The sequence below is a fragment of the Nilaparvata lugens genome, chromosome 1 (assembly GCF_014356525.2).
Source record: "Nilaparvata lugens isolate BPH chromosome 1, ASM1435652v1, whole genome shotgun sequence".
In the NCBI taxonomy this organism is placed as follows: Eukaryota; Metazoa; Arthropoda; class Insecta; order Hemiptera; family Delphacidae; genus Nilaparvata; species Nilaparvata lugens.
The window spans coordinates 79,607,290-79,668,641 of NC_052504.1; the positions used below are offsets into that span (position 1 = coordinate 79,607,290).

Sequence of the window (61,352 nt, forward strand, 5' to 3'; positions counted from 1 at the left end):
ATGTACATATAATTTACGTTCATATGTGTTTATTCTGAACTAGCCGTCAGGCTCGCTTCGCTCGCCATATCCTGGACCCCCGACTGGATCGTCCAAGAATGAGACTTCTCGCTTCGCTCGCCTGCATTTTTCATTTGAGCATTCTTATCATATGTTAGGACGATCCAGTCGGGGATCCAGACTAAACGTCAGGCTAAACGGATATGGCGAGCGAAGCGAGCCGGACTGCTAGTAATATAATATTCCCAGGGATAGCTCTGATTGAAGTAGCAGTGCCCAATCAATTTTTCCGCGATAAATGCATTTCAATCTTCAACTTGGTGCCAACCTAACAAAGTCAACTCAACTTAATGCCAACCTGATAAAATTATTAATTTAGTTACCAGTTAACAACTGTTTCGAAGAGGTACTCTCTCTAGATTATAGTTCTATATTAACATATGGTATGGACATTTTTCAATTATAATTAAGAGAATAAGAAGAATATACATGCTAAAAGACGAACTTTAAACCCTTAAAAACCACCCTTAGAATTAAAATATTGCCAAAAGATTTCTTAGTGCGCCTCTAAAGGGTAAACTGAACATACCTACCAAATTTGAACGTTTTTGGTCCGGTAGATTTTTAGCTCTGCGAGTGAGTGAGTGAGTCAGTCAGTCAGTGAGTGAGTGCCATTTCGCTTTTATATATATAGATATCAAACGTGAACTACAATGTTCTAGGTAGCCCACTTACGATTTATTGGGAATCCACAAGTTCATCATGAACTATGTGACAATAGAAGGAAGGGGTTTTCATTGCTCGGTAAGCAAAAAATCAGGGTTTAATTTTAGTATTGTATTAAAATTGAAGCTTGAATCTGAGAAAACGTATACTTCAGTTATAATATTACACTCATAAGATTATAATATAATTAGAGTAAGATAATAAGATTATTCCCAACTTGTTCCATTCTATGATTTACTATTCAAGAAACATTTCACATAACTTGTTTCACGTTTTAATGTTTTCCAAAATATGAATAGACAACAGGGAAATTAATTTTTCTTTTGAGAAAGTAGTTTCTAGAAGAAATGCATGTTCTCCACAGAGTAGTAGCTGAAATTCGATTCTTATCTCCATTTTCTTGAAGACTGTCTCGTTGCAAAGGAGAATGGAGTAGTGCTGTGCTCTTCACAAGAAGCTCTTTCTGGAGTGAATTTGTCGCTAAGCTTGGAACAATGATATTTACTGCAATTTCGAGCCATATTCAATGCTCCTATTGACAAAGCACTCAAACGGTCTTTCTGCTAGTCAGGAGTATGGAGCTGCTGAGAGATCGCTATTAATGGAACTACTTTGTTTAAGATTTGGACGATGGATTCAAATAAATAATGGAACCGTCTTCTCATAGAGCAGCTTGGGAATCCTAGTTGTACGAGAACTATCATGGGAAATTTTAGACTGAGCTATCTCTAAAATTGATATCTATTCTAGATAGGTGTACTATGTATGAAAAGAAATAATAAATAATATGAATCTGAAACTATCAATTTTTTGAGAAATGGGATCACGCGTCTAACACTTTAGCAGATACCAATATGAATAGAATAAATAAATCGTACCAAAATATCTATCCAATCTACACATCTTATTCGGCCATATGTAATATTGTATTTTCTTTTTCAATATTTCAGCAATCTTAGCATTTATTGATATTATGATACTCTCTATGCATCCTGCTCACAAAATGAAGTAAACCAACATCGATATTCCTATATCTAAGATCCTCTAAATCGGGCGACAATAAGTAATAATAGAGGAACAGATTTAGTTCAAAATCAATATGAATGCACGTCTCCTATGATAAATACGCGTATGTAGAAGTAGGAGTAGTATCTCACTAAAACCTGAGCTACGGCTCTTTGATTTGACTGTTCACTGTTCATATAAGATGTGACTGGATTTGTTCAGAGTTCACATTTGTGGAAAGAAGTCATGAACCTCTTCAAGGACTCTTACTGTATAAAAAAAAGGTTGGACAAAAGCAAAGTCTGTCAACTTAGTGGAAAAACAGTGCCACTGGACAACAAGTAAATGCGTCAAACTGGGTAGAAAAACACACATTACTATTCTAGCAGAGACAACAATAATTCAATTGGAATCCATTATCCGAAGGCAGTGGTCTATCTTTCGGTCAAGCTCGAATGGCACTGACAGGTCATGTTTTTCGTTAGCCAAGCGGCGAAACCCGACGTCCAGCCCAGCCGGTATTAAAGCATCTGGCGGAAAGGAATCCACTAATTGGTCAGTGAAGAAAATAGTACAACAATCGACTTCACCTGGAATTCTGCTTGTCGCGAACAATATTCGACAACAACTAAGTAGGAGCACAAGCTCCTTCTCTGGGACTCCAATCCAGATTCTCTACAGGTATAAATAACTCGATCAGGTATATAGTGTGTATACATATATGTTTATACAGCTATAGTTATAATAGTGTGTGGGAGAGACCTTGACAGCGTTCTAAATAAGGTCGATATCAGTCAGTAATAACGGGTGTCTTTTCCAGCCTTGTCTTGTTCTGAAGCGAGCGCTTGTTAAGGGTGACCTTAGAAATCGGTCGATAAAAATTTACGATCGTCTGCAATTTCTTCCTCCCCCTTCAATCTGATTCTTAGAATTTGTATAAAAAATACTCGCTGATTGGTTCTTGTAATTAGTTCAATCTTTGAGCTGGATTACAAAGTTTGCCGATTGCTATAGAGTGGTTTTGGTTGATTCAGTGATAGCAATACGGATCTTGAGATATCGACATTGTGGCTGCATAATTTCTGCTTGTGGTAGGCTTGTAAACGGCTGTTTGATATAAATATAGTTCAATAAATATTTTATTATCTCAACTGTGATAACGAAAACAGATTGGAAATAGATTGAAAACTGATCGAGCACATTAGAATTTGCATTCAAGCTGCACAGTCTTTGTAATAATCATACCAGAAACATTAGCTCAATCCTCCAATGTACCCAGAATACAATCTACCTACAATGTATTGTTCCAATGTTTACCATAATGCGATGTACAAATTGTACCTGCAATGTATTCTAGGATCATTTGCTTGAAGTTAATTAATGCAAGTATGATGATATTATCAAAGTTGAAAAAATTGTATAAAAAAGATTCAATACGTGAATCTTCGATACATTTCAGTTCAAACTCTGCAAAATTAGATAATATTCAACAAAAATATATTTTGAAAAATAAATTATTAATGGAACTAACCAAGAGATCTACGTCAACTATGCTAATCAATCATCGGATTATTGATACTGTTGGCTGGAAATTAATGATACCACTAACATAAACCATGTGCAATGCAGCAAAAAAGTTTAAAGATGACATGAACATCAAATGAATAGAACTCCGTGTATGAGAAATACAAGATACTTCTTGTTTTTTCTATTATGGTTTATTATCAACTGCGAGGGTCTTTCCAGTAACAATAATAATGTGAACATGAGAATATTATCAAAACTGGAGGAAGAAACACGTATCATGTTGGTTTGAACGAGGAAAAGAACGACATGATAGATAATAATACAGTAACAAGTGGGTCACATTGAAAGTGAAATAATGAGTAATAAGACTGATAATGTTGTCAGGTAATCAGACCGAAACCCTCAGATTAGCAACAGGAGTGTTAACTACTTTTAACGACTGATTTCATCAAAGGTTTTCGTTAACTGAAATAATAATTCGTTTCATTCTATTTCTTCAGAAATTCAAATGTTTTCAAACTCAAATATTCTAAATAGAATAAGAGAAAATGATAACTTTGATAACAGTTGATCTATCAAATCCGTCGAGAATGAAATTAATCCTGTAAGCAATAAGTAGTTGACTCATAGATTACACAAATTAATATCACTTCTAAATTACAAGTGATTACAGAAAGTACAGCCTGACTTGAAGAGTACTGAGGCAATTGAACAATACTAGGATTATAAAAACGCATTTATTGCATTTTATTCTTCCAAATCAACCATTGATTCGCGTTTACACGACATGAGGTATAGCAGATTTTAATTATCATACAGGCCGACATTTATACAATTTAAGAGACATCAATTTCAAGCTCTTAACGTTTATGCTTGAAGTTTTGAAATTTATAATATGTGTATTGGAAATATCATATAATATGGATGAAAATTCTTTTGTAAGAAGAAGGAACTCATATACAGAATTCCTATTGTTATTAAATATTTGCTAGGGCCTTAATATATGATTAATTATATATGACATTCACCATAAACTTCCAGGCTCCCTGTTCTGGGACATTTCTAGATAGAAACGGCTTTCAACTAAAAATCTATGGTTTCATGCCATATTACGATGATAATTATTTTCTTCCTTCAAATTAATTATGTTGTATTTCATTTGAATCAATGATGACGCGATTCTGTAATCAGTAAGTGTGAAACATTTTCCAATAAGAAGATGCCGAGGTTGGGAGAGAAGATGTGGGAGAAAGGTTCACAGACAAATTAATATAAAGTCGAGTCGAATCAGTGAGTGTAGGTGAGATGTAATAGTGGGGAAGCAAGTGATTGAGTAAAGGTGGTGGAAGAATGAGTGAGCGGAAAAGGAAGAGAGAGAAAGAAATAAATGAATAGAGAGTGAAATATTATAATGAATGGGTGGAGAGGGAAAGGATACACAAGGTAGTGTAAAGTTAGTAGCGAGTGATAGGAAGAAAGCGAGAGCAAGAAAGAGTGAATACCATTGAGAGTGAGAGTCCTCCAATAAAACTCATCGGTTTCAGGTTCAACACAGAAAGAAAAAATGTCTTCCGCTGGGTGTTGAAGTTGAAGAATATCGATAATAATAAAAAGAAGAACGATTCGTCCTTCTACTCGATCAAACAACTTCGTCGCTAATGAGCTCGATCAACATTCTTCTTTAACATTTTTTCTCCTTTTTCTTCACAAACGAATAACTCTGACGCCAAACATGCTTCACCTTCCAAATTATCGACGCCAAATTTGGAAGACTGGAGTTGAATTCTTTTTGCCCTCCAATGGATGATTTAATATACATAATTAGTTTATATATACATCTAGCTTGCACTGATTCTTCATCAATATTGATGATTCTATCAGGTAGTGGATGAGTTCATGGAAGAACGATTCGATCCTTCATCAAATATCACTGTTTATTGAGCGACAATACATGATTTTAATCATGTAAAATTCTTTCACTAAATTAAATCGGGTTAATCTGATTTTATTTTTATAATTTCAGTTGAATGAGAAAATTTAAGGATTAGATTTTTTTCTATAAAAACTTGTTCTAAAATATTTTTTATTAATTTAATATTTGATTTTAAACAAAATTAATCAATTTCAAATCTCTGTTGGAACGATTTGGACTATGATGGGATTCTATGAAGGATGAAGGATCATAAAAATAAAATTATTGGATGGCGATTAATGAAGAACAAGGAGTAATGTATTACTTCAGGTCTTTGTTGAAGTAATTCTGTCTTATCTTGACATTATTTTCTTGTCCTTCTCGTAGTAATTCCGTGTATTCACTTTCTTCCAAATGCTTCTTCTTCTCCCATGGGGCCTACTTCTGCAACCGTTAATGCAATATCCACTATCCTCCAACCCTTCACCACACCTTCCTCCTTCAATACTTCCTCTGCTAATCCTCTCATGATGATATCTTCTTCTTTCTTCCTCTCATAAGTCTTTCCCATCATTGAGTGCTCTTCTATTCTCAACATTTCACTTTTCTTCGATACAAAACCTTTGCTTGTTTTAGAAAATCCTTTCCTCCCTCTTTGAAGATTCTTGTCTACTTTTGTTTCTCCTCTTTTATTCCTCCTTTCTCCTTCTCAGAATGTTTTTTACTGGTTCATCAGAACCTTTTCCTTTTCCTGCAAATATTGTTCAATTCTTCTTTGCATATCGTGTCCGTACTATTCTTTAATACATCTTTCATCGTGTTCTTCATTTTTTCTCTACTCGTAGATTTTCCGAAGTGGTCACCTCGTCTTTTTCAAGAAGGTCCGCTTCTCTCATTTCCTCTTCTCCAGTTCCAAAAATCTCTCTCCGTTTGATTAGATTCTTTCCCTTCTTCCTTCAATGTCTTGTTTTCTTCTATCTTCTTTTCTGAGAGATTCTACATCAACTCTTCTGTAGTTCATCTCTTATGATTCATACCACTTACCTCTAATCCTTATCTACTATAGATTAATGTCTTCCTCCTCCATTTCTCTCTCATATTCTCCATATCATCTGAGGTTCAAATCCTCTAGTTCTTAATTAATTAAGTCAAGTTTCTCATTTGAACATTACTTCGAGTTATAATTTCCAACAGCTCTATTCCACCACATTCCAGTCGTGTGTTGATGGAAAGGATTCTTCTCCCTTCTATACGATTCTATCTCTTTTCTCTTTTTTATCCTTTTCAGCGAATCGACAATACTTTATTGAAACACTGCCGATTTATGAAGTTACATCACAATAATTATTATATCATCGTTATTCAAATTGCATTCAATCTTCATTATCATTGATTAATTTTTTCATACTTTGTAAAAGTCGTTGATTATTAGCAATACTGTCAATTAATGTAAATTAGTGTATAAGCCAGTAAAAATTTAAATATACATAAATAAAGAACTCTAATCCAATATTTCCCAATTATTTCTTCTCTTAAAGACCTCTCCATCAAAGTCTTCAACTATTCCTCATCTATTGGACACTTCCACCTTCCCTATTTGTAAATTTCTCTCATCTTCGGTAATTCCGATCTTACAAGACGTCAAATCTGTTAATCCCTCACGAACCGGAAGCAAAGAATATTTCCAATGCTTCCCTTATCCTTCTTCACTTCTTGTCTTCATATGCATTGCTTGATTCTTCTTCCTCATCGTTTTCCATATGCTTTCTCCCATTTCTCAATGCTTCTTCCTCTTCCATCTCTTCTTCAATTCTTCTCCCATCCCTTTCCTCCCTCCAATGCGTCCTTCCCTCTTATTATTCCTTCTCTCTTTATCTCATGTAACACCTCCAAAGCTCGCTCCCTAACAGCCAACGGCCTTGCTACAAGGAACTTCCTCGACATCACGTGAGACAATTTCAATTAAGATCGTCAATTAATAAAACCAGCCGAACATCCATCGACTGTCAGATAGTACAATGTGTGTTATCTATATTAGGCAATGCTAGCTGGATGTATCATGGTGGTTGATTAAAAATGGATGCTGTCTAACCTTTAGTGGCGCTGATCAAAATTCGGCTACAATGGCTGACATTCGACTCGCTCTCTTAATCGTCATATTATTGTAATTATTGCCGTAATTTATTCGCATTGCTGACAGTAGACACTCATGTAGCTTAACCCGGGTGAAGGTCAATATTAGAAGGCATTGGATGGTTGAGTGATCTTATAATTTGGTTATAGTGAATCATGTATGAGAATGAAATGTAATACTGTTATACTGTCACACCCATATTTTCCAAACTATCAACTAATCGTCTATTGTGAGAAAAATGTCCTATATGGACATCCACGAAGTCACAAATATTCTACAAATTTGTCAATTATGAACAAAATTTGTAATCTGATCTGTTGTTTGATTTGCCACTCACGTGTCTCCTCTACATTTTACCTCAAATTTCTTGGAATTTTAATTGCTCAAATTGTTGGAATTGTAATTTTCATGGAAATCAATATCTCCATTCATTCAATCAATGTTATTTCAAAACTCACCATGAGACCCTGGGATGAGTTTAAATATTCTGAATGGAGAGAGTAGTTGTTTTTCAGTATTGATCGTGATACAAATTCATGGAAACAAGCCTCCAAATCTTATTTTTATCATGAACCTCACCTGTTGGTTCGAGCCTTTTGCATTCGGACATCATGGACTAGTCCAGAATATTTTATCAAAGGGGTGAATCATAATTTTGAATTCTCTTTTCAATTTTGTTGATATGAAATGTATGAATACGAAATTGAAACTCGAATGCAAGCCTTGTACGGTATAACAAAGTGAAGTTTGGTATTATACTGATAAACTCTATGTGGTATCAGTATTATACCATTAAGGGCATAATATCACATATCATGTATCCGGGATAATACATTCCATACTAACTAGGTTAGAGAGAAAATGCAATCGAAATCCACCCGTCCTGCAGAATTCTCGGAAAATGTCATTTTCCGGTCTACTCAAATCGGACAATGAAAGCTTGTTAGTCGTCAGTCTACAACTAACAAGCCCTTTTCATTCTATCATTATTTGGAAATCTCTCAGATCTCAAAATCATTCCATAGCTTCATTCAGGAATGTGAGCATAATATATTGGTCAATATCGAGTTACAGAATCATCATTCAAACTATGGGTAGCAATCAATTCACAGAAATTTTAATAGAAAAATTAATTCGAAGAAGCTTCTAATCTCTAAAGTAAAATAAATTGATCATGGATATTTCTTTTATGAGAAGTTACTTTTCAAAAATACAAATATGAAGTTATGCTTTCCACTGGAATAGATTGGTGAACAAGCGTAACATCCATGTAAAGTATATGTGATTGTAATAGATGGAACAAAAAAATTTCATCAATTTTGAGTCTCTGTTAAGAAAAACAGATTTCTAATTTGGGGGAATAATAGATAATTCAAAGCTTCTGTAAGCAGGAACAGGCAAGAGTCTATAGTCCCTGAATCCAAGAAGGGCTCCTGAAAGTTGGTGTTGACAGCAAGCGATCGATGTCTTTTTCAACTGAAGTGATTCAAATGAAAACGAGAGAATTCGAATTCTAAAGAATTATTTTACTCTTCTTAAATATTCATGAGTAACTGGTGAATAAATAATTATACTGTAACTACATCAGCTTCAATTGGAAGCGCACAGTACTACCATGAATCTTAAATAATTAATTGAGAATACATATTAGAGATGTTCTTCCAAGAATATTCCAAAACTCAAATCTGCGACAAAGACTAAAAAATGAGTGGTACAGTAGCAGATGAGTCCTGAAGCTTTCAAATATTCATCACTGAGTTGAAACAAGTAGTTATGTTGGCTCATTTCAACAACTCATCAACTCTAACTTCATGTTTTTGAATGAATTTGCGAGATGAATTTGAATTTGTTCCAGATTCGGAAACTGTTGCTCTGTTACACAAAATTTACTTCCATTCCCAGGCTTTTCCTCTCATATAATTTACATCTCATCTACTTTTTCATTTCGTAATGTTACTCATAATGAAACTTTTTCTATAATATGTATTTGACGCAACATGATGTTTAAATTAATGTTAGCAGCCAAGTGTGCGGAATATTTACACTACATAAAGAGATTTTCTTGGAATTCATGGTATCCACATCATCAAACACGTTGAGAGTTTTCGTTTTACATTGGGAAATTCCGAAAACTCATCTTGTTAGAATTATATCCCAATTGATATAATAAAATTATAGTTGAAAATATTCAGAGATCATTTTGGCATTGCTGTACTCTGCTGTAGGCTATGCTTATGAACTTCATCCATTCAACCAATTACTTCCAGAAACCATATTATTTCAGGAGAATAGTAATTTCTTAATGGCTGTATAAACTCAGTTATTTGACCATCAATGTGAAATCAGTGATAATCATGTCGTTACGCATTATAAAATTGTATATTCTGTGTTCTCTCCACAGTACTAGAGCTAAGCTTCGCATTCAATTAATTAATATTTTGTTAAATTAGTATTTTAAGTTGTCACTTCATTCAATTGTTCGACTGCTTTGATTATTCAATATTCTTTATTGTTTTAGAAGCATAGAAATAAGTTGAATGACTATCGGAACAAATCAATTATGAATGCACTATTTTAATTAATCAATCAATCACAAGACAGGATAGAAATAAAACATACATAATAATACAAAAGCTTAAAACTTTAATGTACTATCATTAAGGTTATTCAAATATTTTTCCTTCTGTACTGCTCTTTCTAATACTGATTAATCTTTGGCATATGGATTACTGAACATTGTTAAAAAACCAGAATAACTTTTCGATCATTATGTGACTTTTTCAGCTCGGTTTTGAAGTACTGAGGTGTCTGGAGGTGTTATTCCTCTTCAGCCATAAGCTGTCATAAATGACTAGATCACATATAATTTCAATCTGATAATTGTTTCTCTGTACAAGAGGAGAGTTTTAGACAGAATATGTTTTAGACAGTATGTTATTAACAGAACACCAAACTTCTAATCCAAATTTAAAATTATTGGCGGTTCTTTTATTTGTTTAATGAACATTTTCAGAATAGTACCTATGTTAGCTTGCATTTCTATTGGTGATACCTATACATACTACAGGCGATACTAGTTAGATCGGATAACCAGTTTCATATCTATAATGTACCTGATTATGATGATTGAATAAGAAACTTTTTTAACAATTTTTTTTAATATGTTAATGTTTATCAAAGACAAGAAAGGGATATTTTCACTAATTTCTAGCCATATTTCAAAAATTCTGAAGATGGCATTAATGTCCCAAACATGTTGTGATAAAATAATGTTTAAGAGTACTGAAATTTATATTCAAAAATATTATATATAACTAAATACAATTATCTACAGTAAATTACTATAACCACGTTGGGATGTCAACATCCTGTTGCAAATACTGTTATTCTCCAGTCACCTTTGTCTTGAACTTTGAGAAGATAATCAAGTTTTCAAGGATGAATTGACGCACATTATTATATCATCTAGTTTTAATGTTGTACATAACTGATTCAGCCCGGAATGAGTAGACAAACAATGGAGCGCGACAACTGAGTTCTGCACAAGGAAATCAGCACATAAGGGTCATGAACACAGTGAATTGCGGCTGTTGTATGAATGAAACTGCAATAAACGCGGATTAATGGCAGAGGTGAAAATGTGCAAGTAATAGAGCAGGTAATGGAGCGAACGGTATCTGGCCTTGAAATCATGCGCGTTGGAGAGGTCAAGGTAGCACGGGGTCAATCAAGGAACAAATATTTGCTCGATAAAAAATCAGATTGTAGTTTTACTCCTGCGGAATGAGATCATTTACAAGTCGAGAGCAAACCAATTAATAATGGAATTCAGTTGCTTGATATCCGCGATCCAGAATAGGCGTAGAACCGTATACTTACAAGCAATGTATCGATCTATCTTCGAAAGGGCAACCGAGCAAGTGCCTAATCAAAACAAACTAATAATAGTGGGAGTAGTGCGCATTGCATTGTACTCTTATTATATACCTCCTTTTAATTTATTATTTCAATCCGTCTTACAAAACTTGGCAATCACCTTCCAAACAGATCGAACCAGATAAGAGGTTCCGAATGTTTCTTTATTTATTTTATGCGTCGTCAGATGGAAATAACATGTAATTCTTTTTATCTTGCGTGCTTACTGGTTACATTCCTCTGTTGCCATAATTGCGTACTTTTTATAAAGAATAGTTCTGGATTATAGCAGCCTACTCCCTTTTAATAATCGTGGGTAACATTCAGGTATTACTTCATTATTAACCTTGGAACTCTCAAGATTTGTCCAGACATCAAGATCCAGAAGAACAAGATACATTTGATTGTGTTTTGATTTCTTTTTTGTATATTGTATTGTGTTGATTTGAGTAAAATAATTGAATGATTGATTTGATTTAAGTCAAACACAATTTCAACAAGAATATGCAGCATTATATAGACCAGGTACATAAGTGGGAACTTGTAGGATTTACGTTTCACTATTTAGGTATATGAAACTGAAAAATTGTTAAGACTATTGTTTCCTTCTACCAAATCCTAGTAAACTATCCTTAAACCCGTACTGATTATACATTCTAATATAGAACCGACTTATCATTTTAATTAAAATGAGCACTTAATCCTGTCAAAAGACAAGAGATGTCACAACCTCCATCTATTTCTATTTTTTTTCTTTTCAAATTAAACTAGACTATAAAACATTATTTGTGGCGAATCATATGATTGAAATTAAATTCCTATACATTCAAAATAACCCTGCACATAATAATATGTATTCCAATATCACAAAAATGCTAACCTTTACTTGGCACCAACCACTAATATACTATGATTATTTATCTCTTTCCTGTATAGGGCTACTTGTAATATAAATATAAAGAAAATAAAAATCTCAGTACCCTTTTTTAAAAATATTTTATCACAACATGTTTCGGTCATTTATGCCATTTTCAAGTGATATCAAGCTCATCTTAGAAGATGAGATGAAAAGGAGAAAAGTTTATCACTTGAAAATGGCATAAATGACCGAAACATGTTGTGATAAAATATTTTTAAAAAAGGGTACTGAGATTTTTATTTCCTTTATATTTACTATGATTATTGTATATTGATTATTGTAATATACTACAATTATTGTATATTGTATAGTATATTGTATATTGTATTTATTCACTCAGTATAATCATATTAATATTGGCTGTCATTGATTTCACAAAAATATGTATAGGAATTGAACTATTCAAAACTCAATATACAATCACTCACTCATACTTACGGCTAATTATTGGATAGCAGCTCTCATCGTATTTTCTGCTAGCTGTTCACCCAATTGTTAATATTTGCAGTAGTGAACGTCTTCGGGGTGGTTGACAGCATTTAATTTGGAATCTTGTTTCATATTCATTTATTGAAATAAAACTCATTGTTTGGTTAGATTGTACCAGATTTGGTTAGATTTGATTTGATTTGATTTTGATTTGTACCAGCACTATGTGGGTGATATTATTATGGAATGCTTATTATCTCTAACTATATCAGGGAAAATATGTGAAAAGAATAATCTGTAACAAATTCCAATGAACTCCAAAAAAGCAGAAACATCACCCTTCTTGATAGCAATCTATCCAACTTCCTCAACAAGTTTTCTTAATCCCTTTTTCAAATAATGGATGAGCTGCTGAGACTGTTCTGATTCTTGGATAATATTATCTCCTCTTATAGCGGATATAGGCGGGTTTCTGGGAAGTAAGCAGTATTATTTGCTACCTAATCCGCTTATAAGAGTAGCTGGCACGAAGTCGTGTAGGTGTTCGCATTATTTGGTTTTCTCTTGGGCTTGAATTGGCTGTTACTCTGAGAAACACGCTGCTTGAAGAGGATGTTTAACACGGAAAATCTTAGAAGATGAGATGAAAATGAGAAAAGTTTATCTTGATAATTAGTGGAGATCAAGGTTGACTGCCAGGACATAAAAATTCTAACTCAGCCTAATAAAGAGTTTCCCCATTTCATAGTATCATTTCAAATGATAAGAAATAATATTGAAGAATAGTGAACAACTGAGTATCCCCACTAAAAATGATCAGTAACAAAATTTATGAATCAAACTCAAATCACAGTTATTTTATTACTCCGAGCTTTCATGACTCCGTAAGGCTAGTACAAACTAACACACACACATCGATTTTTTGCCGTCCTTATAAATTCTATAAGAATGAACAGATGATGTCTGTCAAGTTCCGTTTAATCAGGTAGGATTGATTCATAAGGACGACAAAAATTCGTACGTCCCAAAATCGATGTGTGTGTAAATGACTTATGGTTTTCACTGAATACCGACTTATATGAGTGTACTGAAATATAATACTGACTTATTAATAGTCATTGATCGAGATTACATCCAACTGCAGTGTTTACAGTTAGAAACTTCTATGAATTAATTACTTCTGATTGGTATTTCAAGTGAGAATTGGCAGTCAAGTCATCATCAAGTAATTCATCTGAGATTCTCAATTTTTTTGAAGAATATCTTTGCTCCTCAGTGATTTCATTGTTTGTAAGAGCAGTATGGTATTTCCATTGAAATATTGTAAACTGGATCAAAACATTGTAAACTAGTTTGAACTATCATGGTTTTTTGAATAAGGAATAATGATAATTTCCTATAGTAAATGTTATAGATTGATTGGTTTTATTATGAGTTCAAGTATTGAAATGTTATAACCAATTGTATTATTGTTATTATATGACTATCATTGTCATATCTGTCATATTCAATAGATCTGATCTATCTAATAATCTCAACCCATGATAATACATTTATGTTGTGTTGTTTATTCAATTTCCACCTATTGTAGCTCAAAGAAGACAATAACTAATAGAACAAGAACCAATCCATATCTCTAATCAATAACTCACCAAGCCTCTTCAATCAATGCACGTCTTGGATGTCTAGGTTGCCATTTAGAAAGAGCAGTTTAATCATTCTGAGATATAATAATGAAAAGATTGTTAATAGTATTTTCTCTGCCCAAAGTTCACGATCAACTGCATTCTTGAAATATATTGCATGAAATGGCTGTGGAATTCAGGAAATGAACTGGACTAAGTCACAGTCACTGCAGTTGTCTAACAGAGTGCTGCACCAGATAGATAGTGGTTACCCTTCGTCTAATCAACCGAAGAATAAGTTACGAGAGCGTCAACGTTCTCACTCCCACCTGCTCTAGAGTAAGAGAAAGGACATAACTGTACTCGTTTTTCTCACAGCATACGCGAAGGAATATCTCTATCCACTTTGTCTGAGCTTTTACCCCTCAGCTGATAGTGTAATCCGATCAGCTTGGCGCTATCCTCCTATTTCACCTATCTGCACAAAATAGAATAATGTGCTCATAGATGTTGGGCTGCTTATGGGGAGAAAGGCTAGCACAGATGAAGAAGATAGAAGATGTATGGGAACGGGTTCACCATCAACATCATTCTATTATTTGTACTATGATTCCATTTAGTTTAAACCGATTACTTTCAGAACTTCAAAAAGTCTTGACTTCAAGTTTGCAAAAATAGCTCTCCTAAGCTCTCTTTGAGTCAAGAATACTTGAATTCAAGGAAATTTGACTCATGTTAGAACTACTTATAATACTGGGATGATAATTATTCACTCCAAAGACAGACACATAAAATGGTTCATTGAATGTAAGATTCTCTAACTGATTCTATATGAATTTAGCGATGTTTACTGTACCGATACTAAACCGACTCTATACCGATACTATACCGATACTATACCGACACTACACCGATTCTATACCGATACTATACCGATTCTATACCGATACTATATTGATAATGGTCGAAAATATAACACCACCCATCCATTCATAATAGAATTGGGTTGAATCAAATTAACTATTACTTATGAAATTTGAATACTACGTCTTGAATAAATAATTAGTTTTAATGATCATTCTATTGTTGATTACTTATTAAATTTGAATACTACGTCTTGAATAAATAATTAGTTTTAATGATCATTCTATTGTTGATTACAGCTGAACAGTGCATCAGCGTCAGTATTGCTGCTTTTGCTGCCCCTTGCCAGCTGCCAATGGGGACCTGCACCCCCCTCCCACCACTACAGCCACACGGCACCACCCGCCCCCGCGCACCCATCCACATCGGTGCCCCAGGACACCCCCGAGGTAGCAGCCGCCAAGGCTGCCCACTTTGCCGCTGTTGCTAAGGTAATTGCTCACATTGACCAGTAATAAAATTATGCCAATGAACCATATATCATATGGCAGGGATTGAATGATTCAATTAATTACAATGTACAGAAGTTAGTTGACCTTGGAAGCTAAAATGGAAGAATTGATTGAATGAAAGGAATTGATTCGATTAAATACAATGCATAGGAATTTAATGACCTGAATCCAAAAGTCATGTTCCACTCCAACACTCAGATCACGATAGTAACATTTTAGATGGTTACAAATCATCTAAATTCCTTGATTTGCAATTTTATTTGATGAAATCAAATTGGAAATGGAATTTCTCCAGATTGGACAAACAATGTATTTCATCCTATGTTTGAGTCTGGCTTCAAAGGAGCTGTGCTTTTATGGCAAAACACAGTTGAAAATGGATTCTAAAAATCCATTAGTGAATAAGTTATTAATAACTAATATTCAAAGATATTAGACTGTAGTGTCGTAAAAATTCAATTTCTCAGATAATACATGGAGATCACTTGAGAATAATGATTATTGAAAAACAAAACAGAAGAAAATCTGCAGAAGAGTATCAATTGAGAAGATTTCATAGAAGGAAGAAACTATGATATTGTAGTACTCACTTTTTATCAAAAAATATTGTCAATTCTTTGCTATGATGCTATAAGAAAAATGCATTCATGCTATCTCCAACCTTGCCCTAAAAATAAAAAACACTCCTTCCATTTCAAATATGAATTGGAATGAACGGATGTCTAGAAATGGCTGTACAATGCTGGAATGAAATTGAGAATGGAATTATCATTTATGAGGATGGAATTAGAAGTTAAAAGCAGTTTTTGGCGGATGCCTGTTGTTTACACCTAGATTGAATCCTATTGTCCGTGAATAAATAATAGGCTAAAAAGAAATAGAATACATAAATAAATTGGGAATTTCAAAATCGCGGTTGATATCTATTCTTGTTGTATCAATAAATTGAACTAAACTCTTTGCGTAGATAGCTACAGTAACATTCACTTGAACCTTTCAGAGTCCCCTATAGATAAAATCAATACTCCCCATGATTTAGCCAATGCGACAGTTTGTAGTGATTCTCACTATACAGTAGGTGAATACTGATATATGCGGCCAATGACAGTTCTCTTATTCATGACTAGTAGGTAACCCGTGCTCCGCAAGGATCTAATTAAATACTTGACAAAATGAAAACTTGACCGACTGAAATCTTGAAGAATTTGAAATAGGTCTATAATCATCCTCGGTGAATAAAGAATATATATGCAAAATCCATGTTGATTCCAGTAGTTCAGACGTGATGATGCGTCATTCATGAATTTCCTATCCCGTACGTGTATAAGCCTGTTCTTTCCTTTATTATAATATGGATAAACTTACTGTGGATTTCAGGCCGCAGCCGCCGCTTCCGGCCAAGTAACGTACGCCCCAGCCTCAGCATATGGTCCAGCTCCAGCCCCCGCTCCAGTGCACGAGCATGCCCCTCCAGCGCCACCCCCAGTCAACGGAGTGCCCCAAGACACCCCTGAAGTTGCCGCCGCCAAGGCTGCCCACTTTGCCGCCCTCGCCAGGGTGTCCAAGACATCGCCGGCCCCCACACCAGGACCATACGGACCCACATCCTACCCACAGGGCCCTGCTCCAGGAAGGCAGTACCCTCCCGCACCGCCTCCAGTGAACGGAGTGCCCCAGGACACCCCTGAGGTCGCTGCCGCCAAGGCTGCACACTTTGCTGCCGTCGCCAAGACCGGAGGACCATCCCCCCCTGCACCTCCCCCACAATCTTACTACAACCCCCCGGCACCTTCCCCATCTTACTATAACCCCCCTGCACCAACTCCAGCCCCCTACTACCCCCCAGCACCTTCTGCACCATCTTACTACAACCCCCCGGCACCCACTCCAGCCCCTTACTATCCCCCAGCGCCCCAATACACCCCGGCTCCTGCCCCCCCAGCCGGAGTGCCCCAGGACACCCCCGAGGTGGCCGCCGCCAAGGCTGCTCACTTCGCCGCCCTCGCCAGAGTCAAGGCCGCCCCTCAGCCTCCCAGCCATAACCACTGGAACTAAATTCATATAGTATAACCTAGATGCACTGATCCTCTGTGATTTATATATATTTTTTTCTATTTATTGTTGAATGTTTAAAAAATCCTACACAAAAAAATGCAGCGCTTGGCAAGTTCGAATAAATCGATAAAAAAAGAAAATTTCTTGTTCAATTATTTGTGTAACCACTTACCTTCTAATTTTCGATTTTTTTCATTGAGCAGGTCTAATGCAGCTGAAGAAAGCCAGATATACCAGTCTGAAGCCCGGTTGTCCGGCTTCACGAGGATTTGTCTCAAAAACTTGATAAGAACGACAGTGATGACAGGTCATAATAATGAAGAAAAATACAGTAACTTATAAAATAGAATGCAATTGGAAAAACTGGAATATAAATGAAGGAATGAATCAGAAAAAGCTTTTATAGTTGGTTCTCTTGGAATCGATCACGGTCAAGATTCAACAGGCTTTTGTACAACTGGCACATAGTCTAGTAACAATGATTATAATTATAATTATCATCTCAAGAATGATTGAAGTTTATAAGTTTTGTAAATTAGAACAGTATAAAAAAACAAATCAATCTGCTGTTTTCCCAGTGAATAGTCATTATTCTGAGAATAATTTATCGATAGAGAGAACAGAGTGTTTTTGTGATTCTAGATTCCATCAACTGGATTTGATGGAAGATCAATTTGTCTCAAAAACTTGATAAGAACGACAGTGATGACAGGTCATAATAATGAAGAAAAATACAGGAACTTATAAAATAGAATGCAATTGGAAAAACTGGAATATAAATGAAGGAATCATTGAAACCTGAGTGCAGAGGCCGATAAGCTGAAACATGAAATCGTTTGGGAAAAGCGATTCATTTATGAGAGTTGAAAGTTATCGAGAATCTGATTCTATTCATAGAAAATCACCTGCTGCAATTGCAGCGTTTGGTTGGATAATCTATCATGTATACTTATTCCATTCTTCAATGATTATAGTGAAGTATGAAATGATAGTTTTTATTCTTATTTGAAAAAGTGTAGCTTAAAACGGAAAACCATGCAGTGTAAGTGTGATGAATCTCTCTCATATTAAAGTTTAGTTAATTCTAAAATTCTTGGTTGACTCTTTCGGTAGAATGAATCTGAAATCTCTCCCCACTATCGCTGGACAGCAATCGATGAAAAAATTCTTCCAATGACGTTCGACATCTTGGATTTGCTCATAATGATGAATATTCCCAATGATTCTATCTATATATATGAAAGCGAAATAGCACTCACTCACTGACTGACTGACCAAGATACGCCCAAAATCTGCGTTTTCCAGCGTTTTTTTAGCGTTTTCTCAGCTTTATCGAGAACAAATGAACAGAAAATGTTCAAATTTAGTACAGAAGCTCAGCTAGGATGTAATAATGTTGTGTTAGAAGGAATTTGCAATAACGCCAAAGTTACGCCCAAAATCTGCGTTTTTCCAGTGTTTTTTTGCGCTTTCTCAGCTTTATCGAGAACAAATGAACAAAAAATTTTCAAATTTACTACAGAAGCTCAGCTGGGTTGTAATAATGTTGTGTTAGAAGGAATTAGAAATAACGCCAAAGATACACCCGAAATTAGCGTTCTTTGCATCAAGTAGTAGACAGAAAATTTTCAAATTTGGTACAGAGGTTTAGCTAGGGTCTAAAAATTTTGTGATGAGGTGACTTTAACATTTCATCAAAGATTCGCCCAAAATCAGGTCTTTCCAACGTTTTTCTCAGCTTTTCTGCGTTTTCTCAGTACTTTGACTTTGTGATGGAATGAAGCATGCTCAAATGAAAAATTCAAGCGAGCGAAGCGAGCCCGCTGATATCATTTTTGGACGATCCAGTCGGGGGTCCAGGGGGGGAATTCTATCTTCAATATTCCTACCTGGCTTTTTGAAACAGAGAGATTCATCACGGAGAATCTGAAATATCACCGATAATTCAAGTTTTTCCGATTTTCCTGTTGATCAACTACACTAGTTTGTTTATTCAAAACTCATTTATATTTCATTTGTATTAGATACTACTCACATTAATATTACTACAATATTGTTTTTCTCATTGAAGTAGCATGTGATCAGCTTTATCAAACAATATTCTCAAATTTGAATAATTCATCGATAATGAACTCGCTCCTGCTTTACATCCTTTAATTTGTCAATATTTGTTTAGAACTTTTGTTTCTGACAGCTGAACTGCATACAAAATCATACAGTGTTAGCTAATAATACGATATCTTCCTACTTAGGCTAGTTACATACACATCGATTTTTGGTCGTACGATATTTTACCGTCCTTATAAATTCTATTAGATTGAACAGATGATTTCAAACATATGATGTTTGCCAAGTTCCGTTTAATCTCATAGAATTCATAGTGACGACAAAATATCGTACGACCAAAAATCGATGTGTGTGTAACTAGCCTTATTCGGAACAAAGTTGAGCTGACGTTGATACGATTCAGTTGAATCTAAGAAACTTTTCAATGTTAACAAGGCTGTATAGCGCTTGATATGGGAAACTTTGATAACATGTTGTCAGCGTTCTTGGAAGCTTGGTGAGAACTCCTCTAATCCTGGAACAAACTCTCAAGACTTATTTATTTCTAAATTGATCTTTTGAGGCATAATAACTCTGGTGAGATAATTCAACTCTTGGATTTGAAAACTTTTATTGTCATAATCAATTTAGAAATTTTGAGTTTGTTTTCAATAAACTTCTCCATTTTGATAATTAATTGGAGTTGTAGAGTATCCTATTAAGCGAGCAATTTCATAATTTCATATTTTTATATCTGGTTATCTGGTTATTTTTGTTCAACGGATCTCGAATACGGCTCTAACGATTTTCACGAAATTTGGAACATAGTAGGTTTATGATATAAAAATTCGATTGCTCTAAGTCTCATCCCTGGGAAAACTCGCTGAAGGACATGAAAAGGATAATTCATCCTTGGAAAACAGATGATGATTTCGTCGTCTGTTGATAACAGAAGATGCGTGTGCCTGTGTGGGAGATCAACTGTGTAATCAATTAGCTTACCGTATCTCGCGAGAAATCTAGAAATTTTAATTGGCTCGATCAAAATAATCTGATTTGTTGACATGATATGGTATTTTATTATAATATTCATAGTTATTCACTATTTTACAGTTCTAAGTCATTAGTGAGTGTTATTTTGTTATTCAATTTGGTTTGTAAATAATCTAAATTGGAACTTTCTTGTTTTTAAATGTTTGGACAGAAAATTGAACCTGAATTCAAGTGTATGGAACATAACCTACTTTCTGGACTATTAATATTGTATAAATCATAATTTGGAGAAGAAACAGTTTTGGGCTGTGCCTGTTAGTCCTTCCCCAATCATTTAAAGAATTGTGCTCTGTTTATCAATAGTTTATAAATAAATAACGAGCAAAGCTCGGTGCCTCGTTATTTGACTATGATGTAGTTAGAGAGTATAGAATATACATTCTATACTCTCTGGATGTACTGTTGAAATTTATATACTATTCAACATCATTGTACAATTTATATTATTTTTTTATTCCCTATTATTTAGTTTCCAGACACATTCTGCCATTCAGAAGTTGAAATTTGTTTACATTTTTATGTTTCAGAAATTCCAAGTTGACTTTTCAACAGCTGTTGTTAAAAGGTTTCCAGTCAATATTTTGATTGATTAGTGTTTCAAACAATTCTTGAGCATTTTATTCATACTTGGTGATAGATATTACTATAATGCTTAGCCACTATACGGATTGTAGTGAATTTTAGTATATGACGAAGGTTTTAAAGTAAATATGAGTTGAGAGTGTTATCGAGATATTCAGGATGCTTCATTATTTCTGAAACGTTTGCATCGTGTCTTGTGAAAGGTTTCCTAATAGCATACATCTGCTACAGGCTAAAAATTAATCTTGGTGGATTGCTGAGTTCAAGCGTAGATCAATTCGGGTTTGAAAGATAATCTCGGTGGATTGCTAAGATCGGGATCAGGCTAAAATGAGATAGAATCAGGAGCAAAAATGATGATTTTGGACTACAACTTAGACCTGCAGCTAGGAGGCAGGTTAAGTTCGGGATTAACCTATTAACTCGCTATTCTTTTGATTTAATTGAAATACAGTGTCAAATTGAGGTTCGTCTTTGAATTCTGAACAATTTCACTACCCACCAAATCATATTTGAAATGTTTTTCAACTGATTTTTCAAACATACTAAGATGAGAAAGTGAAAATAAAAACACCTTCAAGCAACAAGAAAATTCTATATTTCTCACGAAAAGGGGTCCGGGGGGCCTACCCCGAAAATGTTTTAGAAAAATTCCTTAAGTTGAATTTTGTTCTGTTAAACACATATAAAAGGAATCTGAATCTGAATCTGAATCCTCCTGTCCTGATATATCCTCCAAAGTTGCGCTAGTCCTACGTTGCGCCAGGGTTAACCAGACCCGATCTCAGCAATCGCCCCTAAATGATCCAAAATCAATGAGTCATTGAGGTACCAGGTTAACCAGGAGCTCATTTGATATTGGTTAAAGTTTAAGCTTGAAGGCTCTGATTAAAAATCTGGATTCTCACTCATCAGTATCAGTGAGAGTGACCGGCAAAGTGAAAATATAATCCCCATTAGTTCTAGCTGGACTATTCCCACTAACTTAAGCCCGGCCGATCAAGTATGAATACTCTCATTGGAACTTATAGGGAATTATATTATCACTGTAACGGACACGTTGATGTAACTGTAACAGACACCGCACTGGTATGTGGCAATCAGTGTATTTCATACACTGGTGTATTCATAGGAAGTCGTACACTGATGTATGATAGGAACCTATCCACTCGACATCATCATATCAATGATGATCCTTTCTATTATAATTGAGTATTGTGGGATTGAACAGAGCACCGATTTAACAGAGATCTGATAATGAACAAGCTCAATAAACAATCATGAATCTATATGATACGTCTACAAGATATTCTTGGGTAATCGTGTTGGAAAACTCTAGTGCTATCAGATTCCAGCATCATGCAGAGCATTTATCACTAGCCTGTTTAATTACAGAAAATAACTAAAACCCATGTGATATTTCAAATTTTGAATTAAAGTAGAGTTTAATATGAAATATCACAAGTTAGTAAGAGTTTTCTATATATTGTAAATTCAAGTAGCTCTATTGAAATACTTTATCACTAGCCTCATTTGACAGATCTCTCACGAGTCTGTTTACTCGACTATTCATTAGATATGAATATTCATTTTTTTAGTTTGACTAGTAAGTTGATGGATCGATCTGTAAATTTTAAATTTTTATCTTCCAATCTGTAAATCAAAAATGGTTTGTAAACTCAATGTTACATTAGGCAATAGCCTATAGTATAGTAGCAACTACTGTATTATCAATAAAATTCCATTCTTTAGGGTAGGTGAATGCTCTCTAGTGAAGGTTACATGCATAAAATGAGAAGACAAGTGTTTTGGTAGTATCTGTACAATTTATTTTCAATGTGCGCGTGGTAACAGGTGATCAATGGGATGGGAGGATGAGCGTTGACAAAACCAGTCAGTCAGCAATAGTTGTTGTAGAGAGAGAAGGTGGGTGGGGGGAAGAAGATGGCTTAGTAGTATCCGCCCTCGTATGCGGATGGCTTGTAGGAGCCATCGTCGTACTCGTTGGCGGCATAGCCGTGGTATCCGGAGTGGGAGTGGGTGGAAGCCTTGGCAACAGCGGCGAAATGGGCTGCCTTGGCGGCGGCTACCTCAGGGGTGTCCAGAGGCACTCCAGCCTGGTGGTAAGCGGAGTAGGGGGCGTAAGAAGCATAGTGACCAGCGGCGCCTCCGGCCTTAGCGACGGCAGAGAAGTGAGCGGCCTTGGCGGCAGCGACCTCGGGGGTGTCCTGGGGCACTCCGTTGACGGGGGCTGGGGCGTATGCACCGTGGGCACCGTAGGCACCGTAGGCGGGGGCGGCGTAAGCGGGGGCGGCGTAGGCGGCGTAGTGTCCAGCGGCACCTCCAGCCTTAGCGACGGCAGAGAAGTGGGCAGCCTTGGCGGCAGCAACCTCGGGTGTGTCCTGGGGCACTCCGTTGACGGGCAGAGGGGCGGGGGCGGCGGCGTAGGAGTAGGCGGGGGCGGGAGCGTATCCGCTGTGAGCGGAGGCCTTGGCGACGGCGGCGAAGTGAGCTGCCTTGGCGGCGGCTACCTCGGGGGTGTCCTGCACGGGGGCGGGAGCACCGGCACCATGGTAGGGGTAGGGAGCCCAGCTAGCGCTGGCTGCTGCTACGAACGCGCACAATACAATCTGCAAACAAAATACATATTCTATCAAATGCTACACGAAATCAGCATTTCACACAGGGCTACAAGATTGTATACAATGTGTACATGTTCAAGATTGTACACAATACAATCTACGACCAAAAACCTATTCAATCAAACTCTATACTAAAGTAGCATTGAACACAGTGCAACGAGATTTACACAATACATTCATTGAAATGAAGAGCTTTTGATTTCTTCGAAGTGTTGAAGTTGTTAAAGTTTCAGAGTTTGTTTAGAATGCAAAGTAATGAAGAGCTACATGCAATGTTTTGTTGCCTGGCAATATTGCAATGTTATTTGAGATGTTTGTAGTTGTCACTCTAGCCGCGACCGTGGCCTTATAGCCTTAGATGTAGATAGGGAAGATTACATAGCAAATGAGGTGGTGGAGAAGGAAGAGAAGAGGAGGGCTGAGATTTCAAGATTATTGAGGTTTGATTATTAGATGTTATTTCAGTTTTCAAGTTTATCATCAGCCTCCATTTTTAGAATTATCAAGGGTGGGAAGAAAAAAGCTATGGACGAAATGAGAGGGAATTTTTAGTAAGGGATGATAGTCTAGTAAATAGACTGCTGCAAATGTGTTTGGGATGAATGTCTAATTGCTGTTTTACTTGAAGATCAAATAGGATGAACAAATTGCAATAAGACATTGCAGAAATGATAGAAATCTCGAGTGTAGATTCAGGTGAATTTAGAGCAAGAAATGGAAAATGGAATGCTAAATTCTGTTCAAATCAAAGATTAGCATGAGAGAATCTTGTTGTTGGAGAATAGAAAAGCGAAAGTCGATATTCTTTTTGGCGATCACTTACCCAAATGTTGGAAAATTACAAGTATCTTGCATGGTATAATATGAGAATGTGCTCGATTAATTTATGTCTAACAGTGAGAATTCTAAGATATAAACTTCAACTACTGTAGAGAATATGAGTCATAGTGAGAATTCCTTTATCATTATCACCACGTGTCTCTAGATGAAGTACTCACTTCACCCACATTCCTCCTCTCCAAGTTCAATTACGAGTTCCATAATCCGTTAACGCGAGAAATTTAATACCGCTTGATACTAGTGGAGAATCCAAGTTGGATGAGATAATGTTACAGAATTGAATCATCTCGCGGTGAATAATGGGCTATTATGTCAAGTGCAAGTGTGAATGAATGGTTATAGTAAGAAACAGGTATACTACGCTCCAATATTCCTTCCTCCTCGTACTACAGCGATGCCATTGAGAAAACCAGTTCCACTCCATAGCTAACTTAATAATTATTATCAAGTTACTTGGTAACTACTGGATCACATCGCAACATTGTTGAGCTATTATCTCTCACTTGTTTCCTGAAATAATACTCCTTCGAGATTATTGGAGTGGAATTTTAATTGTTCAAAGCCTGTAATGAATTTATCGTACAAGGTATTCTAATTGGGTTGACTAATTTGTCATTGCAATATATGGATTTAGGTCTGAAGTTTTTGTTCGATAAGTTCTCGATCAAGACATTTTGCTGTAATATATTTTTTATAAGCATCAAGTAGAAAATTCAATTACTTTATGCATTTAAAACTGATTACGTCTTCTATATTTTTGCATTATGAGATATATTTATTATGAAACATATAGCACCGGCTTGATCTAAGAAATGAAATTCCAGGAATTGTTATCACAATTTTGAACATTGAAGGAATTTCTAAAAGAGAAATTATTTTTATTGTACCTTTTGTATCAAGTACACTGAATGTTCTTCAAACTTTGTAACTGAGTTTATAAGTAATACATTAATTTTATCAAAAGATGTGATGAGAGAATATCAAATTCCAATAAAAAAGGAAATATAAGTTAGAGATTGAGCTGTAAAATTGAAAATTGCAATTAAAATATCCAATAATTAAAAGTGATTTTGAAGCTTGAATGGTAAGAGGGGAGGGGGTATTCATCAACACTACAAAGATGATGGAGATTGGTTAAATTACGGTTAGTGAATTAACTCTTAAATAAAATTCAACGCTTGGGAAGCTAGTGCATGTAATTTCAAGACGTTTTACTGATTTTCACGACTTTCCACGATTTTCCCGGCTTATTATGATGAAAATATTATTTAATTCAATATTAGAGCTAAAGATATATTTGTACGGTATCAGAATATCTTGATGGATATCACATATCACATATTAGGTACGCAATAAATAATCATTTGGAAACATCCAATGACATTGATAAGATATATGAATGAATAAGAATCAGATATTTCAAAGAGCATGAGAAATAAGATGGTTCAATAGTGAACTTTGATATAAAATTGAATGATCTAACACGATGATAGAAATTATTCTGAATTAATGTAACAAACAGGAACGATAACTAGAGAGTATCACGAGATAATATGAATAATAAGGAAGCAAAACAGAAGGAAATTAGCTTTGTACTGTATTGGAAGATTGGAAGTTTAGAGGTTCAAGTGAAATATACCGATTGTATAATAGAAAAAATGCTAGTGAAGCTAGTCAGTTGAGCAATGCGTAGTACTTATTTTGAATGAATTATTTTATGGAAAAGTTAACTACTCACGGTATCCAAGGAAAGTTTTGAATTGATGGAACAAACTACTCACGGTAACCTTACACGGGAATATCGGATTGCATTAGATAATTGAAGTAGAACGATACCAGTGATAAGCGATGATAAGGCTTTGACCTTGAAGTGGCAGCGGGGAAAATTTAGACGGCGCGATGCTGGATGTTGCAAGTGCTAATGAACTCTTCCAAAATATCCGTTGAACGCTTCAAAACACAAATCGGTAGAGAACACAGGTAGGCGATAGTAGCACTGGCAGCAGCGATTATCAATGCGTTGTTGCGAAGGATAATGAAATTGCGCGGCTAGACACAGCGTGAAACTGCGCTAGTTTCTGTGACGGTAACTGCTAGAACTAGAATTGATAGAACTGTCGAGGTACTGCTAGAACTAGAATTGATAGAGGTACTGACCAAAGGAGACATGTTGGCTGGCTAACTGGTGGACCTCCTATCGTTGAGGATCAGGACTGTCTGTGTGCTGTTGGAGTGGCGCGCCGGGTTTATATACTTCCACCGCTCTACACTGGTCAAGTGCTGCGGTCACCACACCACCGCCTCTCCACATGTCCTTCATTCACATCTATATGCATAATACATAGAAAAATCCTGCTGCACATTTTTTTGCCCGTCGGCAAATTAAGGCCGGGAAATAATAATTGCTGCCGGGACGATTGCTAAGCTACCTGCCACAAGGTGACCCTCCTCCTCCTCGTTTCTGCACCGCCGATTTGGGCATACCACTGAACTTGACACTGTCGTTTAGTCACACTCAACATTCCACATATTCGATTTTCAATCTTGTACCACAGATAAGACATACATTTGATGAGACATTTCAGAAACAGATAAGATATACATTGAGTGAGGTATACTTTGTTTTACATTCTTCCATTGTTGTTGATCTTCCAAAATTCTATCATCTCTCCATACTGGGTGAGATTGCCTTGATGCTATGGAGCACTGGTCATATTATTTTTGACTTTCGGCCAAAGTACCATGTTTTACAAAGAGGGTGATCACCTTGATGTCACTTGGACTCCATGTCAAATAGCTGGTATCAGATGGATTTTCAATTATACCGAAACAAAGTTGGAAAGATTCCAGGCAAATTCAAATTAATCTTCATCAGTATTCGGCGGCTTCAGAGTGAAACAATGTGGGCTGTTGAGACATGCAGAGCAAGGAAGAAAAGGAACGTTTTCTTAATATATAATGATTGGCTTATTTAGATATGTAACATAAAAGACGTTGAAGTTTTAGCTTTTTATTTAGTTTCGTGTTTACTGACTTCTAAATGTAACGATTTCTGTTGTCATGCAATACAAAACAAAGAATGGATGGATATATGATTTCGATTCAAACCAGTCGTGCAACGCTCTAAGGAGAGTCAACTGGCCGTAAGATGTTTCAAGTATTACGTTCATCCCGGTTATGTTAGTTTGAAAATCGGAGTTTTCCGCTTGGGATCAATAATGACATTTTCAGTACTATCCCATTTACAAATTTAGAACATGATTTTTCAACAAAATCTATAATAGGGGAGAAACATTATAATAATAAAGTATGATGAAAATCTCAAACGATCATCAAGAAATATCCTGGAAACATAAGAACTGGAACAATGTTCAGGAATAGAATTGCTGTTCTCCAATTTTTGTATTTGAGCATGTTGGAAACCACATTTGTTCCGTATTTGATGAATTATTCTGATAGTACTGTACTTCAAATCGAAATTTCCACAAGAAAATTTCAGCTTATCATGACATTTTCTATCTTTCAGAAAGGAATAAATGATACATTATTGATTTATCCATGAAAACATGGAAGCGAACAGGATTTTTCTCAAAAAATTTTCTATTCATTATTCATTTATCCATGTTAACATGAAAGAGAACAGGATTTCTCCCAAAAATTTCTTCCATAACACATTAACTATAAAGTTACTACCATGTAACTACAATGTAATTACAGTGAATAATTATTACAAAGTAAGAATACAAAAACAAAACTATGTAGACAATAAGATCAGTTGTCCATTAAAAAGTTGGAAGTAGAGTATTCAAATATTCGTAATTTCCAAATTTTAAATTCTATTTAATTTGTTATCCTTTTTATCGTTCTTCATCTTCTGGGAAGAGAGTAATAAGAGCTACAAGAGTTGTAATTCCAACATATTACAAACAAGTTGAGATGAGCAATTTCTTATCCTTCCCATCACAAATGCTCTCATCTCTAAAGAACAATGGTAAGTAGTAACATTCTGCTTTTCAATAGAAATTTTTACTGGATTTCTAGCCATTCCTTAGTTCCAGTGTGATTTCTCAAACAAGGCCGAGCTTTAGAGATTTCTTGGTCTAGAGGAATGGGGGATGATCTGAAGGAATGACAAACAAGATTGGATTAGGAACTGTCCTAAGCTGCCTGATTCGATTTGAAGCAAGAGATCGATCAGACTTAGTGGGAAGTTCATGAATTGGTCGCCTTGAAAATGAGTGTCCTAAGCCAAGTCTCTTCACGTTGATTTGTCCCATTCGAACGTAATTCAATCAGTAAATACAGAATTTGATTAATTCATTCATCATTCTATTGAACACTTATTTTATCATTTATTCATTTACTAATTATTCGTATATTTCATATAGAATTTTGCTCAGCTGGATACTTTGAAAAAAGTTCACTGGAAAGTGGAAAACATTAGGCCAATAATATTCATAATTGGTTCAGTGGTTCAGCTGAGGTCCAAATATGTAAAAAAATATAGTCCTAAATCAGAATCTTCTCCTGAACTCAGCTAAGAAGTGAACGTTGTGAGGACGTCTCAACTACACCCATAACCCGTATCTGATGTTTTCTGATATCTATGAGCAGCCTTCAATCTTAAGAAAAAGGTACCTGAAAATTTTATTCTAAAAAAAATAGTGAGTTAAGTTAGCCTCTTTGGCTCCTGAACTGTCGCTCGGGTATTCAGGAGGTTTGTGGAAAAAGTTTCTAATTTCAATTTGTGAATTAACGTATCTACTGTCTATCATCAGTGTATTTTTTCAGATCTAGTGATTCGACACAATTTATTCCACATTCCTGAAATTCCTGATTTCCCTAGATAATTCAAGAATCATTAATAGATTATTTAAGCACTAGTAGAAATCACAATTCAATTAAGCAAGGCAACATTTTCAAAGCATTTGATTCGGGAATAATTCACAACTTAAAAGAATTTAATGCTTTGGGATGATATGGGAGGGTGAAAAGTACTTTTATCATGTCTTGCTACTCTCCTACTCATGATCAACTCGATGAAAAACCTGAGAATGTGCGTAAACTAATGTGAAATGCAATACTGTATTTTGTTTACATTGAAGTTAAGAACAAAATAAATTTACGTCTATATTCCTTTTTTCATGCTCACATGAGCTTTTAGCTTGTGCGTGGGTGATAGAAAGAGTAAGGGTGATTAGATTAGATCAGTGGTTTTCAAACTTTTTACTTCAAGCCCCCCTGCATAATTCAGCTGTAAGCCGGACCCCCTACATGTTTAAGCATAGACAACTACACATGTTGTACATATACGTATATACCTACATATTTTACACACAATAGGCTATTATTTTATTTAGTTGAGTTTTACACATTCCATACATAACCCAATGTTGCAATAGTTTCAATCATAATAAAACAACAAATTCAATACAAACATTATGATTTATTCAGCTACTATAGTACATAGTTGTTATTTTTGTTTCTCATAGAAATATTGACAATACAAAGAGCGTCAGTGTGAAGGATGAGCTTGTTTTTTTCGCACAGAGTTTGTTGAAACAAGGTGTCAGCTCCGATAACGCTACTCTAAGTTCCTGGGTCACATCCAGTCTTGATCTATATTCACTTTTCATGGCAGCTAGAGCAGAAAACCCAGTTTCACACGGATAAATTGTAGCAAATGGAGTCTATATCTTCAATGCCTTTTTACTCAAAATGGGGTGTTCCTTTCGCACACCAATCCACAAGGATGTAAGAGAATATTCTTCAAACTTCATTTTAAGCGCAAAGTCACCTTGGAGATCAATGAGGCTTTCTTTTTCTATCATGTTGAGGGAGCACTTATTGATTGAGAATTTGAATTTAACAATACGGTTGATATAAATATTTTTTGAGTTAAAAATAATCATATGTAATTTTAAAAATAAAAAGATTGCTTATTGTAATTATTTTAGAAGTAAATTTAAAACATTTTCCAACTATGCTTTGCGCCCCCCCCTGAGCATTCATCGCGCCCCCCTTGGGGGTCGCGCCCCACACTTTGAGAACCACTAGATTAGATGATCAAACGTCCATGCGTAACGGCGGTGAACCGAAATATTCTTAGTGCGAAATAGTCTTAGTATGCTACGTCATTTTGACGTCACCGGGCATGCGCAGAAGGCCGAAATAGAAATAGTAGTCATGCGCACTGGTCGAAATATTCTTAGTATAATGTCGTCATCAATGACGTAATTGCGCATGCGCTGTACAGTTCTACACTATCACAGCAACAAGTTAATGCTCACGCACACGAGTCTGCGTGATCAGTGTTACCAACAATAGAAACTCTAAACTATATTTTCATATGGATTCCTACAGCAAGATTTCTTTCCTAGCAATAGCTTGGCGCAACATCAGATCATTACTGTAGTAACTCAAAAAAGCTGTTTTGTGGGAAAACAGCTTTCATGTTTTTACTCTAGGGGAATTATCTATTAGAAGTGAGCTATAAACAATCAATATTCATTTGATGAATTAATAGATTACTATGGCATTTCTTCCCACCTTACCATTCATCAAATCGATTTTTTAGGCTAAATAATTTTTTTAAGGAAAATATCAACTTATTTCGAGTTGATACAGTAATGCATAGGAAGTTAAGTTCAATTTTTCTACTTGATATCATCTGGTGAAATTTAAACAATATAACATTTTAATTTGGAGATTGATTAATTAGTTTATTGATCATATTAGCAATTATTAGTTTTATATTTCATTTCAAATTAAGGGTCAAGTTGAGGGTCTCAACCAACTTATTTTTTAATTCCTCACACTAACCTTTCAAATCAATGTGAAGTGACTGTATTCAAATTCACACCATTCTTCTACAACGGATGATTATTATTTTCAAGGGTGCCCAGGGGATGCATATTAAATGGGGGGGGGGGAGTTTCTTAATTCAGTGGGTGGGGGGAGGGTGCGTTCACCCTTGTTATCATAACAATAATTTCAATCTTTTAATTTGTTCCCTTCAATAGCTTCAATGCTTCACATTGAGTTGTTTGCCTATTGTAAATACCAACCAATATGTGGTATGCGAATAGATACTATAGATATTATAGACTAACATGATACCGTAAAACATAATTTCGACTTAGATTACATCATCATCATAAGTATTTTCAATGTCCTTTTGAATGATATTCTATTGATTTGGAATGTTTACTCAAAATCAAGAGGAAGAAGACTTTCAATGATATAAAATGAAACACATGTTGCAATCTATTATTATGACAATAATCCAAGGTTATACTCCATGAAGTTCCATGATGATTTTGCAATTAAATATTCGCAATTGCATTTCTTTTGTATTCCAAATTCTCCAACAACTCTTCAGTTAATTATTAATTAAAATATAATTATATGAGAGATTTTGAATATTAACATTAATAATTAGAGCTTACACATAATATTAAAATTCATATTCATAATCATATTATGATGACTGCTGCAATATATTGAAATATCAATATTTCGATATCTTTGCCTTTCAAGTTTTCTTCAATTTTTAAATGAGAAAGTAAGACTTTTAAAGATACAGAAAAAATTTAAGACTTTCAAGATACAGAGTATTGAATATAGACTTTTGAATACCGATTTCCATTCAAGATGAATCACTGAAGTTTATACGAAGTTTATTTGACCAAGCTTGTACTTGAAATCGTTTTGGATAGGGCCTATGAGATACTTAGGTTTCACTCCAATTGAAATTTCGTGGGGTTACTAACCCCCCTCCCCCGTCTATGCGTTCTTGAAATTCTTTGGTTCTCTTCAAATCAATAAAATTCTTGTGTGGGGGTCCCACAAAAGCTAGTGATGTAGTATGACTGACGAAAATTTGTATAGATGGGGGGGAGTGTGTGTAGAAGCTAATTTTTTTTCTGAATCAATCCCCCCATTGAGAGGGTAAGGGTTCAACCGAATAAAGCAAGTTTGATAATGATCTTGATGTGTTGTGAAAATCATTACTTCAATACTTCAGTATCTTATCATTTAGAACACTTTATAAAACTTTAATAGCCTACACTTGATAATACTTTAATATATACTTAGCAATACACAAAATTATGGTGGAGAGGCTACTGATCCATGACAGACGGCAATCATAAGTGTGGTGATTTAAATTTCGACAATGTATAGGATGTATTGGGCCATCTATACATGGTCGAAGATTCAAGATAATACACCATAGCTCTCTAGAATCGACATCCACGAGAATAACATTCACAACTATTTAAAACTACCATAAACTAGAACTTCGCTTTGCTCTTTGAATAGGAAATAGAATTAGTGTTAAGAAGCCAATCTAATAAATGAATTCTATATAATAAGAAGCCAATCAATTGTGATAGTGTGAAATTGAGTGGGTATTATTGCAGTTGTTTTTTGTGTATCAGGTCTAAACCTGACGTAAAATTCTTAAAGTATTTTTCATTGAAGTTCCTGGCTCATAGTTATTAGTTGCTAAAATAGGTGACGATTAAATATTGCTGAGAATCTGTGCATTTGGATGAACGAATCCACTGTAAGCTTCCAACTAATCACAGAATCAAATAGATTTTTAATAGTAGTATAATGTCAGTAAATTTTACAGGAGAGGAGACACTCTCCGCCGTTTACATTGGTGCACAACGGTGGGATAGACTGCAAGAGTGTCTTTCGAACCTCATGTCTAAGAAGTAAGATAAGAAAGAAGTAAGGATAAGAAGTAATAACTTTAGTTAGTTCTTAGTTCTTGAAGACCTAAACTTTATTTTAGTTCTTTGTAATTAATATTGCACGTTGTGCCATGAAGATTAACTAAGTCATGGTATAAAGAAATTCTCGGCGACATAATTTGATATCCGGTGTGAGGTGAAGAGGTTTATAGAACACCTCCACCGGTTACAGATTGATATCCGGTGTGAGGTAAATTGATTTATAAAACACCTCCACCGGTTCATTATAAAATACCTCTCTAGTATTCAATGTATTGATATCACTGCGACTTTGATGCTGCCTCTTCTTACAAATAAATACTCCCCTCTCAATGGAATACTTGAAGAAAATGTTTGCAAACTGGCTAGGGAAACAATAGTCCCATCTGTACTCCCAGAATTCGAAAAACTATACTATAGTGTGAGGCTCAGCTATTGTTGTAGATATTCTTATTGTTATGAATATTCGACACTTTTCTTCGAAACCTTCCAGATTGTAGACTGGACAGAAAATAAGCCCTTGTGAGAAAAGCACAATGTTTCTTCCGAAAAGAGTTTCAGCTAGAAAAGGTTTTGTTATGGAATACGTTTGAACCTCCGATAACATAACCCTATGTTTTTGGCGACCCATTTCCCTCTTAGCAGGTCACTTTCGACTCATTTATGTAATTCGAACAAGAATGCAGCTTTCAAAGCCAAACAGCAATACAAACATGGATACAAAGAACTTCTTTCCTCTTCAAAGAAGATGAGTGAATATTTCAAGATGATAATACAATATTGTCCATATATGATTTTCTAATAATAAGGATGGAGAAGAGAATTACAATCATATTACTTTCTCTTATAATCATATTCATTCGCAAAGTTGAAATAGATCTTTCCTGTTGAATCCATTAAATGGAATGAAACGTGAAACGTGAATTATCTCGATTTCTGAGTTTCAAAAATGGCCATGAAAATTTTTTTGTGGAATCTATCGATTGGAACTCAACAGTTATGTAATCAGGGTGATTCCCCCTGCCTAGAACTGTGGTTCTCACCTCTCAAATTTTCAAATTCAGTATTCTTTTGATGAAAACGTGAATTTTCTCGATTTACGAGTTTAAACTAGCCATAAATAATTCCGTATTTAATTTTTTCATTATAACTTACTGGTTCTGAATCTACGATGACCTCCTCTTCATAGAACTTTCATAATCGATATATATTTTTGTGCTCATCTGACCAAAATACATTTATTTTGTAGAACTTGAAGGGCATTATTTTTTTGAATCCTGTTGTTCCAAATATTTACTTGGAACTATTGTCATAGCTCATAAGGAACTGTAGAACTATTGATTCTACATCCAGAATAGTCAATTTTCAATGTAGTTCTGGATAATGTTCTTCCTACTTCACACTGACGTTGATAATATATAGTAGTCAAGCGCTGGCTTATCTTCGACCTCTATTATTCGTAGTTTTGCATGCATAAACTCTCAATAATTCATATATTCTATATTCTATATTCATACATCAAGAATCAAGGGGAGAGAAAGATAATGATTACAGTGTGGACTAATGGCTAACTAATTAAGTTGATTGAATATTTTTTTAATCAGCTTATAATTCTGAAATTTTTCATCTGCCATTTTAAAAATATGTCAATAGTTTCAATTTCAAATTTGCATTTTATAACTATTTTCATATTGTATTCGATTTTTTTTACAATATCTGTGATTGATCATTGAATATATATTCATTATTTTGCAGTTTGAATGATTTATTCATAACTATCCATAATAAGTATCATCCTCCTCCCACTCCTCTTCCTCCTCCTCCTCCTCCTCCTCCTCCTCCTCCTACCCCTCCATGAGACGGCGGCCCAGTATTTGTATTCAAAGGCAAAATGCAAGAACAACCCCTAAAAAGATACTGGAAAATATATTCTTTTCATACGTGAACACATAGTTAAGACTAATCTAACATGATTAATTAATGTGCCTGCCTGATTTTCCCTCTGCAAGTCTACAGAAGAGTTAGGACAATATCTGTCACATAAGTGTAAAGTGAGATTTCGTCCCCGAAGATTGTATGTTCCAAGTTTTTAAAACTGAATTAATCATGGAAAGGGTAATTAAAAATGCTCTACAACATCTTTTTGTATATAAAGTCTTAAAGCTATTCTATTTCGGAGCTGGCAATACTGGTACAGAGAATTTATAATACAATACAAGAAGAATCACACAAAGAATGTTTCGTTTAGGCTACCATAAGTCAATAAATCAATTTTCAAGCAATCGTTCCAATATGTAGCTCCAAAAAACTCCAATCAACTACCATACGAAATTAAATCATCTGAAAATATTAAGTCTTTTTACTTTCCTTGCCCTATTACCATAGGTAAGGAAAGTATTGCTTTCCGAAAAAAAATTAAGGTACCCCAATATACAAATTTCTATACCTTTCAAGGTCCCCTGAGTCCAAAAAATTGTTTTGGGTGTTGGTCCTTACACTATAATGATCCGACACGAACAATTTCGATCAAATGCAATAGAAGATGGCGGCTGAAATGGCGAAAATGTTGTCAAAAACAGGGTTTTTCGCGATTTTCTCAAAAACGGCTTCAACGATTATGATCAAATTAATACCTAATATATTCATTGATAAGCTCTATCAACTGCCATAAGTCCCATATCTGTAAAAATTTCAGGAGCTCCGCCCCATCTATGCAAAGTTCGATTTTAAATTCCCAATTATCAGGCTTCAGATACAATTTAAACAAAAAATTTCTAGCGGAAAAGATTGAGCATGAAGAACTGTACAATTAATGTTCAGTAACATTCTCACCTAAAATTGAAAATAAGCTTGGAATTCGAGAAAATGTTATTATTAAATTGCAAACTGTTGATTCTATTAAAACATTCACTATAAAGAGATAGCAGACTTCTTGTGTCTCCAGCGTTATTGTCCTGTCACCAGCTGGCACAGATCTTGGAATAGTAGACTTGAGATGCGCGTGAACACTAGCGCCAGGTGATCAATTTTCATAACGGCAAGGAAAGTAGTGTGAATGCGCCACACCAGATTTTTTAAAACTTTTAAGAGCTTGGCTGGTGTCTTTCCAAGAATTAGTTTTTCTTGATGCAACACTGACATAAGTATGAATATGTTTATAAAGAAACAGATACATAATAATATACAGATTCAGCATTATACATATACATTTTTTCTCTTTTCGATAATTAGAATCGTGAATAACATGTGAGAGATAAATAGTTGAGTAGTAATGGTTTTTAATACATTCATATAAAAAATAATAATGATAGCCTACATTTTTTGAATATTCCAGATAAATTGTATTGGTTGTATATTTTTGTTCACATTGGTTTGCAGACGTCACGGAGTGCAAGAGATTTTTAATTAATGCTGGACTCAAAAATCAATGGATTTTATTTTGTATCATTTCAAATCAAGTTATAACCATTTATGTAATTTTTCTAGTAATGATGATTATTTTATTTTTTCTGTAAGTTGACCACGAATACTGGTTAGAGTGATCAACTTAGTACCTATTTTTAAACTGTAATTTGCTATGTTTTTGTGAAAAGGAATCAACAAATTTCATTTCATTTTTTCATTTTGAATGTAATTAATTTTACGAGAGCCATGAGAGAAGCCTTCTTTTATAAAAGGCCTTCTCTGATTGGTTCTCGTAAAGTTAATCACGGTTAAAATTTAATCGGCTTCTGTGCAACAAGGCCTACCTTTTCAAATTCATCTGATTTTGAAGCTTCTCTTCAATTAGATTGATAATTAAGTTATAACTGTGTTATAACTCTCAATATAATGTCATAACTCTCATAACACTGTTAAAACATAATAATCACTTGATATGTATTGAGCCATACCTTTGGTTTTATTAGGGAAATTGATTTGGAGCATTTATTTGCATAAATCAATATACTTCATAGGTAGCGGATAGCAAGATGGACCCTGTTGTCATTATATTTTCAAATGGCTGCAAGGGACCATTCCGTTATGCACTACCATTCAGGGTAAAAGAGGATCTTCGAGCAATAAACGTTCCCTTTTAGGTTATCTTACTGTTGGTTATGGATACTCGGCATTCTGTGCGACGTCATAGTTCCTAAGAATATTCTGGTGATGTCATAGTGACTAAGAATATCACTGCATGTGTATGCGCGTGCGTACGTTGCCCTGTGACGTAACGTACTAAGACTATTTCGTACTAAGAATATTTCGGTACAGCGGGACTCGAACTTACGACCAGGTGGCGCTAGCAGACTGAGAAATGCAAAGCCTAGTCGTCTCGGCTAGCCTGGTCGGCCAAACCACTACTAATTGTGATACTGTTCATTAATAGGTACATAAATTTTATTAAAATATTGATGATTGTAACAATAATCTCTCGACAAACAGTTAGGAATCTATTGATCAGGGTATTGGTAGAGTTCGAATGGAATAATCCGAACACGAAGCATACTACTAAAGCTTCATTGTTGAAGTACAATATTGAACTACAGCGTCACAGTGTTCTGTATTGGTCATGCTATCAAGGGAGCTGTTTTATTTCAAACGTTTTGTCAACACCTCTCGCCGTTATTGAGGTAGAATAGCTTTTTTAGTGGAGTACAGTCGGACAGTTTTCCCTCAGTCACTCTTGTTTATTCCCTTTCCCGTTCATTTCCATTTCAACTCGACAACTGAGAGACTGCATCAAACTGCGATACTTGTTTTCATGTAAGCGTGACAATCCTAATTAATCCCGGTCAAAAGGAAAGCCCACCATGCTCATTCTCATTGGATTGCCTTGGGTCACCAAAACTCTGAAAACTTTCAATAGCACTGCTCTAGTTCGCAATCATGAGTTTTGAAGTTTGTTGTTGGTCCGAAATTTTGTTCCTATGCAAATGTGGTGAGCAAACAACCTACAACTTCTCTAGTGTGGCTACATTTTGGTGCTCGATCACTATTATCACTATTCAATGATATTTTCATGAATAAACCATAACCAATTGCTGATTAATGTGTAAGCTTAATGTTCTATAAGCCTGTTTTTCCATTTCCAATCATTTTATGATAAAGTTTTTCTATCATTATTGCTGAATAAATGAATGAATATATGTGAGGTGAGCTGGATACATTTTTAAACTCTCATCAGTTAGAATCCGTAGACTGGATCTTCATTTATTAGAAAAATATCTGTTGTCATTGAAATTGTATCTAATCTTTCAATTAACATCCAATTTGTCAATTTCTTATCAGTTCTCTTCAAACTTAACAGTAATGGTTCTAGAAAGATATTATTCGTATAGATAGATTTCATTTTTCAATTGTTACTAGGCTTGACGCCTATAGTAACATGGTTAGAATAATATTATAGTTTTACAAATAATTTTATCGTATAGCATACGTTTCTTGTGAATCCATTTAATATGTGAGTGAATAAAAGTAATAATAATTGATAGTATGTTGAAACATAACAGGATTTTCAACTGAAATAGAGTGGCGAGTTATGAATCCAACGATAGCAAAGAAAAATAGTATTCCCTCGTACCTTATTTTATAAAAGGAATTATTTCCGAGCTGAATAATTTATGTTCCGGATACTGAGATAAGAGGAGTCCTTGAGCCTGGTTATCACAATAAACCGCATCCACCCCTTTCAGTCTGGTAGACGGAAATAGTGGAGAGGGTTGATATCAGTGGGAACATCCGACCATAAAACCAACAGCAAGGCCTCCTGGGACCAATCTTTGACAGCAACTCCATTCCGGGTCAGAAAGGGATGGGATAGAATGCCATAAAACAACAGTAGTTGAACAGAGAGTATGTAATTCAACAATTCATTCTATGCTCGTAAATTCTATACACTCTGAGTATGAATCAATGATTTTTCATATCGATAAATCTACCTAATTTTCTTGTCTCATGTATATCTAATATATGATGAATAGCATGAGTATAAACTAAGTAGAACAAAAAATGTTCCTATCCTTATCAGTTTTTTCCACTATACAATCAATTCGAAGAGAAACATCTTATCATCGTAAAAATATTAATTTCAGAGAATATAATATTATTAAGATTTAAGAATCTTCTTTGATTTCTTCAATGACGCCGTTTTATCATGTGGTGAAATATCCAACGATTGATAAACTTTATTGTCAAAAGAAATAGCATAGTCAGTAAAAAACATGATCAAAAGAAATACTTAGGACACTAATTACAAGAAATCCATGAAATGTATGGACATACAGTAGTTTCTATCAAACAACTGACAGAAATATATATGGAGACCTGTGTATCTGTACAGAATAAATACAGCAAAATAAGAGTTCTTATAGTATGATACAATGATCTTACTTTTTCCAAAGAGATGTCCTCTTTTTCGTAGTATAATAATTAGTTCACTACACTTCCTTCAAGAAGATGCATTAACATTTTGAAGAGTAATCATTCACTGAATTGTCTCTTGTCTTGAAAGTTTGAGAAAGCTCAAACCAAAGTGGTACTAAGTGGATAACTTCTCAGAATGTGAAATATATAAAATTATGAAGTTTCACTGTACTTTATAGTATTATAATAATCATTGAGTGCTTAACTATTCAATTTCTACCCCATTAGAAATTAATTAGAAATTATTTGATTATGCAAGTAAATTATTTTTCCATTACCACTAACTACTTATGGGTTTGCAGTATGGGTAGAATGTGAATATGTGGGTGAATGAGTAAATGTAGAACTATATTATCAATTAATTACTTCTCGATCGAACGTCTTGAATCATACAATGAAGTAAAAATTCGTTTATTGGTTCGAACAGATGACGTCACTTAACCACAGTTGAATTTGATAGACGCAAATAATAATAGTCATATCAATATTTTAATATGATACTGGCTGTCATTTTATCTTTAGGGCTACTTCTGAGTATAAATCTGAGTACCCTTATTAAATGATTTAAAAAGGATACTCGGATTTATATATTTATTGATATTTATGTTAGTTATTGGGGGTTCATTTCTGTTCGTACTTCACATGTTTGATAGGATTAGATTGGCCTAGAGTGCACCAGATCCAGCACTTTCATCAGATAAGAGACCAAGAACACTTGCATAAAAATGGGCTAGTTGCGTATAATTATTATTCTCATTGACGAATATGTATTTGTCTTAGGAGCAGGGTCAACTAGTGGGACTACTATAATAAGCCTACCAGCGACCTGACATTGATTCTGGATTAATGAAACAGTAGACATAATGAGAAACAGCGAGAAACAAGTTCGTATCCATAATGAGTTGATTATTCCGTTACATGATTGATAAACTACATTAGGAGTGTAGTTTTAAAAGTATCCTGCTGTTTTAACCTAAGCTATTGCGATCAGTTTAAATTGAAACATCAAGTTTCTAAATAAATGTTGGTGTATTTCTTTGTTCTCGCTCCAGTTTAATGTAAGAGTTTACCATATAGTTACAATAAATCAAGATAATAATGATATTATTAGAAATAGTGGACTTCAATATAAGTGGGTTTAATATAAGTCGAATAAGTCGATTGTGCTAGCGAAAGTGAAGTAGGCCTACGCCTATTACTCAAATTATGATTATCCGATTTTAAATTCCTTCACGAACTATGATACATTGATAATTCACCTAATACTTATAACGGAAATAGAACGCTTAATAGAATTTTTTCATTAAAATAATAGGTTTTATAACGTCACAGAAGTTATTTTCGTTTTTCAAGTAAAGTTTTTATCAACTTCATCTATCTCTTCATTTTATGAGCTATCTAAAAAGTTTGATCATCTCATGAAACCACCCACGCACTTTTCATTACCCACCCAAGGGCATCATACGCACACAAGGGCACTCTTCCTCTCAACGAACATCACAATGCTCTATTCAAAATCAAAACTTATAATATTTCAATAAATCTCATAAAATCAATTAAAATTGTTTTCTTATTTCTGATTTGTCTTCCCTATAAGGTACCCTGTCTGAGAAAACCCTGTGAATTTTGCGGGAAATTCTATTGAAGTACCTCAAGAAATTATATTTATAGTTGTCCAACCACAATTGAATTTTTAGGAATAATATGGCCTCCCACACGGGAAAACAATATTTCGCAGACAATACACCATATTAATATGACTCGAATCCTCGAATATGGAAGTGGGTAATGATAATTTCCATCACTCATCACCCATGGAGATAACTCATCAAGGAGTATAACATGGGAAGTTCATCAAATAGGAAGAATAATAAATTTGAATAATAATTTCAAAGGTCAACTACAATTCGCTTCAAATATATTAAAGTAAGGCTATTCTCACACAATCATTTACGTGGGCTGACTATTGGGCGTGTGTTGATGGTTGGTACTGGCGAAGGCATGAATGAATGAGCTAGCGGAATTCACGATTGTAGTAGGAGTCCTATCAAGATATAAATTTTATATACTATGCAGATGGCGTCAACAATCAAGCAACACGACTCATTTTACACGGAACAAATTTCATGTAGGCCTGTTATTTTGTATCAGGTTGCACCCTCGACACAAGCTAATGATTGTTACGACCTTGTACCTGACATCGCTGGTCCAATTCCATGAATATATAATCAGCTGATAATTTGAATAATGCTAATAATACTCCCAATCAAACTGCAATTCAGTATTTCGAACAAATTTGATATTGTTCAAGTTCGAATATTATTACATTGTATGGCAGTGGATGGCGGTGAAGGTGACATAGCTGACAAATTGTTTGCGAGACTTTGAACGTCACGGATAAATCCTTGCCAGCTCTGCTGGTTGTAATAATTTTCTCATTTTCCTCCATGTTACGGGTCACTGGATTCAGGCTTTTTTTGTCAATTCAGTTATTGATTGTGTTTTCCTCTGTATAGCCTGCACGATTTCTACTACCTGAACATTGGAGAACTAATTTTCATTTTTTACTTCTACTTCCGCAGCTCCTTGTGTATCAGGATACTGTAAACATTTTAATGACAATTAATTTGAAGTTGGATACTATCAAGTTACAAGAGTGAAATAAATTTGTACAGATAAACAGGTTTACATCTCCAATTTTAAAGATATGAGCACCCAAAGTTTAAATCACAGAAATGAGTGATTTGAGTATTGTTATATAGCAAATTAATTTCATCAACTTCATCTATCTCTTCATTTTATGAGCTATCCAAAAAGTTTGATCATCTCATGAAACCACCCACGCACTTTTCATTACCCACCCACGGGCATCATACGCACACAAGGGCACTCTTCCTCTCAACGAACATCACAATGCTTTATTCAAAATCAAAACTTATAATATTGCAATAAATCTCATAAAATCAATTAAAATTGTTTTCTTATTTCTGATTTGTCTTCCCTATAAGCTACCCTGTCTGAGAAAACCCTGTGAATTTTGCGGGAAATTCTATTGAAGTACCTCAAGAAATTATATTTATAGTTGTCCAACCACAATTGAATTTTTAGGAATAATATGGCCTCCCACACGGGAAAACAATATTTCGCAGACAATACACCATATTGATATGACTCGAATCCTCGAATATGGAAGTGGGTAATGATAATTTCCATCACTCATCACCCATGGAGATAACTCATCAAGGAGTATAACATGGGAAGTTCATCAAATAGGAAGAATAATAAATTTGAATAATAATTTCAAAGGTCAACTACAATTCGCTTCAAATATATTAAAGTAAGGCTATTCTCACACAATCATTTACGTGGGCTGACTATTGGGCGTGTGTTGATGGTTGGTACTGGCGAAGGCATGAATGAATGAGCTAGCGGTATTCACGATTGTAGTAGGAGTCCTATCAAGATATAAATTTTATAGACTATGCAGATGGCGTCAACAATCAAGCAACACGACTCATTTTACACGGAACAAATTTCATGTAGGCCTGTTATTTTGTATCAGGTTGCACCCTCGACATAAGCTAATGATTGTAACGACCTTGTACCTGACATCGCTGGTCCAATTCCATGAATATATAATCAGCTGATAATTTGAATAATGCTAATAATACTCCCAATCAAACTGCAATTCAATATTTCGATCAAATTTGATATTGTTCAAGTTCGAATATTATTACATTGTATGGCAGTGGATGGCGGTGAAGGTGACATAGCTGACAAATTGTTTGCGAGACTTTGAACGTCACGGATAAATCCTTGCCAGCTCTGCTGGTTGTAATAATTTTCTCATTTTCCTCCACGTTACGGGTCACTGGATTCAGGCTTTTTTGACAATTCAGTTATTGATTGTGTTTTCCTCTGTATAGCCTGCACGATTTCTACTACCTGAACATTGGAGAACTAATTTTCATTTTTTACTTCTACTTCCGCAGCTCCTTGTGTATCAGGGTACTGTAAACTTTTCAATGACAATTAATTTGAAGTTGGATACTATCAAGTTACAAGAGTGAAATAAATTTGTACAGATAAAGATTGGGTTTTCATCTCCAATTTTAAAGATATGAGCACCCAAAGTTTAAATCACAGAAATGAGTGATTTGAGTATTGTTATATAGCAAATTAATTTCATTAAATATCTATCATGAATTTTCCTAGGTCCTTGTTCTCCTTATAAATTTAATGACATTATTAATTTGTTAAGATATCACTTAGAGGTAAATTTATTGAATTTACAGAACATTAACCAATTTCAGATTTCTGTAATTTAGTTGGTTAGTTGTAAAGTAGTAGTATAGTATAGGATCCTGTTCAAAGCTCCTGTTAAAATATCATTTTGTGGAAAATTTATTTAATTTATAGATCATGAACCAATTTCAAATTTCTGTAATTTAGTGGTTTAATTGTAAAGTAGTTGTATAGTATAGGATGGTGGTGTCTGGAGAAGAGTCGGTAAGTGTCAATTAAATCTTGAGCTTCTCTGACATTTGTTGAGTCCCAGCTATTAGTGAGATTTTACTCATGTTTTCAACTGGGAGAGGCTCAATTATGATAATTTTTCCCAGTTGTGTAAAATATCAGGCCTGCATCTCAGACTACAAAAAAAATCATGAATGAAGCTACAAGAACTATATGATAATAATATTCTAATATTACACGTAAAAATCGGTTGTTTAAGTGCTGCATGAGTACGATGAAAACTGATTATATAAAAATTTATCATTTTAGTTCTTGAACTTTGAGTAGACAAATATGACTATAACTACATCATAGAAACATTGAATATTCAACAATTAGATCCAAAACGCTAACTCATTCCTCATTGATTATGGTCGGGTCGACCAAGTCGGTTCTATTATTCTAAATCTAATTCATTCATCCCTAGCCCCAACTCAAGTTCCCGTTTCAACATGATTTCCTCTTCCAACTTGGTCCTTAGACTTACAAATCTCAATTCATATTCTCTCCCATAAAGTCAGCCAGACCATTGTGAATGTTTCATGGTTTAGAAGTTATCGTAGTGAACAATTCACAGAAGTTTCTCAGTTGGTAACCGACCAATCCAAATTATTAACTAGCAGAGAATATTGGGGCTGTGTTTATTGGTCCAGTAAAGAAGGAGTCAGCTGCAGGAATAGACAACTATTAATCTGTTTCTGGACATTCATTCATCCTCTCATTGTTATTTGGACGGTTGGGCGAGTATGACGCTCAATCAATTAACGTATTTCGGTTGGTGGTATTGTTCTGGTCAGATATCTTCCGATTACAATTCAGTGGTGGTAATGATTGTTATGTAATGACAGGCGGAGGAAGCTGTAGTGAGAGGTGTTCCAAAATTGGTGATTTATGAACTATCAAGTACCCAGGATAACACTGGAGATATACTCATTCACTGAGAGGTATCTTGGATAATAGTTGAGATACTAACTGGCCTGAAATAATTGTAACAATATCCGACACGAATTTGTGTGTGGGGGGAGAGGGCGACATTCCATTCTCGTGCCTAATCTTGGGCTGATGCAATTCATGAACTATCGCACAATTAGATTAATACCTCCCGCTCATGCACTGTTACTACTTTGGTCAGTGTGTTCTGTGTGGTAGGCCTTAAATGTGCCTTCCACTCCAATTATTCTTCTCTTTTGACACCGTGTTTCTAAACTTTCCAGTGCACACGCATGCGCACGCCTGCATCAATAAATCGCATTGGCACGGATCGCTGCAGAATACGATCATCAAATGCAACTAACTGTCCGTGTAGGACCACTCTACATTCCGCAGAGTTGTGACGACACCTCGGCTCTCCACTGCTCCTCAACTGGCTTAATTTGTTGCAAAGGATATTGCGTGGGGCGAAATGTAATTGGTGGTGACCACCAAATTGAACTGACCCTCCATTCCATTAGAAACAGTCTGAGCTTGGTTTCCCAAATATGGATGACTTCCTTAAATATTGCCAAGTTGATACCAGTATTTCTCAAGTGGAAATCTACGCTTATTCATCTATAAGAAGTAAGAGCTTCCCAAATTGCAAAACTTTTAGGTTTTTAGTTACTACTTTGCAAAAGAGAAAGAGTTTTCGGTAATCTACGAGAATTACTTCACGAGTTAAGAGATTTGAACTTGTGTTTCAAAATTGGAATCAAATACACCTATCGAGGTTCGTTATTATCAACTCAACTAACACTCCTTGAACTCTGACAACGTTCGATTTCAAAATTCTTCCTTTTCATTAGCAACATTTCCTATAATTCACTTGAATCTTCCCTATACATTTTGGCTTCCATTTTTTTATTCTTCTCTTTCCTCTCAACACCCTGCACCCTCCACGCCATCCTCTTCTTGCACTCCCCATTCATGTAGCCTAATTGTTCAAAGTTCACCGTTTCATCTTCAAAGGTTCAGTTCTAAGAGTGTCAATGAAATTCTTATTCAATACTATCTCAATTATTATTCTTATTCAAAATTATTCTATTTTGGACTGTGTCATCACCTATAAATTTGGAAGAAAAATACCTTATTATTTTATCTACCAATGTTATATATAACATCAGTTTTATTTGTATCGTGGATAAATGAAAATGAAAATGAAATACAGTTTCTCTTCTTTCCTTCAGCCTGCTCATCTAAATTTTTATCCTCTTCTTCCTTTTTATACTATTTTTTGTTCTCAATCTTGTTCCTCATATTCATCATCTGTATGTATACTCATCATTATATATTTCCATTTTCCAATCCTCATTATGACCTCAAACGATATTCTTATTTTAGCTGTTTTCAGAATTCTTACAATACATTCATAAAGCTAAATGTAATAAATGAAATGGAGCTTTATCCTCTATAAGGCTTGAGCATTTGAACATTCTTTTCTCTCCTGTTAAGCTCTCCTCAAAAGATTTTCAAATATTTTCATATTTTTTTCATCAATTTCCTCGGCTAAGGGAGAAGGGAAATCTGGAATGTGAAGTGATCTATGTAGAGTGAACCAGCCTGGTATTTCCCGCGTGAGTTGATTGTTATAAAGAAAGTTAACATTCCTCCTGGAATGAGATCCTTGAATTCTTGAATAGAATAGGGAATCTAGAAGTCTCCATCACTATTGAACTTGAAGAAAAAATTGCAACTTGAGAGCACGAGGTGAAAAGAATCCGAACGCGTGGTAAAAAAATAAATTTATGAAAAAAGGTGTTGATGGAATGGGATATTTCGAGCAGCAGAAGTGGTTTTCAGCTCTAATTGGCACCGTTACTTACTTTTTTATTATAGTTCGGTTAAACGATACCTTCGCGAGCCCGTCGGCCTTGGAACAACAATAAAACTATGATTCATTTTGTATAACAGTTCTACAATTTGAAACTAACAAACCGTGTCTATCAATTGACTCTCTGCCACAGCCAACTATTCAAATGTGCGATCAATTGATTTATAAAGCAGCCCCACCCTTTGTTGGTTTAGTGGAACTCATTTTCTTCTCAATATTGTCTAATTCCAATTCCATTGTGAACAGAAGAGTATTTTGATATTTCATCATTGTAAATAATATCTTCTCATTTGAATTCCAGAACGAATTCGAAAAATGTTGCTATGCTGCTTGTTGTTAGTTAAGGCACATTCCGGCACTACATCATTACAGTCTTGATAGTCGAATATTATTTTCAGTAAATAACAGAACAGAAAACTCTGATCTCTGAACATTATTTCGAGAGGAATTCTTATTATTACAGATAAACAAGAGCATTCATTATTTTTCAAAACACGAGCATTTCCATCATGATTTTTTCAACTAATCATTGAGTAATTCGCAACAAAATTGAGAAAGGCAGTCCTCTGTTGGTTTAAAGGCATTTTAATTATTTTTCTACTTTAAAATAATTCACAATTACTCCATCCTAACATATATCAGATACTGCTGATAAAAACGTGCTCTCCCCTTAAGGTGATAATAATAATTATTCTGGTTATATGAACCTCATATTTCCTTATGGGAGTTGCAAATTTTTCAACTGGAATTTTAAAATAATTAGATTTTAATGCATTTCTCCATGGAAGGAAAGAGTTGTACATTGATGTTTATGTTACTCTGGGGATTTCATTCCTATTCACTTGAATGTACATCCGAATAGATTTCTATTGAATTTTTCAAAAATATCATAGATCCATACTTTTCTTCTTTCTTCTTTATATTTTTTCCAGTTTTTTGAAATCACACTGAAATCCAAAGCTGCCGATTTCTATTCCTATATAGTTCAACAACCATGTACAATTTTTTCCAGAAACACGAATCTTGAATAAGATAATCATGATCTAGATAATCATAAGATAAATCATGATCCAGATATTAGGAAATAAGTGATTTACTTCTCTACAAACAAGAGCATCGAGCTCTGTTGCTCCTCTAATAATCTGGAATTATCAGTAGAAATTTCTATCATTGTCATTAATAAAACATCTATGGGATTTGGAAGTTGATGAGTACCTACGTACACTGAAAAACTAACTTCAATTATTGAAATATTGAGCAAGCAATCCTTGAATATTTAATTTTCTTGAATAACATCAGTTTATCAGTTGATTAGTTTATTGTCACAGTACTAATTCCATTATTCATGTACAAACGGCACTGCTCTAAGTGAACAGTAGTAATTTGACTTGAAAGTATGCCTAATTAATTCATCACTGAGAAATGGTTCAATGAAATGCTCACTATTCGTGATTTTCAACAGGCTTCCTCTTAATTTGTTTCTAAAATATGTGGCTAATATTGTCACGTAAGACTGAAATAATCAATTGGATGAATTTTTGATATTATTCACCCGTTCTTATTCAGTAATTGCCACAGTTGAATCAAACGCGAGCTCATTGATAAAGTAAACTTCAAATATTGATTTCGACTACCAAATTACGAGAATATTCTCCCACTCAAACTTATCGAGAGTAGAGAAATTCCAGGAAATCACTCAACACACTTGTGAACCCATATAAAAGTCTCTCTGCAGTATCAGATATTTTATAAAAGATCTTCGACTTACTCCTATCAAAGATTTGATTCCCTATTAGACCCGTGTCATAGCTTTGATCTTGAAGGTTAGTCAAAGATGCTCAATAACATAATATATTTTATAGTGTTATTCTTAAGGTGCGTACAGATTTACGCGCCGCGAACATGAGCAATTCACTTTTATCAGCTGATGCCAAGCTTTTTATATCTGTACCGTTTCTGTAAAAATACAGATATAGTCAGCTGATTAAAATTGAATTGCTCATGTTCGCGGCGCGTATATCTGTACGCACCTTTCGCACCTTTAAGGTTGCTGACTATATCTGTATTTTTACAGAAACGGTAAGATACAGATATAAAAAGCTTGGTATCATCTGATTAAAAGTGAATTGCTCATGTTCGCGGCGCGTAAATCTGTACGCACCTTTAGCTTCCATTCAATCATCTTTGTAGTTCAGTTGACTACAGTGAACTTATTAGAGAGCATTCTCATGAGTCTGGGGAGGGGAGACATTCCTGACATAAAATACCTCACATACTCATTAGTCAACTGATCCGCGACAGATTATTCAGATTGCCAAATAGGAACTGTTAATTGCCAAGTTTCGATCACGATACAGTGAATGAATCAATCATAGTAGGCCTAGGCTAATAATAATGATAACGCATGAGCAGTGGGCCTAAGCCTTTTAAGAAGTGTAATGCGCGCGCATAAGTAGGCCAAACCTAGGCTAAACCTACCGTGACGACCAAAGCCTTGCCACAGATGTAACAATTACTCAACCACGTTCTACCGTGTAAATGACAAACATGCAAATGCAACACAGGTGAGAGAAAATCAAATAATAGCCTCTACATTAGCCTAACATTGAAAATATACTGATTTGTTTGTGTATGATTCGTTGTTTTCCCAGTTTACAGTGTATGTGAGATGGTGAGATGGCAGAGGAGGTGTGATTCAAGGAGGAAAAGGAAGCAGTCTCATAGAATAGGACAGGAGGCACATTCCAAATTTTTCGCCACACTTGGATGTAATGAGCTGGTTTACGTGCGTCATATGGAGGCCGAAAGTGATTGTTTTCCGACCAGGCCGGTAAAACTTTACGGCCCTAGGGCTTTAAAATGACCTTGAATAACAGCTGATCGTGTCCGATCTCACAAAAATCATAGAGATAATCTCATAACGACTGTAATAATCTATATAATTATGTATCGTGAATCGCGGTATCATGTCTATAATATATTTTATGAATTATTGTTTCATAATTTAATATTTATTATTGTGTTTTTGATATCAAACAATAGAATACGATGATATCTCCATAGCCTCAACAATATAATGTTGGCTGCATTGTCCATTGTCAGAAAGGTACGTATCGCAAGTATTTAAAAGTGAAGAATCGAATTTGAAATCAAAGTACAATAATTGTATCAATATTTTAAAAGTGAGGTAGAGTAATAATTGTTTCTTTTTTATTATCGAATTCCACTTCTTAATGCAATACAATCAACAATAATAATAGGAAAATACAGCAGAGATCTAAAGTTTAAGGTAAGCCTACTGGTGAAACTCAGCCTTGACTGAAAAATTCCTAGTAATTTTTCCGTAATTCATTATTAAAACTTTTAGATAATTTTTCTTCAATATCAAACCATATAGAGAAAACATTAGGCCCACTCAAGATTGAATCTTCAAATGTTTTTTTCTCTACGATTTAACTATTTTCAGAGCAATATTTTGTTGTGAAAATGCAGGCAAACCGGCTTCAAGTTTGCCGCTATAGGCTACACTATATTATAGTAGCCTACATACGTTACCTGACTTACAGGCCTCTTCAATCAAAAATATTCAATGGCCGAGAGCGTAAAGGCGTAATTCATCAGAACTAAAAGCTCAGTGAATTACAAACATGATCTAGGTTCGAACCTCGGTCAGTGACATTTTTTTTTTGTCGATGAATTTCGACTTTCATTAGCTATTTTTTATATTAGTGACCGTAATTTAAATTTCAATCAATTTTTTAAATATATTTTGAGACAAAACTGTGAAATATGCAATTATATTAATTTTTTAATCACATTATTTCAAAATAGTAATGAAAATTCTATTCATCCATCTATCCATGAGATATTGCACCAGGCGCAAAGCGCGAGCTATAAAAATTCAAACAATTATTCGAAATATTAATAGTATAAAAATATTGTCACTATTGTAAATTATTAATTAGTAATATTGAAATTAATTGACAGTGAAAGTTGTCATAACCAAGATTCAAACTATCAAAATAGGCTGTTTGAATTTTATTTTATTTATTTTTTAATTTCTTATATATTGGGAAGTTTTTTTTTGGTGTGGCGAAAAATAGCGTTCGCACCATGGGCAAAAATGTATTTCCGGCTCTCAATCTTTTCTAGTCCTCGGCCTACGGCCTCGGACTTAAAAACCGATTTCGGGCCGGAAATATCTCATTTTCGGCCCTAGGTGCGAAATATACTATTACATCTGAATGGTAGCCTAATTTATCAGATCATCATGATAGCGGAGAATAACTAAACTCCAACACCTTGATACTGTTCCATCTTGCTTCCACCCAATGAGAGTACGAATGGAACGGTCAGGTCGATACTATGTAGATTTCTGATTTGAGCTCGTTATCTACCTTCTATATCTATCATATACTATTAAACGAGCAATTTATGTTCATATGTTTAGATGTTTATCTCTTTTCTGTATAGGGTTACTAGTAATAATTATAAATAGAAAGAAAAATAAAAATCTCAGTACCTTTTTTTATTTAGTGATAAAAAAATTCAAAAAGAATACTGAGATTTTCATTTTTTTTCTATTTGTTTAGATGTTTATATATATCTCTATGTGACCGGATCTCGAAAACGGCTCTAACGATTCTCACGAAATTTGGAACAAAATAGGCTTATGATATGAAAATTCGATTGCACTAGGTCTCAACCCTGAGATAACTCGCTGGAGGACATTAAAAGGATAAATACGTTCTTGGAAAAACAGCAGGAAATTTTGTCGGCTGTCGATACCGTAATGGAAGTGAGTGAACGAGTGCATGTGTGAGATCATTCAGCTGATCTCACGAGAAGAAAAATTCAGCAAGAAAAACTTATTTTCGTTTATTTATCTTTTTTTTAGAAAACATGTTTACTTCAGAAAGTCCAAAATAGTAACTAGATGCTGTTAGTGTAGAATAGTACATAGTTTAACAAATATTGTAGCAAACATAGTATATCATTCTAAATCGAATTCATAGTATATCTGTTTGTAATTGATGATGTGTTTGTTTTTTGGAGTGTGAATAAATTGTTATTTTGATGAGTGATAGTAGCTTAACCTAGATTTTGATTTGGACTGTTGAAAAATTTGGAAAGGGACTGTTTTGGGCATAAGCCTGTTGTGCCTCCTCATATAACTATAAAAATAATTGTACGACTGAGAAAATGAATAAATAAATATTAACTATAAATTCAATCTTTCGTTACAAATTTTCTATGCTTTTACACTCCAGAGCAAAGCTCGGTCCCCCGATATTATCTATTATATCTACACCAATGACTCAAAATGTTTTTATCATTGCACAGCTGTTAAGTGGCATCGATCTTCAAGCACCGCGACTTACTCGTTCTTTTCGCACCTTTATTTGCTACCGCTATCATAAATAGAATCGTGGCACCGAGCTTCACTCTTTATTTATATTTATTGATGAACAGAACACAATTTCTCTAAAATGATCGTATTTATATTTCACAGCTGGCCATATGTCATCTTATGAATTTCGGGGATGCGATATTTTGATTTTTCACATACTTACTCGCTCACTCACCTTTTTACTATCCACATCTGTTTCAGCCAAGGATGAATTATCCATTTAATGTCGTTCAGCGAGTTTTCCAAAGGATGAGACCTAGTGCAATCGAATTTTCATATCATGAACCTACTATGTTCCAAATTCCGTAATAATCGTTGGAGCCGTTTTCGAGATCCGTTAAACATAAATAACCAAATATAAAAATACAAATATACAGAAATTGCTCGCTTAATATAATAGGATAATATTGTTTGTCTAGGCTGGTCAGTTGGAATATAAAATTCGCCTACACTATTTAGTGAAGATGTCTTGTATATTAATGGTGCAGTGTGACGCAGACCGCTCCTCCAGTGGTACTCTCTTGTGTAGAATAGGTACATTAGCTCGAACACCACAAATTAACAACAACAACAACAAATCCCCAATTAGTTGATTAGAAGTGAGTCCATTACTCAATACTCACCCTACAACTGTACTTTGATGTAATACATTCCTGTATTTTGATATACATTCATGATCTTATCAATATTTTCCAAGGCTAGATTTTCCACCTAATAATCCACTGAATGTATCGAGGAATAATTCTTTGTTTTGTTTTTTTTTTTTAATATGACGTCCTGGTTTCTTTTCATATGAGTTGTACGCATGATGGAATGAATGCTATATTAATTTATCATGTTTCATCCCAGTGAATTGAACATAATCTGAAATAATGAGATAAGAACAATTATATACAATTCAAGGTACCTAGAATGTATTCAAAGTACATTGATACAATTAAACACATTATAGATATGATGTTCTTCTTGATAATTCCTAGTTTGTTCCTATGCTCTCAAAAGAGAAAAATTCAATGTATCTTGAATTTTATGAACCTTGCTCAATTGAATTGTATGCTTGTGGTTGTAGTAGCATTTCTTTTAGTCATAGCGTGGATCACTGAGATTTCCATATAAAATTCCTGAACAAGGAGCTTAGATCTTATGATAAGTATGATCTTCAGCATGATCCCACCTAATAACTGGTATTTAGTGAGAACTAATAGTACCTATAGTCCTATGGAAATTATTGATGATTAAATAAGAAAATGTTAGTGATGGGAAGACTATATATTTTTTTATTTTAATCACAAACACAATTCAGAGTGAAAAATAGAAAACATATTCAGCAATAGATATCAAACCGCTATTTTATACAACAAACTAAACTCCCAATTATTCAGTCGACAACATGTTGGTGGTATTCGAGTCGCTTGGGTACTTAATGTGCACCAACGAGCGCCTTCTGGTGTTCAACGGCTGCCAGGTGCGAAATCTTGGCGAGCTGCACGTCGGGGGTGTCTGTCACGTCCTCAGGTGCGCCGGGCTTCGAAGCTAGGGGGTACTCAGGGTAGTGGTGGGGGTACTGCGGGTAGTGATAGTAGGGGTAGTAGTAGGCAGGGTAATGGACATACTTGGGGTGTTCGTGAACGGTGGTCACGTGATAGTTGAAGCCGTAGTGAGGATCGGCGGATCGGCGAGCTCTGTAGGGGTGGGAGGAGATGATCAGCTTCTGGTGTTCGACGGCAGCGAGGTGAGCCAATTTGGCTTGGGCCACTTCGGGGGTGTCGGCCACTGGGACGCCGAGGGGACGGTCGACGGGCACAGACCAGGCTGACGCGTGGGCATCAGCATGCACCGCAGGAGACCAGGCTGACGCGTGAGGAGCAACAGGCACCGGCGGCGGTGGTGTGGGGAGGTTGGATGCGTGAACCTTGAAGCCGTGGACGGGATCGGCCGTGTAGGATGCGGTCTGCACCACGCCGCTTCCGTCCAGGTAGGAGTAGGTGCCTGACACGACGCCACCAGCTGATCCCGTTTCGGTCTTGGACGAGGGACCCCCTGAGTGCCCGTAGCTGTACCCGCCGTGGCCGTCTTGTGCGTGGAACTGCGTGCTTACCAATCCGCCACTAGCTACCGATAGGCTCACGCCTAGCAGAGTGGCCACCTAAAGAAAAACAAGTGAAGACATCAGAATTCCAAAGGGAAATAACTCGGATAAAACGATGGCTTATTTCATTAATGGCTTTTACTTTATTAAGCAATACTTTGTGGGTGCATTGATAATATTCAACATAATATGATTAAGATAGCATGATAAAGTTATTGAAATAGTAATTATCACGATATAAGTTTCATTTGAGAGGACTGTTAGATTTTCTCTTAGTTATTTGAAGAGAATCATTTTCAAGCTATTCATAGTAGGTCCTATATCAATATTGAAAATTATACAGAGTTCATAGACTCGTATCCTCAATAGAAGTCTAAACTAAGTTGAAAATAGTATGGTATGCAGTGGTAAATAGTTAAAGACGATGGTATGGATTTTCAAATACTGTGATACAAGGTGACTGAAAATGTTTCAATTTTCATAATTTTATTATTCATGAATGAATTGCTTCAACATTGAAGATGGATTTCAATTCTTAATTGCCAGAACTTAAAATGTTTCAATTGTCATAATTATCAATAATTTCAATTGTCGATATTATCGATCCATCTTCAATGTTGTAACATTCCATTTATGATGAATTTATAAGGAATAAAAATATTCAAATTCCGATTTCTTATTAATGATCAGAATAATAATCAATCCTTTGCTCGTTGATAATCTTCAACATAATTTATTATTAGGATGACATGATTGAATTATCGAACTAATAATTATTACGAAATGAGTTTCATTAAAGAAGACTGTTCAAGTTTCTCTCACTTATTGAAAGAGAATAATTTTTAAGTTATATGTTATAGCTTCTGAATAATGTCGAAATGAATTATTCCAATACAACCGTTTATTAGTAAATTTATTCAAATTCAAATTTTTTATTAAAATTTCAAATTTTCTTTTGTCAAATTGAAAACAATATAATGAAGACTATGAATCATAAAAATAATAGACAAGCAAGAAATCCATAATAAGATTCCAATAACACAAAAACTCTTAAATTAAAAATAACTTGTTTCCTATCTAGAATTATTGTTTTTTATGTATTGAACTGGGTGTACAGTCTAATCGTGAAGAAAATAGAAACAAGAGTAATTCAAGTGACAGTAATCCATGAAATCATAACATCAACTAATAGAGAGACTTGAGGGCTGATTTCTACAAATTATACGAAAATTCTTCTACTTTTATCATTAAAATGTACCTTAGCAATCTTCCTTTCCCATGCAAATGAAACAAAAGGAGTAGCTGGAAGTACTGTAATTCAATGTTAAGTACCTAAGGCTTGCTTAATGTGAACTCGAATGAGATATCTTATGCAAATACGAGTACATAATGCTTGTAGAGAAATATTCAAATCTCACCAGAGTGCTTGTCGCAAACATTTGAGCAGATGTGTTGTGTTGTGGTAGATGTTGGATGATACACTGCGATGCACTGAGATGCACTGATAGCCAACCTCCTGTGCTGCTGATGGAAGCAAGGACTGTTCGACTGTGTACCGATGCTCTGGCACGCCACACTTTTATACAATTGCCAACTCATTACAGAACACATTAATTAAAGCAATTGCATCTTTATTTGGCCAGCATTGAGCATACTTGTCATGGACTTGATAGGCCACACGTCTATTGTCTATTGTTGGCAGACCAATATAAACTAGATCATTGCAGCCCTCATCGTTTCCTAATTAGCAACCCTGGACACAAGTCCACATACGACATGTGTGTGTAAGTACATGTGAACATGTGTTTGTGAGGCGACACATAGATTAAATGCCCCAGGCACCACTACAGGCCAATTTGCACTTATTAAGACACTAGTTACGCGTTATCTCCAGCCTCTAAATTAGCAGATTTAGATTCTATCCAAGTCGTATCAAAATTACTTCGATCGTCAATTCGAGCGCACAGCTCTTTTATTACACCTATTTACATTTTCTCAGTTTTCAAGGGTTTAACACTATTTACGATGTCGATTCATCTACAAACATCCATTTTATGGATAAACTGTATTACCAGTTAGCATAGGTATTTTTATCACAGGTATTTCAAGGATTAAGTGCCGCAAAGCCTAGGTCTGGTTGTCTCACCCAGTCCTGCAACTGAGGATAAAAAGTGTTACGATGGATGGAGTCGACCCAAGACGAGAAGGATCTATTTTCTTCAAGGTTAATGTATCAGTAAACTCAAGTCGAATAGTTGTCAAGTTGAGAATAGATCCAGTTTATGAAGAAAATAATAATACACATAAATCATAACGGATGAGTGAGGATGTGTATACACAGGTATAGTAAAGGCTGATAATACAGTGAATCTTGACATCTGTGTCTGACTTAGCAGCGTAGGCGAACTAACTTTTAAACAAAACATGGATGAGGATTGAAATCGAATCAATACAATAATTTCTTGCATTATTCTTGCATTACTCCCATCTCCATACCATAGCTTTATCAATCTTATTCATTGAAAATTAGAATTGATTACATTACACGTATGATGACAAGACAATTCTCCGTCTGAACTAATTCTTGAAAATCTATATTGAAATAATATTATCTTATGCAAGCAGTGAAACATGAGTTGGATCAAGAGCGTGTATCATCCAACATTTCTAACATTCAAAATTCAACTACAGCGATTAAAATAAAAAATTACGATAATTTGAACAGTAATTGATATTGAATTGGGTGGAAGGGAAGACGTCACCTTATTTGAAGATTGCCCGTTTTTTTAGAAAAAAGAAAGTAATCTTCAACTTGAGAATTCAACCGGAAAAATCTAGTTTTTACTAAATGTATTGAATAGGCTATGTAAAAATCATCAAATATTGAATAATCTAATAAAATATAATAATAAAATGATTTTTTTAGTTCATATATGAATTTTCTAAAAAGTCTCAAAGTTAAAGCCCCATACACTGAAGATGGAGAAATTCTGTAGATACTGTACTGATGGAGTATGTATGTGTTTGCTAGTTTGCTGATAAATTAACGCAACTGAATCTTATCGTTCATGATACAGAAACATGATAGGTTTTGATTCACATGAGAATTGATTCACAATATTATGACGAATGGTTGATTGGAAGTAGTGTATTGAAGTATTTGAGTAAAAGGATCATGTTTGTTTTATCATTGATCCTCTTCTCTTGGTTTTCAACAACTTCTAATAAGAACAAGATTTCTTACATCTCCCAATTACTCTTACATGAATTCACTGCTCAAGCCAACGCATGAAATTGAGAAATCCTTCCTTGACTTGGCAAGACAATAATTGCTTTGTGCGTTTACCATTGACGAGAGATAATGACACGTTTAGCTCTTCTTCAGTCGGATCAATAAATACTGGTTTCAGCCTCAGATGTCAAACGAATACCTTGGATGTAGCACACGGATTATTTATAACCTATACTTTCATGAGATTCCATTAAGATCAATATTTTTGAACTTGAACAATGATCAAGTTCAAAAACATACGAATAATTGATTGATTGATGATTCAGTTTTATTGAATAAATAAATCTATGTCCAAAAAGATCATAATATTTGTGTTCTCTTCTGCAGATATGTTTCTATGTAGATTAAATTAATAATTTGATTGAATTCAACAGTAACACCAAAGCACGTTTCGATATTATTCTTCTGCAAATATAGTGTTTCTACCTGTTTGTTCCTAAGCTCCAACACAATATTTGTTATTCGCCATTTTGATCGTTACACACCTTGATGGATGACTCTCAAATTAGGATGTTTTTCACGGTTGAAACACTTTTATTTATTTCACCCCATGGTACACGCAAAAGATACAACATACTTCATTTTTGACATAGTCTACGTTTCTTAAACATGGTAAGTTATACTTACATCTTATCCATTCGAGAAGTTCATGCTCTCATAACTTGTTGAATTTAAAGAATCCCGCAGTGAATCCGGCACATTTCAGCTCCCTGTCAAAAATCGATTGAGTTTTTCCAAGGGAGTTATGAATTATTGTATAATTTATTTATTTATTTGTAGACAATAGAAACAATGCAGGTAAAAACAACAGGCATTCGTCCAAAACTGCTTTAAATCTCAATTTAGAATACACAGTCTAGAGGTTATCTAAATGATAACTTAATTCACACACTATTTTGAGTCCAAAAAATGTAAGTACTACAATAATTTTGAACTTATAAGATTAATGAATTTAAAAATACAAATCCAAACAAAGAAAGTAGGAGTTTCATTCCAGCTCATCCCAAACATATTTCGAGTTTTCGAGTTCTGCAGCCAGAGCTGGCGTTATCTCTCTTATATTGGCGTTTTTCCTAATAGGTGATGTCTCAAAAAGTAGCAAGGCTACTGACGTACGATCTGCCAGTCTCTGAAGTGTTTTCTAGATAGTAATGTCTCTATGCAACGACATCGATATTCGATAAACTTGAATAAAAAATTCGTCAAGAAATTGTAAGAATATCGCAAAATAAATAAGAATATATAAGGTAAACAGATTTGAACTGTTTAAACAGTTTTTATTGAAGCCATGACTACGCCTGAAAGGGTATAATAACGTTGTCAACGTGATAGTCAAAATCTAAATTGTTGCTCTTCACGCATATATCTGCTTTTCTCGAGATAAATATTATCGTGTTACCAATTATGAACAAATTCATCAATTTTCACAGATTCAAAATTGTTTCATCCTTGAGTTAATCTGCAATTCTATTCAACGGAATCTCAGATCTACTATAAATTGAATTCCATTCTCCTCCTATTAGATTGATATGCAAACAAGATTTCATCGATCTGAACGTGTCAATTAGAAGTGAGAAGCTGAGAAGGCGGCAGTAGCTGCTGTTGTGATTGGAGATTGATAAACGAGCTACTTCACAGCTGGGAGCGTGCTCTGCATTATTGAGTGACATATCAATACATCTGTTCACAATCAGAAGCTAGACTGTCTCTATTATCAATGGCTGGTAATCACTCACCAAATGGAACTATCAAATATCATGTCTATAATTGATCACTCGATTGAACAACTCTGTACATTGACACTGATTATGGACCACCTAACTTGACTGAGTGTTTACCAATAAGCGAATCTGTGATGGGTCAGTGACTGATATGTCTCAAATCTCAATATCCTATCCGATTTTGAAATACGATCTGATTATCGAGCCAATTAACTCAATGACTGACATAATATTGTAATGATGAGTTTTCATTGTAGGTATCTGATCACCATCAGCTTAGAGATTGATATCCTTTCTAGTTCTCCCATTTTTACAGTTATCTTTTATATAGTTATTTTATTTTTATCATTTTAGTTATTTTTATTATTTTTTCATAGTTATTTTGCACCATTATCTTTAATGATTGATTCTGATTCTGCTTTGTTTGTTAATCTTGATTTTGTAATATAAATCTATACTTTTCTCGTACGAAATGTAAAGGGTTGTGTGGCAGAGAGGATTTAGAGTCTCAACTCTGTCCATAATAAAGACATATTATTCAATTCAATTCTTCTATTGTATGACGACTCTACCACTGTTGCAACCACCGGAATTTGCAATCACGAATTTAATTCAAAAAAGATCAGGTCTTTCATCAAACTCTATAACCAATACTAATACTGTATTATTTCTTCGACCTCAGCATATTTTTTGTCATAATCTCGATTAGAGAAATCTTATAAAATGTGTAATGCCTGAGAACATTGTCTATTGAAACAATCAATTAGTTTTGGGCAAAGCTTCTCAAAACATGTTTATGTTTAAATTATTCACATTCATGAATGCATTAAGATAGTACAAGTAGACGAGATTCACTGTTTCATGGAAACACAGATTGCCAACTTTTTATAATTACATTTATTTCTAGAATTGGATTTCTCAGTTCAAATTCTCAGTTGAATTTCATATTAATGGTGGCAGACAATGTTGAGTTGGTCAAAGTTGATGCTATCAATTGAAACTGTTCTGTCCAGAGAGAAGATAATTCTTTCCAGTTCTAACAACAAAATAATTTCTTTATCATGATTTTTATAAACTGCCAATCGTGAAGCTTCCTCAAAATATGTTTGTCTAATAAGATTGAATATATTTTTGTTATATATTTTGTTAGAGTAGTCACTTCGTGGTCCCAATTTATTAACTTGTCCAGTAGGATGTTAAGAACCAGAAGGTCAATGATCAATTGAAACCGACTTTATAGTGTAGCATGGAAGGCCTGTTTCAACTCCAATCATTCAATAATTTACATCAACTGCATTAGCAGTAGCTATACTATCGAATCACTAACATCAAAATGATACTAGTTTGTAGTTTGATGATGCCTCGAATCTTCAAGGCATAATAGCTTTATGGCATTATAATTTCAAATCTGATCTGAGTCATCATAAACTCTAAAATGTTATATTGATCTTACTGGAAATTGAACTCAATAACTCCCATTGACACTCAAACTCATGGAACAGAAGCTACTCTAAAAAGCAAGATACAGTTTTCCTTGTCATTCATAATAGAATTTATCCTTTGTCATATTATTCAAGCTGAATTGAA

General features: G+C 34.7%; 2 protein-coding genes across 2 annotated transcripts; one reads left to right on the forward strand and one right to left on the reverse strand.

Moving 5' to 3' along the window:
• Positions 1–15,349: 15,349 nt before the first annotated feature.
• On the forward strand, positions 15,350–17,763 carry LOC111050040 (pupal cuticle protein; the record flags this gene model as incomplete). Its single annotated transcript, XM_039444564.1, has 2 exons — positions 15,350–15,547; positions 16,946–17,763. Coding segments are annotated over 2 exons (876 nt in total), but the record flags the coding sequence as incomplete, so codon positions are not given.
• A 5,347-nt stretch (positions 17,764–23,110) lies between these two features.
• LOC111063341 lies at positions 23,111–56,349 on the reverse strand. The gene is made up of 3 exons (XM_039441947.1): positions 56,171–56,349; positions 54,087–54,809; positions 23,111–23,934 (listed from the first exon to the last, which is right to left on the reverse strand). Exons 1-3 carry the CDS (start codon positions 56,189–56,191, stop codon positions 23,254–23,256), a joined length of 1,425 nt encoding a protein of 474 aa, XP_039297881.1. The 5' UTR covers positions 56,192–56,349; the 3' UTR covers positions 23,111–23,253.
• Between the last annotated feature and the right edge of the window lie 5,003 nt (positions 56,350–61,352).

Bases quoted from the DNA above. Each gene is read 5' to 3' on its own strand.
- LOC111063341 (XM_039441947.1), bottom strand. From the start codon at position 56,191: ATGTTTGCGACAAGCACTCTG. The intron at 54,810-56,170 runs GTGAGATTTGAA...GTTTTTCTTTAG, and splicing joins TGTTTGCGACAAGCACTCTG to GTGGCCACTCTGCTAGGCGT. The intron at 23,935-54,086 runs TAAGTACCCAAG...TTTTGTTTGCAG, and splicing joins AGGCGCTCGTTGGTGCACAT to ATTGTATTGTGCGCGTTCGT.